Here is a 72,089-nt window from a genome sequence, read left to right on the forward strand (position 1 = left end):
GGAATACGAAAAGATCACATCTCTGGGAAAATCTGATTTTTCAAAAAATTTAAACATATAGTTACTATATGATCCAGCTATTCAAAGAAGATATTTACCCAATAAAATGGAAAACATATATGCATGTTCATATGTTTCATGGCAACTTTCTTCATTAGTCAAAAACTAGGAGCAAAAAGAATGTCGAACAAGAGGCAAGTGGAAATGAGTTTGTATCATACTACTCCAAGGAATAAAAGAACTAAGACAGTAAAGTGGCTGAATCCAAAAACAGCATGCCAAATGAAAGAAACCAGATACATAAAAGTATAAGCTATATGATACCATTTCTGTGAACCTCTAGAAAATATAAAATGACAGAAAGCTTATCAATGGCTACTTGGGACCCAAAAGTAATAGAAATGTTGAGGTGACAGAAATATTCTGTATATCAATTTTAGTGGTGGTTACACAGATACATACATTCATCAAATCACATAAAAATACATTTAAAATCCCATCCTTTCTGCTCTCTCTTTGGCCATCACAATCAAATACGACCACGTCTGGGGAGCCTTATGGAGCTTTCTTATGATCTGGACATTTACGATATTTACTAGTATAATGTAAAAGATACCATTGCAAATGGAGACATGCGCAAACTGTATACAAGTGTTTGTTAATAGGCTACACTGCCATGGAAAAGTCTATAGACTTTCTCAGTGTTGGCTTCAGGTTTCTAAGTTCAGGTTGTTATTAAATTGCCTGATTATCAGTGTATAAAAATGGCTTATTAGAATTCTTCTTTGGCAATTTTCCTAGACAATTCTGTGAATGTTTACCCCATATATATTTTGAGATTATATTAATGGATGTATTCAAGGTTCAGAACTTGGCAATTTCATGACAAATTTTTCCTTTTATTATTAAATGATAATTCATTATCCCTACCAATAATTTGTCTTTGAAGTCTATCCATTTTAATAATATTGCTAACACAACTGTTTTTTTTAATTTTATATTATTTTTAAACTTTACAATATTGTATTAGTTTTGCCAAATATCGAAATGAATCCACCACAAGTATACTTGTGTTCCCCATCCTGAACCCTCCTCCCTCCTCCCTCCCCATACCCTCCATTGGAGGTGTTTAAATATATATTTTCCATTTCACTTTTCAATTTTTTGATATTTTTGTATCATAGGGATGTCTCCTAAAATTAGCTTATAGCTGGATTAAGTTTTGCTTTTGTATTGAATGGTAAGTCTCTCTCTTAGTAAGAGGTTCTCATCAGTGAATTTACTTATATTTACAGTTATTGTAATTACTGATATATTTAATTTTCATTTTTTATGGCTCATTTTTATTAGTTTTGAGCTTTGATATTAAGTTTTTAATATTTATCTCTAGTTATATTTGTAATAAGACTGCAATTTTTCATTTGAAACTTTTGCAAACACTTTCCTAAATAAAATTATTAAAGGAGGGGAGAAGAGCCAGTGGCTCATGTCTATTTCTTAATTGAAATGATCATTCCTTCCCTCAATAAGATGATATATTTGAGAATTCTGGAGTTGGCAAAGGTCTTATAAAGGTGGTCTAATCCATTGTACACGTGAAAATAGAAGCCTGGAGGGTTTAGATATGTTTTTCAAGGTCACAAAGTGAGTTCGTAATTATGATATCACTGAATAGAATTTTACTCTTTGTCTAGTGTTCTTTCCATTCTGTCCTTTCAGATTTATGTTGTACAGGCTGTTGAATATCATCATCTCTGCAATCAGTAGTAGCACATGTCTTCCTCATAAGGAGCTTGTAAGTTGAATCAATTCTGAGATATACATATTACATTAAGAAGCACGCAAAGCAGATGGTAAAATGCAAATGGATTAAAGCTCCAAGGTTATACAGATTTAAATAATTTGAAAAGTGATAGTCTGTTTTAAGTCTCATCAGTAACTTTGAAAACAATAGGCTCAACCATAATGGGAAATATGAAATATTTTCCAGTTTGCAGTTGTTCTTTGTAAAAAAATGTTTTATTTCAATACCCTAATTTATTATTTCTCATTTAGGTATACCCTGCAGCAATATTTTTCTACAAGCTTTACCTTCCCATTGAGTATTCAAATTTTTCTGTCATTTATTTTCCCTCAAAGGCATTAAACTGCTTTTCAGATCTTATTTCATTTTCTTTGTTACTTTTTCAGATACCTAAAATTTTAAAATATTATTTCCAGTTAATCCCATATGGAACACAAAATGAAGAGCCTGTATAGAGAATAATTACTCTGTATTTCAAAATGCAGAACTGCTGGCATAAGTTAGATGATGGAAAATTATAGCATCATATCTCATACTATTGACAATGGAAACATGGCAGTCATACTTGGAAAAAGCTTATTATTTCTCTACATGTGAAAAAAAGGAACATAAAAAAATCCAACTTTAAATCACACTTCAATTTCCAGATTCTCTTCTTAAAATATACATTGCCAACCACCCCCCCACCCCCCGCTTCCCCTTGCCCTGACTCAATTCAGCAGGTCTTTCAAAAACCAGCCTTTGAGATTTCATCTAGGGCTACATTCTGAGCATACACTTTAGCAGATAGACCAATTAGGCCTTTTTTCTGACAGCAGCCAATGTCATGGGGCTCTTGTTGAAATTTCTGTCACATTTTGTATTTATGAAAATGAACTATGTCCTTGGGAATTTCAAAAGGCTCTGAAGCACAGGCCTGAGGAGGGCACCAGAGGGAGGCAGAGCAGAGTGTATTGCTGTGAAGTTCTGATAGGGGTATTTGGATTCTAATGATAGTGATGATTCTCTATGGTAGGAAGTTAGAAAGAATCAGAATCAGAACGAAACCTCATGAATCCTCCAATGTAGGAAAAAAAAGAAAATCTGATTTTGAGTAAATTTACCTGTACTGCCAGTTAATTCTGAGAAAAGATAGGTTTGAAATCTTGTAGTCTTTATTTTTTAGAGACACACTTAAACCTGAGAAAAGGCAAACATGAGCGATCCACAGTCTTTTGGGCATAGGTGACACTGAGTCCACCTCATGTCTGCGTGGCTGCTCTCCGAGATGGCTCTTCACATCAGGTGGCCGAAGTATTGGAGCTTCAGCTTCAGCACCAGTCCTTTCAATGAATATTCAAGTTTGATTGACTGGTTTGATTGCCTTCCAGTCCAAGGGACTCTCAAGAGTCTTCACCAACATTACAATTTGAAAGCATCATCCTGCAGTGCCCAGCTTTTTTTTATGGTCCAACTCTCACATCCATATATGACTACTGTAAAAACCAGTTTTGACTCTACAGATTTTGGTCAGTAAAGTGATTCCACTGCTTTTTAATATGCTGTCTACTTTTGCCATAGCTTTCCTTCCAAGGAGCAAGTGTCTCTTCATTTCATGGCTGCAGTCACCATCCACAGTGATTCTGGAGCCCAAGAAAATAAAATCTATCATTGCTTCCACTTTTTTCCCTTCTATTTGACATGAAGTGATGGGCTGGATACCATGATATCATACTTTTTAATGTTGATATTCAAACCAACTTTTTCATTCTACTTTTTCACCCTCATCAAGAGGTTCTTCAGTTCTTCTTCCTGCCTGCCATTAGAGCGGTATCATCTGCATATCTGGGTTTACTGATATTTCTCCCTGCAAACTTGATTCCATCTTGTGCTTCAGTTTCTCAGGAGATAGATAAGGCAGTCTGGTATCCCATAAGTTTAAGTATTTTTCCACAGTTTGTTGTGATCCACAAAGTCAAAGTGTTTAGTGTAATCAATGAAGCAGAAGTAGATGTTTTACTGGAAATTCCTTGCTTTCTCCATGATCCAACAAATGTTGGCAATTTGATCTCTGGTTCCTCTGCCTTTTCTAAAACCAGCTTGAACATCTGGAAGTTTTGGTTCATGTCCTGCTGAAGCCTAGCTTGAAGGATTTTGAGCATAAACTTGCTAGCATGTGAAATGAGCACAATTATATGGTAGTGTGAACATTATTAGGCATTGCCCTTCTTTGGGATTAGAATTAAAACTGAGTTTTTCCAGTCCTATAACCATTGCTGAGTTTTCCAAATTTGCTGACATGTTGAGTGCAGCACTTTAATGGTATCATCTTTTAGGATTTGAAATAGCTCAGCTGGAATTCCATCACTTCCACTAGCTTTGTTCATAGTAATGTTTCCTAAGTCCCACTTGACTTCACACTCCAGGATGTCTGGCTCTAGGTAAGTGACTACAACATCCTGGTTATCCAGGTTATTAAAACAATTTTGCATAGTTCTGTGTATTCTTGCCACCTCTTCCTAATCTCTTCTGCCTCTGTTAAGTCCTTACCATTCTGTCATTTATCATACCCATCCTTGCATGAAATAGTCCCTTAGTATCTCCAGTTTTCTTAAAGAGGTCTCTAGCCTTTCCCATTCTACTGTTTTCCTCTATTTCTTTGCAGTGCTCACTTAAGAAGGCCTTATCTCACCACCGTTCTCTGGAACTCTGCATTTAATTGGGTATACTTTTCCCTTTCTCTTTTGCTTTTCATTTCTCTTCTTTATTTTATATTCTTTCCTTTAACAGTTTCCTTCATCAAAAAAAAAAAAAATAACCTACTGCCTGCTCTCTTTCCAAGCATGTGCATGTGCACACACACACACAGAGTGTTTAAAAATATACTGAGAATGAGTTCCAAGGCTTTGCTTCATTGAGGTTTCATCTAAATGGCAGTTTCTTCTTTGCTGTTTCAGTATAAGCTAAAGCTTCACCAGAAAGACTTCTTTCAATATGCTTAGTGTCTGTGTCTTGAATCTCTGTGTTCCCCGGTTAGACTTGTGTTCAGTAGATGTGACTCTATTTGGCTCATCTCACCAAGTTTTCCACTTCTGATCATATTCACTGTTGTCTTAGGCTTACATTGGATGCTGAGCCAAACTAGGAGAGAAAGCACATGTTTCAATAGTGCCTCTCCACCTTATTTCCATGCAATGTGACATGGAATTGTCATGTTTTATATTGCAGAATTTGCCAGGCCAATGATAATTGCTCACCTTTGTATGAGACCTGATTTTTCCTACCTTAGAAGTTTTTAAAAGATATTTCCTTTGTCCCCATTATTTTGAAATTTCACAACTATATCCTTTGATGTGAGTATTTTCCCATTCATTGGGCTGGGGCACTCAGTGGGCATTTTCATTTTGAAAATCAATGTCTGTTGATATCTTTTTATACCAGTTTCCTATTCATTTACACATTCTGTGATTTCTCTGTGCTTTCTAATAGTTTATTCCTGCTGTATTCTTTCCATTATATATAACATCCTTTTCTTTTTAATGGATACAACATTTTCCCTTATTAAGATGACTATGAAATATAAATTTATTTAATATTCATTTTCATCTTTCTCAATATAAAAAAATTTATTAGAATATAGCTCACAAAGGCTTTAATTGTACTAGTTATAAATAAAACTGAACAAGTTAAAGCTTAAAACCTTCATTTTATGAATGTTGAGACTATAGCAATATGCACTTAAATGAAATGTATTGAAGTTGTTCAAAGGACTGTGAAAAATCTTGTTTCTGGCATGTGATGGCCCAGCCTTGGAGTGCAGTGAGAACAAAGAACAAAACTAATCTATTATATGTTTTGCTTCTGCCAAATCATGGATCATTCTGAAAGAGCCCATCACCTTTTTATTCCCAGTCCATGAAAGTCAGGAAAAATTGATATGTCTTAATCACTATCAGTGTTTGAATGAAAACACAGAAAAAATTCACTTAATTCCATATAGCTTTTTAAAATAATAGGAGAAAAAAGGAATGATCTTAGTCAATTAGAAATCATCCAAAGACCAAAGAAATTTTAAGTAAAATCAGTCCTTGAGGATAAAACCAAATTAAAAACTTAATGGCACAAAGATTCTTAGACATGGAAAGGAAAACAATAATGAGTTATCGTTGGATTAATAGCAAAATACCTTCTCTATTAACAAAATCATACTACACTACAACTGAGTAAGATGATATGAAAATCCAGTCATAAATAAATGTTCATCTGAGAGTGACAATATAGAACAATTAGTCCAAATCATTTTATAAACAAGCAACTGAGATCAAATAAAAGAAGCAATGTATTCAACTCCACACAAATAGTTAATGGCCCATGCAACAAGTATGTTGTTGTTCCATAATCAAGCTCTTTAGTCTTTTTATTCTTACAAACTCCAGTGTTTTTTTTTCACTATGCTAATTGGTCTTTTAATATCTAATTCATGTACAATTAAACTCTCTAGGTGAGAAATAATTGGTAGATCCTGGTTATGGCCCATATAATTTAATATTCATTACAATGCAGTTTCAAAAAAGAGAAAGGATTCTAAATTCATATGTTTTAAATGAAACATCATTTAAAGTAGAACATGAAGTAGTAGAGAAATGGACAAAAAAGGAAAGAGTTTTCAAAAACAGAAAGCCAAATATTTGTAGGGTAATGAGAAGAATTTAGGTTGTAAAATCTAGAGAAAGAATGTTAAGGAGTGACTTTCTATGGTTAAATGACAGATCTAGGCTATTATCCACCATCTTCATTGAGGTAAAATATAGTTGTATCAAGGTGAGTACCGATGTAACCAAGTAGTTCTTAAGTACAGAAAGAGTTATGTCTGGCCCAGACTCTAGTTAGTGAAATAAGAGGGTTATATAGATGAAGCCTTAAAGTTTTGGGGAAAATAGACTAACTGTTATCATCCTACTCTTACTCAAAATTTGCTGGTTAAAGGTTTAGGAGCTAAACCAAGTGACCAACTTGATATCATAATATCACCAAGCAAGCTGTGTTTCCCAGTAAGGAAAAGAACATGTTCAATTCTTCCCAATTAAAGGCTTAGTATAATGATTAAGTCCACATACTCAGGGACCAGAGTGCCTGGGTTCAAAACCCAAGCTTCTTCACTGGTTACATAAATTTAGACAAATTACTTTAAGGTGACTTGGCTCTTCTCACAGGTAAAAGGAAGAAATTTTGTTATCTGTTATTTTTTAACAATTGTTAAGACAGTGCTTAGGAAATAGCAATTATTATTATCTTCCACATATCTGAACTCAAGTCATCTAACATATCCCAATATTACCTTAAAAATAATTGTTGAAAATATCAAAAATAAAGACTTTAAAATTACCTATTAAGGATATCACAAGCTTATTTTAAGAGGGGAAAATGTAGCTGAAGTTACTTAACAGTATTGAATACATCCAAATGACACATCAACTGGGCAGTGATGAATACTTTGACTAAATTCTAATCAAGAGGTTATCGATTTTGAAATCTCACAATTGATATTTGTCTGCTTTGAGTAATGTTGGGTTCTATTCACGTGAACACTGGAGAGGCAGATTTCCAGTGTTTTTTATTAGAAAACATGAGGCAAGACCATACCATAAAGTTCTACAAATACTCATAGTATATAGTCTCAAAGTATAACTTGTCTCCTAACAGCTGAGTCTATTGGCTGCCAAATGAGCTCTCAGTTGAACAATGGAAAAAGCACAATGGATCTAGAATTTAGACTAGCAAAATGACTTGTTAGCTAAACTCACAGTAATGAAAGGCAAAAGTCTTACATTTATTTATGGCAAGCATCTCAGTCAAGACTTTATAAGTATGGCGAAATGACCATAGAACAAGAAAAGGAGATAGCAGAGTCTTAGCTGGTAAGATATGCCATACAGTCAGTTCTGTGATAATGAGACATATGTGTTTCTGAAACTCACTTTGTTCAGAGAATTTCTTCAGTAAAAACCTATCGAGTCTATGCAAAAAAAAAAAAAAAAAACCTAACGAATTTGGGATTCCCTGATGGTCCAGTGGCTCAGACTCTATGCCCCCAATGCAGGGGCCCCATGATCGACCCATTGTCAGGCAACTAGATCCCACATGCCATAGCTAAAAAAATCTCCCTTGCCATAATTAAGATCTGGTACAGCTGAATCAATATTTAAAAAGAAAAAAGAATCTAATAAATTCGGTAGAACAGTTTTACATATGTTGCCTAGTTTAAAACTATATAAATAAACAGGGTATTTACCTTAGAAAGGACTGAAGTTGTCTTGTGCACAGAAAAAACAGAGAGGTTGCAGTTTGTGTGTGATTGTGAAGAGGTAGAAGGATTAACAAAAGTCATAGGGAAAGTTGTAGTACCAGATCCAGTTGGGTGTGGTGCTTAATACACATGAACTGAGGCAGCTGGAAGACATCAGACGTGTGTGCCTGTGTGTATGTGTATGAATTTTGTGTATTCTTACCCAAACCAGTTCAGCTGAGAATATGCTTCTCCATTCATCTAGTATTTCTCACAGATATAGTCATGCATAAGCAAATGTAAAATTCACATTATGCTCAAATTGTTCCCTAAAATATCAATTGCCTGGGAATAAATTGGTACTCAAAACAGGGGATATGTATATGTATATGACAACTTAATCGTTGTTATAAAGACTTTTGAGACTGGGAATAAGATTGCCAGAAAAACAAAATAATTAACACTGCACTTTCTAGGACTGAAGAGGTTTTGAATAAATTGACTAATTTAAAATAGAAAGGTTAGCACCTGGAATAAAAATCTTCCTTTCTGAATTTTTTCCTACTTCCTTGCCTTTTGATGATGAATTATATGATTTCCTAATGTATCTCCAAATTACCTCTCTTCTAGTCTTTTTCTTAACATGACTTTTCCTTCTCCCTGTTCATCACCTTGAATTATTTTTTAAAGTGTTTTTAACATAACATTCATGATTTTCTTTCTTCTAAACAGAATATTAACTTCAAGTATGAGAAGAAAAAAAATAAGTATCTTATTTTGAGATGAATAGGGGAGGTATAGAGATTGGTAAAAGGTATAGGTGGGATTTGAATTGTTTCTAGAGCTGCACTTCCATTCTCATGAAGATTCAATTTGTAAGACAAGTACACTTTTTAAAAAAGCTTTTAAAAAATCAGGTTGCAACTAAATGATATCAAGAGCCTGAAACACCCATCCAACTATATTATAATCCATATGTTTCTTTAGATCAGGGAGAAAGATATAAAGATATATCACAGAGAAAGATATCTCCTCTCCATGAGGAGATACCCCACTTCCAAGGTCAGGAGTGGCGGCTGCGCTTTGCTGGAGGCCAGAGAAACCCCAGTAAGACTGTAGGCATTGGAGTGGATGTGAGGAGATACCCCATGTCCAGGGGCAAAGGAGAAGCCCCAGAAAGATGGTAGGAGGGGTGAATTTGCATTTAGAATTAAACCCCATTCCCACCAGAAACCCTCAGAGGGCTCAAACAAACCTTGTGTGCACCAGGACCCAAGGACCCCAGAGAGACTGAGACAGAACTGTGTTTGAGCATCTCCTGTGGAAGTACTGGTCAGCAGTGGACTGCTGCAGGGACAGAGGCTCTGGGTATAGCAGACTTGGGTATGGCATAAGCCCTCTTGGAGGAGGTCTCCATTAACCCCACCATAGAGCTGCCAGAACTTACAGAGGACTGGGAAATAGACTCTTGCAGGGCACAAACAGAACTATGTGTGCACCAGGACTCAAGAGAAAGATCAGTGACCTCACAAAAGACTGACCCACCAGGAGTCTGCAGTGGAGGTGTGGGTCAGTGGTGGCCTGCTGAAGGGTTGGGGGCACTGAGTGTAGCCGTACATGCATGGGATCTTTTGAAGGAAGTCACCATAATCTTCATTCAGTTCAGTTCAGTCGCTCAGTCATGTCTGACTCTTTGCGACCCCATGAATTGCAGCACGCCAAGCCTCCCTGTCCATCACCAACTCCCAGAGTTCACTCAGACTCACGTCCATTGAGTCAGTGATGCCATCCAGCCATCTCATCCTCTGTTGTCCCCTTCTCCTCCTGCCTCCAATCCCTCCTGCATCAGAGTCTTTTCCAATGAGTCAACTCTTCACATGAGGTGGCCAAAATACTGGAGTTTCAGCTTCAGCATCATTCCCTCGAAAGAAATCCCAGGGCTGATCTCCTTCAGAATGGATTGGTTGGATCTCCTTGCAGTCCAAGGGACTCTCAGGAGTCTTTTCCAACACCACGGTTCAAAAGCATCAATTCTTTGGCACTCAGCTTTCCTCACAGTCCAACTCTCACATTCATACATGACGACTGGAAAAACCATAACCTTGACTAGACGGACCTTTGTTGGCAAAGTAATGTCTCTGCTTTTGAATATGCTATCTAGGTTGGTCATAACTTTCCTTCCAAGGAGTAAGCGTCTTTTAAATTCATGGCTACAATCACCATCTGCAGTGATTTTGGAGAACAAAAAAATAAAGTCTGACACTGTTTCCACTGTTTCCCCATCTATTTACCATGAAGTGATGGGACCAGATGCCATGATCTTCATTTTCTGAATGTTGAGCTTTAAGCCAACTTTTTCACTCTCCTCTTTCACTTTCATCCATAGGCTTTTTAGTTCCTCTTCACTTTCTGCCATAAGGGTGGTGTCATCTGCATATCTGAGGTTATTGATATTTCTCCTGGCAATCTTGATTCCAGCTTGTGCTTCTTCCAGACCAGCATTTCTCATGATGTACTCTGCATAGAAGTTAAATAAGCAGGGTGACAATATACAGCCTTGACGTACTCCTTTTCCTATTTGGAACCAGTCTGTTGTTCCATGTCCAGTTCTAACTGTTGATTCCTGATATGCATACATATTGATCAGGAGGCAGTTCAGGTGGTCTGGTATTCCCATCTCTTTCAGAATTTTCCACAGTTTATTGTGATCCACACAGTCAAAGGCTTTGGCATAGTCAATAAAGAAGAAACAGATGTTTTTCTGGAACTCTCTTGCTTTTTCCATGATCCAGTGGATGTTGGCAATTTGATCTCTGGTTCCTCTGCCTTTTCTAAAACCAGCTTGAACATCTGAAGTTCACGGTTCACGTATTGCTGAAATCTGGCTTGGAAAATATTGAGCATTACTTTACTAGTGTGTGAGATAAGTGCAATTGTGCGGTAGTTTGAGCACTCTTTGGCATTGCCTTTCTTTGGGATTGGAATGAAAACTGACCTTTTCCAGTCCTGTGGCCACTGCTGAGTTTTCCAAATTTACTGGCATTGAGTCCAGCACTTTCACAGCATCAGCGTTCAGGATTTGAAATAGCTCAACTGGAATTCCATCACCTCAACTAGCTTTGTTCGTAGTGATGCTTTCTAAGGCCCACTTGACTTCACATTCCAGGATGTCTGGCTCTAGGTGAGTGATCACACCATCGTGATTATCTGGGTCATGAAGATCTTTTTTGTACAGTTCTTCTGTGTATTCTTGCCACCTCTTCTTAATATCTTCTGCTTCTGTTAGGGCCATACCATTTCTGTCCTTTATTGAGCCCATCTTTGCATGAAATGTTCCCTTGGTATCTCTAATTTTCTTGAAGAGATCTTTAGTCTTTCCCATTCTGTTGTTTTCCTCTATTTCTTTCCATTGATTGCTGAGGAAGGGTTTCTTATCTCTTTTTGCTATTCTTTGGAGCTCTGCATTCAGATGCTTATATCTTTCCTTTTCTCCCTTGCTTTTCACTTCTCTTCTTTTCACAGCTATTTTTCAGGCCTCCTCAGACAGCCATTTTGCTTTTTTGCATTTCTTTTCCATGGGGATGGTCTTGATCCCTGTCTCCTGTACAATGTAATGAACCTCCATCCATAGTTCATCAGGCACTCTATCTATCAGACCTAGGCCCTTAAATCTATTTCTCACTTCCACTGTATAATCATAAGGAATTTGATTTAGGTCATACCTGAATGATCTAGTGGTTTTCCCTACTTTCTTCAACTTAAGTCTGAATTTGGCAATAAGCAGTTCATGATCTGAGCCACAGTCAGCTCCTGGTCTTGTTTTTGCTGATTGTATAGAGCTTCTCCATCTTTGGCTGCAAAGAATATAATCAATCGGATTTCAGTGTTGACCATTTCGTGATGTCCATGTGTAGAGTCTTCTCCTGTGTTGTTGGAAGAGGGTGTTTGCTATGACCAGTGCATTTTCTTGGTGAAGCTCTATTAGTCTTTGCATGCTTCATTCCGTATTCCAAGGCCAAATTTGCCTGTTACTCCAGGTGTTTCTTGACTTCCTACTTTTGCATTCCAGTCCCTTATTATGAAAAGGACATCTTTTTTGGGTGTTAGTTCTAAAAGGTCTTGTAGGTCTTCATAGAACTGTTCAACTTCAGCTTCTTCAGCATTACCGGTTGGGGCATAGACTTTGATTACTGTGATATTGAATGCTTTGCCTTGGAAATGAACAGAGATCATTCTGTCGTTTTTGAGACTACATCCAAGTACTGCATTTTGGACTCTTTTGTTGACCGTGATGGCCACTCCATTTCTTCTGAGGGATTCCTGCCCGCAGTAGTAGATATAATGGTCATCTGAGTTAAATTCACCCATTCTAGTCCATTTTAGTTCTCTGATTCCTAGAATGTCGACGTTCACTCTTCCCATCTCCTATTTGACCACTTTCAATTTGCCTTGATTCATGGACCTGACATTCCAGGTTCCTATGCAATATGGCTCTTTACAGCATTGGACCTTGCTTCTATCACCAGTCACATCCACAGCTGGGTATTGTTTTTGCTTTGGCTCCATCCCTTCATTCTTTCTGGAGTTATTTCTCCACTGATCTCCAGTAGCATATTGGGCACCTACTGACCTGGGGAGTTCCTCTTTCAGTATCTTACCATTTTGCCTTTTCATACTGTTCATTATCTTCATTACCTCCAACATAGTTTGAAGTCGCTCAGTCGTGCCCAACTCTTTGCAACCCCATGGATAGTAGCCTGCACCAAGCTCCTCCATCCATGGGATTTTCAAGGCAGGAGTACTGGAGTGGGTTGCCATTTCATTCTCCAAGCTATCTTCCCAACCCAGGGATCAAACCCAGGTCTCTCACATGGTAGACAGACGCTTTACCTTCTGAGCCACCAGGGAAGTCCCCCAGGTAAAAGCAGGGAGGGAACACAGCTCCACCCATCAACAGAAAATTGCATTAAAGATTTACTGAGCATGGTCCCTCCCATCAGAACAAGCCCAATTTTCCCCTCTTCCAACAGGAAGCTTCCATAAGCCTCCTATCCTTCTCCATCAGAGGGCAGTCAGATTGAAAACCACAGTCATAGAAAACTAACCAATCTAATCACATGGACCACAGCCTTGTCTAACGCAACAAAACTATAAGCCATGCTGTGTAGGGCCACCCAAGATGGACAGGTCATGGTAGAGAGTTCTGACAAAATGTGGTCCACTGGAGAAGGGAATGGCAAACCAATTCAGTATTCTTGCCTTGAGAACCCCATAAACAGTATGAAAAGCCAAAGAGTTAGGACACTGAAAGATGAACTCCCCAGGTCAGTAGGTGCCTGATATGCTACTGGAAATCAGTGAAGAAATAACACAAGAAAGAATGAAGAGATGGAGCCAAAGCAAAAACAACACTCAGTTGTGGATGTGACTGGTGATAGAAGCAAGGTCAGAAGCTTTAAAGAGCAATATTGACCCCAGGGTTAGTAGAAGGAAAGAAATCTTAAAAATTAGAGCAGAAATAAATGCAAAAGAAACAAAAGAGACCATAGCAAAAATCAACAAAACCAAAAGCTGGTTCTTTGAAAGGATAAATAAAATTGACAAACCATTAGCCAGACTCATCAAGAAACAAAGGGAGAAAAATCAAATCAACAAAATTAGAAACGAAAATGGAGAGATCACAACAGACAACACAGAAATACAAAGGATCATAAGAGACTACTATCAACAATTATATGCCAATAAAATGGACAACGAGGAAGAAATGGACAAATTCTTAGAAAAGTACAACTTTCCAAAACTCGACCAGGAAGAAATAGAAAATCATAACAGACCCATTACAAGCATGGAATTTGAAACTGTAATCAAAAATCTTCCAGCAAACAAAAGCCCCGGTCCAGACAGCTTCACAGCTGAATTCTACCAAAAATTTAGAGAAGAGCTAACACCTATCCTGCTCAAACTCTTCCAGAAAATTGCAGAGGAAGGTAAACTTCCAAACTCATTCTATGAGGCCACCATCACCCTAATACCAAAACCTGACAAAGATCCCACAAAAAAAGAAAACTACAGGCCAATATCACTGATGAACATAGATGCAAAAATCCTTAACAAAATTCTAGCAATCAGAATCCAACAACACATTAAAAAGATCATACACCATGATCAAGTGGGCTTTATCCCAGGGATGCAAGGATGGATTCTTCAATATCCGCAAATCAATCAATGTAATACACCACATTAACAAATTGAAAAATAAAAACCATATGATTATCTCAATAGATGCAGAGAAAGCCTTTGACAAAAGTCAACATCCATTTACGATAAAAACTCTCCAGAAAGCTGGAATAGAAGGAACATACCTCAACATAATAAAAGCTATATATGACAAACCCACAGCAAACATTATCCTCAATGGTGAAAAATTGAAAGCATTTCCTCTAAAGTCAGGAACAAGACAAGGGTGCCCACTTTCACCATTACTATTCAACATAGTTTTGGAAGTTTTGGCCACAGCAATCAGAGCAGAAAAAGAAATAAAAGGAATCCAAATTGGAAAAGAAGAAGTAAAACTCTCACTATTTGCAGATGACATGATCTTCTACATAGAAAACCCTAAAGATTCCACCAGAAAATTACTAGAAATAATCAATGACTATAGTAAAGTTGCAGGATATAAAATAAACACACAGAAATCCCTTGCATTCCTATACACTAATAATGAGAAAACAGAAAGAGAAATTAAGGAAACAATTCCATTCACCATTGCAACAAAAGAATAAAATACTTAGGAATATATCTACCTAAAGAAACTAAAGACCTATATATAGAAAACTATAAAACACTGGTGAAAGAAATCAAAGAAGACACTAATAGATGGAGAAATATACCATGTTCATGGATTGGAAGAATCAATATAGTGACAATGAGTATACTACCCAAAGCAATCTATAGATTCAATGCAATCCCTATCAAGCTACCAACAGTATTCTTCACAGAGCTAGAACAAATAATTTCACAATTTGTATGGAAATACAAAAAACCTCGAATAGCCAAAGCGATCTTGAGAAAGAAGAATGGAACTGGAGGAATCAACCTACCTGACTTCAGGCTCTACTACAAAGCCACAGTCATCAAGACAATATGGGACTGGCACAAAGACAGAAATATAGATCAATTGAACAAAATAGAAAGCCCAGAGATAAATCCACGCACATATGGACACCTTATCTTTGACAAAGGAGGCAAGAATATATTATGGATAAGAGACAATCTCTTTAACAAGTGGTGCTGGGAAATCTGGTCAACCACTTGCAAAAGAATGAAACTAGAACACTTTCTAACACCATACACAAAAATAAACTCAAAATGGATTAAAGATCTAAATGTAAGACCAGAAACTATAAAACTCCTAGAGGAGAACATAGGCAAAACACTCTCTGACATACAGCACAGCAGGATCCTCTATGACCCACCTCCCAGAATATTGGAAATAAAAGCAAATATAAACAAATGGGACCTAATTAACCTTAAAAGCTTCTGCACATCAAAGGAAACTATTAGTAAGGTGAAAAGACAGCCTTCAGAATGGGAGAAAATAATAGCAAATGAAGCAACTGAAAAACAACTAATCTCAAAAATATACAAGCAACTCCTACAGCTCAACTCCAGAAAAATAAACGACCCAATCAAAAAATGGGCCAAAGAACTAAATAGACATTTCTCCAAAGAAGACATACAGATGGCTAACAAACACATGAAAAGATGCTCAACATCACTCATTATCAGAGAAATGCAAATCAAAACCACTATGAGGTACCATTTCACACCAGTCAGAATGGCTGTGATCCAAAAGTCTACAAATAATAAATGCTGGAGAGGGTGTGGAGAAAAGGGAACCCTCTTACACTGTTGGTGGGAATGCAAACTAGTACAGCCACTATGGAGAACAGTGTGGAGATTCCTTAAAAAACTGGAAATAGAACTGCCTTATGATCCAGCAATCCCACTGCTGGGCATACACAATGACGAAACCAGAAGGGAAAGAGACACGTGTACCCCAATGTTCATCGCAGCACTGTTTATAATAGCCAGGACATGGAAGCAACCTAGATGTCCATCAGCAGATGAATGGATAAGAAAGCGATGGTACATATACACAATGGAGTATTACTCAGCCATTAAAAAGAATACATTTGAATCAGTTCTAATGAGGTGAATGAAACTGGAGCCTATTATACAGAGTGAAGTAAGCCAGAAGAAAAAACATAAATACAGTATACTAATGCATATATATGGAATTTAGAAAGATGGTAACAATAACCTGGTGTACGAGACAGCAAAAGAGACACTGATGTATAGAACAGTCTTATGGACTCTGTGGGAGAGGGAGAGGGTGGGAAGATTTGGGAGAATGACATTGAAACATGTAAAATATCATGTAAGAAACGAGTTGCCAGTCCAGGTTCGATGCACGATACTGGATGCTTGGGGCTAGTGCACTGGGACGACCCAGAGGGATGGTATGGGGAGGGAGGAGGGAGGAGGGTTCAGGATGGGGAACACATGTATACCTGTGGCGGATTCATTTTGATATTTGGCAAAACTAATACAATTATGTAAAGTTTAAAAATAAAATAAAATTAAAAAAAAAATAAAGAGCAATATTGCATAGGAACCTGAATGTTAGGTCCATAGATCAATACAAATTGGAAGTGGTCAAACAGGAGATGGCAAGAGTGAACGTCAACCTTTTTGGAATCAGAAAACTAAAATGGACTGAAATGGGTGAATTAACTCAGATGACCTCTATATCCAGTAGTCATGTATGGATGTGAGAGTTGGACTGTGAAGAAAGCTGAGCGCCAAAGAATTGATGCTTGTGAAGTGTGGTGTTGGAGAAATTCTTGAGAGTCCCTTGGACTGCAAGGTGATCCAACCAGTCCATTCTAAAGGAGATCGGTCCTGGGTGTTCTTTGGAAGGAATGATGCTAAAGCTGAAACTCCCATATTTTGGCCACTTCATGCAAAGAGTTGACTCATTGGAAAAGACTCTGATGCTGGGAGGGATTGGGGACAGGAGGAGAAGGGGACGACAGAGGATGAGATGGCTGGATGGCATCAGTGACTCAATGGACATGAGTCTGAGTGAACTCCGGGAGTTGGTGATGGACAGGGAGGCCTGGCATGCTGCAATTCATGGGGTCGCAAAGAGTTGGACACGACTAAGTGACTGAACTGAACTGGCTATTATATTTACTACTGTGGGCGAGAATCCCTTAGAAGAAATGGAGTAGCCATCATAGTCAACAGAAGAGTCCAAAATGCAGTACTTTGATGCAGTCTCAGAAATGACAGAATGATCTCTGTTCATTTCCAAGGCAAACCATTCAATATGGCAATAATCCAAGTCTATGCCCTGGCCAGTAATGATGAAGAAGCTGAAGTTGAATGGTTCTATGAAGACCTACAAGACCTTCTAACATCCAAAAAATATGTCCTTTTCATTATAGGGGACTGGAAACTGCAAAAGTAGAAAGTCCAAAAACACCTGGAGTAACAGGCAAATTTGACCTTGGAGTACAGGATGAAGCACAGCAAAGGCTAATAGAGTTTTGCCAAGAGAACGCACTGGTCATAGCAAACACCCTCTTCCAACAACACAGGAGATGACTCTATACATGGACATCACCAGATGGTCAATATCAAAATCAGACTGATTATATTCTTTGCAATCAAATATGGAGAAGCTCTATACAGTCAGGAAAAACAAGACTGGGAGCTGACTGTGGCTCAGATCATGAACTCCTTATTGCCAAATTCAGACTTCAATGAAGAAAATATGGAAACTACTAGACTAATAAGGTAGGACTTATATCAAATCCCTTATGATTATACAGTGGAAGTGAGAAATACATTTAAGGGACTAGATCTGATAGACAGAGTGCTAGATGAACTATGGACAGAGGTTCGTGACACTGTATAGAAGACAGGGATCAACACCATCCTCAAGAAGGCAATGCAAGAAGGGAAAATGACTGTCTGAGGAGGCCTTACAAATAGCTGTGAAAAGAAGGGAAGCAAAAAGCAAAGTAGAAAAGGAAAGATATACCCATTTGAATGCAGATTATAAAGAATAGCAAAGAGGGATAAGAAAGCCTTCCTCAAAGATCAGTGAAAAGAAATAGAGGAAAACAATAGAATGGGAAAAACTAGAATTCTCTTCAAGAAAATTAGAGATACCAAGGGAATATTTCAAGCAAAGATGGGCACAATAAAGGACAGAAATGGTTTGGACCTAACAGAAGCAGAAAATATTAAGAAGAAGTGGCAAGAACAAACAGAAGAACTGTACAAAAAAGATCTTCATGACCCAGATAATCATGATGGTGTGATCACTCACCTAGAGCCAGACATCCTGGAATGTGAAGTCAAGTGGGCCTTAGGAAGCATCACTACGAACAAAGCTAGTGGAGGTGATGGAATTCCAGTTGAGCTATCTCAAATCCTAAAAGATAATGCTGTGAAAGTGTTGCACTCAATATGCCAGCAAATTTGGAAAACTCAGCAGTGGCCACAGGACTGGAAAAGGTCAGTTTTCATTTGAATCCCAAAGAAAGGCAATGCCAAAGAATGCTCAAACTATTGCACAATTGTACTCATCTTACATGCTCGCAAAGTAATGCTCAAAATTCTCCAAGCCAGGCTTCAACAGTGCGTGAACTTCCAGATGTTCAAGCTGGTTTTAGAAAAGGCAGAGGAACCAGAGATCAAATTGTCACTATCCACTGGATCATCACAAAAGCAAGAGTTCCAGAAACACATCTATTTCAGCTTTATTGACAATGCCAAAGCCTTTGACTGTGTGGATCACAATAAACTGTGGAAAATTCTGAGAGATGGGAATACCAGACCACCTGGCCTGCCTCTTGAGAAATCTGTATGCAGGTCAAGAAGCTACAGTTAGAACTGGACATGGAATAGCAGACTGTTCCAAATAGAAAAAGGAATACACAAGGCTGTATGTTGTCACCCTGCTTATTAACTTATATGCAGAGTACATAATGAGAAATGCTAGGCTGGATGAAGCACAAGCTGGAATCAAGGTTGCTGGGAGAAATATCAATAACCTCAGATATGCAGAGGACACCACCCTTATGGCAGAAAGTGAAGAGGAACTAAAGAGCCTCTTGATGAAAGTGAAAAAGGAGAATGAAAAAGTTGGCTTAAAGCACAACATTCAGAAAACTAAGATTTTGGCATCTGGTTCCATCACTTCATGGCAAATATATGGGGGAAACAATGGAAAAAGTGGCAGACTTTATTTGAGGGGGCTCCAGAATCACTGCAGATGGTGACTGCAGCCATGAAATTAAAAGACACTTACTCCTTGGAAGGAAAGTTATGACCAACCTAGATAGCATATTGAAAAGCAGAGAAATTACTTTGCCAACAAAGGCCCATCTAGTCAAGGCTATGGTTTTTCCAGTAGTCATGTATGGATGTGAGAGTTGGACTATAAAGAAAGTTGAGCGCCGAAGAATTGATGCTTTTGAACTGTGGTGTTGGAGAAGACTCTTGAGAGTCCCTTGGACTGCAAGGAGATCCAACCAGTCCATCCTAAAGGAAATCAGTCCTGACTATTCATTGGAAGGATTGATGTTGAAACTGAAACTCCAATACTTGGCCACCTGATTTGAAGAACTGACTCATTTGAAAAGACCCTGATGCTGGGAAAAACTGAAGGTGGGAGGAGAAGGGGACGACAGAGAATGAGATGGTTGGATGGCATCGCCCACTCAGTGGACATGAGTTTGAGTAAACTCCAGGAGTTGGTGATGGACAGGTAGGCCTGGCGTGCTGTGGTCCATGGGCTTGCAAAAGTTGGACACAACCTAGTGGCTGAACTGAACTGAAGTAAACTGATCAGGGAAAAAATCTTCAACTAACATGGAAATCAAAAGACTCCTATGTTCTAGATTTAGAGCTGTGCATCCTTGAAATGTTTTAGTAAATACTTTCACATTGGCTTCAGAATGTTTTCTTCCCCTCTGGGTATTTAGTTTCATTTTAACTTAAGGTGCACATGCTAAGTTGCTCAGGCAAGTCTGACTTTGCAATCCTATGGACTATAGCCTGCCAGGCTCCTCTGTCCATGGGGTTCTCCAGGCAAGAATACTGGAGTGGGTTGCCATGCCCTCCTCCAGGGCATCTTCCTGACCCAGGGATCGAACCTGGGTCTCTTATGTCTCTTGCACTGGCAGGCAGTTTCATTACTACGAGTGCCACATGGGAATCTCCAGCTTAGGGTATAAGGTCTAAAAAAGAAGTTCCTGTCAGACTCTAAATTTCAGTTTCCGGTTTGGCCAACTTATGACCACAGAGACACACACACACACACATATATATATACACACCCACACACACACATATATATATATACTTTCATTTTGTCAAGTTTCAATCAGAACAAACAGCAAATATTCCTGCCAGTATTCAACAATCCCATGGACACAAGAGATGTCCCCCAAAGAGTGCAAAGGTACTAGGACACCCTCCCAAAAATTCAGAGCCACTCCCAAATAGAACCAAAAGAAATAAAGATTTAGAGAATTCCCTTGAGAACTGGCAATACTAGTAGGACCCTAGCTGCAAATGAAGTGTAACCTGCATTTTGTTTGCCTGTATTTCGGGGGCCTCAAAGTGGTGGTTACCCAGTCAACATTTCAGGACACAAAGCAAGATAAAAAAGAAGGCAACAGCTGTCTTGAGGGAGAAAGGATCCACAACCAATGGGTATTTGAAAACAAATTCCCGAGTCAAATTCAATGATCTAATTCTCACAGGTTTTGTTTTCTGCTTTTGTTTGTTTGTTTTTGCCTGCCAATCTGAATTTGGGAAGGAAAGGACAAGATGAAGTTCTACCTTCCTCTCTTGACCAAGCACCACAGATAGAAACCTGGAAGCTCTCAGTTCTGACTTGGTAAGAATCTCACCCCTTACCACCTTCTCTCAATTTTTCCAGGAACCTGTGTTTAGCCTCTAGAGTACTCCCAGTGGATTTCATCCTGGTCAACTGAAATTATAGAGGAAAAGCAATTTTCCCTCCACCCTTTGTGGTGAGTGCTTCTTCTTTCTCTAGGACATCTGTTAAATAAAAAAGCTGATCCAGGTTAAACATTCTCCACTGTGGCCCCTGTAATTCAAGGCTATCTTTGGTAAAGTTAACAATCTTGTTCAGCCTTAAAACAAAATTTTCTTCACCTGTAGCCTCATCCTGGACCTAGTCTAGTATAAGCCAGACCCAGTCTGGTTTCAGGATAAGTTAGACCTGGACCCAGTCTAGTTTCTAAGTCAAACCCAGTCTACCTGGACCCACTTCAGTTTCCAAGTCTAACCCTGTCCAACCTTGAACCCAGTCTGGTTTTTCAAGTCCAACGTTGAAGTCCAAGTTTTTCAAGTCTAACCCTGGCTGGTATCCAGATCTGGTCTGAGGAAAAAAGAAAGAAAAAAAAAAAAAGCTCAGAGAAAGTCTGAAAGCTTCTAACACAAAAGTTGCAGAGGTAGGATCCCAGAGGGATGACTCCCAGAGGCAGCAAGAAGGCAGTGAGCTCTAGGGGCTCTATCAGTACTTTCACCTGGTTGCTCATTGCTCCTGGAGACTGTCAGGGTCTTCGTCAGTTCCTTCTTCTGACAACAGAACTATTAGAAGATAAACTGAGGCATACAAAAAAATTTAAGAGTTTATTTGAGAAAAATCAATTCAGATCAGGCAGCATCCAATGTAGCAGATAGAAAGGAGCCCCGAGGAGCAGCAAATCAAAGACTTTTCTAGGCAGAAGGATGCAGGAATAAGTTGCACTGGACAAAAACTGGGCTATCACCGCAAGGTTACTTTCCTCTGTGGGATTGCAGGGGTCGATCAGGCAGATAACCAAACTAGTGCTGATCAGATAATTACTGATTGGCTGGCTTAAGATCCCATTTCTGGGAAAGATCAAAACAATAAATAAGTCTGGGTTTGGAAATGTGGGCCTTAACCTAAGAGATTCCATTTTGGGCCTATTATGTTGTTTCTAGCCAGCATTTTTAATTTTGTTACTTTCATTGACATGTAATAGATGCATTTTATGAATGTGCCTTTTTACTAAATTTTCAAAAACCCTCGATATTATTGATTTTTATCATTTGCAATTATCTGATGGATTCTTGTAAAAGTGATACTGCATTGTTGGCTTCATTCGAAGTGCTCATATTTTTATTTACTTATTTATTTTTAATTTAAATTTACTTATTTTAGTTAGAGGCTAATTACTTTACAATATTGTATTGGTTTTGCCATGCATCAACATGAATCTGCCATGGATGTACACGTGTTCCCAATCCTGAACCCCCTCCCACCTCCCTCCCCATACAATCCCTCTGGGTCATCCCAGTGCACCAGCCCCAAGCATCCTGTATCCTGCATCGAACCTGGACCGGGATTCATTTCTTATATATTATACATATTTCAATGCCATTCTCCGAAATCATCCCCACCTCCCTCTCCCACAGAGTCCAAAAGACTGTTCTATACATCTGTGTCTCTTTTGCTGTCTCACATACAGGGTTATTGTTACCATCTTTCTAAATTCCATATATATGCGTTAGTATACTGTATTGGTGTTTTTCTTTCTGGCTTTCTTCACTCTGTATAATAGGCTCCAGTTTAATCCACCTCATTAGAACTGATTCAAATGTATTCTTTTTAATGGCTGAGTAATACTCCATTGTGTATATGTACCACCGCTTTCTTATCCATTCATCTGCTGATGGACATCTAAGTTGCTTCCATGTCCTGGCTATTATAAACAGTGCTGCGATGAACATTGGAGTACACGTGTCTCTCTCAATTCTGGTTTCCTCAGTGTGTATGACTGGCAGTGGGATTGCTGGGTCATAGGCAGTTCTATTTCCAGTTTTTTAAGGAATCTCCACACTGTTCTCCATAGTGGCTGTACTAGTTTGCATTCCCACCAACAGTGTAAGAGGGTTCCCTTTTCTCCACATCCTCTCCAGCATTTATTGCTTGTAGACTTTTGGATAGCAGCCATTCTGCCTGGCGTGACATGGTACCTCACTGTGGTTTTGATTTGCATTTCTCTGATAATGGGTGATGTTGAGCATCTTTTCATGTGTTTGTTAGCCATCTGTATGTCTTCTTTGGAGAAATGTCTATTTAGTTCTTTGGCCCATTTTTTGACTGGGTCATTTATTTTTCTGGAATTGAGCTGCAGGAGTTGCTTGTGTATTTTTGAGATTAGTTGTTTGTCAGTTGCTTCATTTGCTATTATTTTATCCCATTCTGAAGGCTGCCTTTTCACCTTGCTTAGAGTTTCTTTTGTTGTGCAGAAGCTTTTCATTTTAATTAGATCCCATTTGTTTATTTTTGCTTTTATTTCCAATATTCTGGGAGGTGGGTCATAGAGGATCCTGCTGTGCTGTATGTCGGAGAGTGGTTTGCCTATGTTCTCCTCTAGGAGTTGTATAGTTTCTGGTCTTACGTTTAGATCTTTAATCCATTTTGAGTTTATTTTTGTTTATGATGTTAGAAAGTGCTCTAGTTTCATTCTTTTACAAGTGGTTGACCAGTTTTCCCAGCACCACTTGTTAAAGAGATTGTCTCTAATCCATTGTATATTCTTGCCTCCTTTGTCAAAGATAAGGTGTCCATAGGTGCATGGATTTATCTCTGGGCTTTCTATTTTGTTCCATTGATCTATATTTCTGTCTTTGTGCCAGTACCATACTCTCTTGATGACTGTGGCTTTGTAGTAGAGCCTGAAGTCAGGCAGGTTGATTCCTCCAGTTCCATTCTTCTTTCTCAACATTGCTTTGGCTATTTGAGGATTTTTGTATTTCCATACAAATTGTGAAATTATTTGTTCTAGCTCTGTGAAATATATCGTTGGTAGCTTGATAGGGATTGCATTGAATCTATAGATTGCTTTGGGTAGTATACTCATTGTCACTATATTGATTCTTCTGATCCATGAACATGGTATATTTCTCCATCTATTAGTGTCCTCTTTGATTTCTTTCACCAGTGTTTTATAGTTTTCTATATATAGGTCTTTAGTTTCTTTAGGTAGATATATTCCTAAGTATTTTATTCTTTTGTTGCAATGGTGAATGGGATTGTTTCCTTAATTTCTCTTTCTGTTTTCTCATTATTAGTGTATAGGAATGCAAGGGATTTCTGTGTGTTGATTTTATATCCTGCAACTTTACTATAATCATTGATTAGCTCTAGTAACTTTCTGGTGGAGTCTTTAGGGTTTTCTATGTAGAGGATCATGTCATCTGCAAACAGTAAGAGTTTTACTTCTTCTTTTCCAATTTGGATTCCTTTTATTTCTTTTTCTGCTCTGACTGCTGTGGCTGAAACTTCCAAAACTATGTTGAATAGTAGTGGTGAGAGTGGGCACCCTTGTCTTGTTCCTGACTTTAAGGGAAATGCTTTCAATTTTTTACCATTGAGGATAATGTTTGCTGTGGGTTTGTCATATATGGCTTTTATAATGTTGAGGTATGTTCCTTCTATTCCTGCTTTCTGGAGAGTTTTTATCATAAATGGATGTTGAATTTTGTCAAAGGTTTTCTCTGCATCTATTGAGATAATCATATGGCTTTTATTTTTCAGTTTGTTAATGTGGTGTATTACATTGATTGATTTGCAGATATTGAAGGTGAAGTGCTAGTATTTTTAAAATTAGCAGTTTTCATATGTTTATTAACCATTCACATTTCTTTTTTGAATAGCATATTCATAGTCTTTGCCACTTTTTCATTAAGCTGAGATTTTGCAAAACATTTTACTTTATTGCTATATAAACCTCTATTATAGGTCTTATAAATAATTTTCACTTTTATGCCCCATAATGGAACTTTTCATAATGGAGAAGTTTCCAATTTTTATGTAGTAGATTTTGTCTATATTTAACTTTATGCCTTCTGGGTTTGGAAAAAAACTTGCATACCAATAAGTATTTAAATTTCATTATTCCCCTGATAGTTTTTAGGTTTTTTTATTGTTATATTTAATATATCTGCATTTTTTGGTATATAAAATGAGGGCAAGACCTAACCTTTTCTTTAAAAGTATAATAAATTGTCCTTACACCGTATGAAATGCCACTTTTATATATATAAATGTGTTATATATAATATATATATAAATGCCACTAAATTTCTATGTACCTAAATATGTGTTTCTACATTTTTATACCATTTTACTAATCTATGCTAAATATGAATCAAATATTTAAAATGAAATATTAGCAAATTAAATTTGATATTTTATTAAAAGAAAAATTATCAGATCAAGCTGAATGGAAGATTATACAGAGCTTTCTCTTTTCGTCTCTGCTTATTTTCTAATTTTCCTTTTTTTTTTTTCTATTTCTTATGTTAGCTGAATTGATTAGGTTTTTCTAACTCCTTTTTTCTTTGCTGTATCAGAAGATCACATTTCTGGTACTATTAGTGAAATTTCTTAAGCTTAAAATGTTTATTTCTACACATGTTCTTATGAACTTTGAGAATTAGTGTCTGCAACTATTCCTTGCATAAGGCAAACATTTTGCATATTTAATTTCTCTTTTTTTTCCATGCAGCGTGAAAACTCTATTTCTCAATCTTACTTGCAGCTAGACATGACATGCAACTAAGTTCTGGGGTTCTGGCCACAGGGTTAGGAGTGGAAGCATTCTACGGCAAATTTTTGGCACTGTCTTAAAAACAGATACCACTCATTCTTTGGAACTTCTCTTCTTTGTCTCTTCCTCCATCCTACTGCCTGGAATATGGGTATCATGGCCAACATTCTAGATTGGATGAGAGCCCGCGTCTCTGAAGAGCAAATCTCCGGATGGCCACCCTGTGGATTTTTACATGACCAATAAAAGCTTACTTTTTTAAAAGTCACAATTATTTTTATTCTCTTACTTGCAATTAAGGTCAATCCTAACTGATATAGACTTCCTGGACAAATCCTATTCCATTTTTTTCTTACATTTAATATATTTTCATCTTTTTTACCACATTTTACGAGAATCACATGAGGTGGGAGACCGAAATGGAGTGATGAGGCTCAAACAGCACAAATTTCACAGTTGTAAGAATAAGCTCTGAATCTAATGTACAGCATGGCTCAGTTCAGTTCAGTAGCTCATGTCCAACTCTTTGTGACCCCTTGGACTGCAGCATGCCAGGCCTCCCTATCCATCACCAACTCCTGGAGTTTACCCAAACCCATGTCCATTGAGTCAGTGATGCCATCCAACGATCACATCCTCTGTTGTTCCCTTCTCCTCCTGCCCTCAATTTTTCCATCAAGATCTTTTCAAATGAGTCAGTTCTTCACATCAAGTGGCCAAAGTATTGCAGTTTCAGTTTCAACATCAGTCCTTCCAATGAATATTCAAGACCAATTTCCTTTAGGATGGACTGGTTGGATCTCCTTGCAGTCCAAGGGACTCTCAAGAGTCTTCTCCAACACCACAGTTCAAATGCATCAATTCTTCAGTGATAAACTTTCTTTATAATTCAACTCTCACATCCATTCATGACTACTGGAAAAACCATAGCCTTGACTAGACAGACCTTTGTTGGCAAAGTAATGTCTCTTCTTTTGAATATGCTGTCTAGTTGGGTCATAACTTTCCTACCAAGGACTAAGTGTCTTTTAATTTCATCGCTGCTATCACCATCTGCAGTGATTTTGGAGCCCCCAAAAATAAAGTCAGCCACTGTTTCCAGTGTTTCCCCATCTATTTTCCATGAAGAGATGGGACCAGAGGCCATGATCTTAGTTTTCTGAATGTTGAGCTTTAAGCCAACTTTTCCACTCTCCTCTTTCACTTTCATCCAGAGGCTCTTTAGTTCTTCACTTTCTGCCATAAGGGTGGTGTCATCTGCATATCTGAGGTTATTGATATTTCTCCTGGCAACCTTGATTCCAGCTTGTGCTTCATCCAGCCTAGCGTTTCTCATGATGTACTCTGCATATAAATTAATAAGCAGGGTGACAACATACAGCCTTTGCATGCTCCTTTTCCTATTTGGAACCAGTCTGTTGTTCCATGTCCAGTTCTAACTGTTGCTTCTTGACCCGCATACAGATTGATCAGAAGGCAGGTCAGGTGGTCTGGTATTCCCATCTCTTTCAGAATTTTCCACAGTTTATTGTGATCCACACAGTCAAAGGCTTTGGCATAGTCAATAAAAAAGAAGTAGATGTTTTTCTGGAACTCTCTTGCTTTTTCTATGATCCAGAGGATGTTGGTAATTTGATCTCTGTCTCCTCTGCCTTTTCTAAAATCAGCTTGAACATCTGGAAGTTCATGGTTCATGTATTATTGAACCCTGGCTTGGAGAATTTTGAATATTACTTTACTAGCATGTGAGATGAGTGCAATTGTGCAGTAGTTTCAGCATTCTTTGGCATTGCCTTTCTTTGGCACTGGAATGAAAACTGACCTTTTCCAGTCCTGTGGCCACTTCTGAGTTTTCCAAATTTGCTGGCATATTGAGTGCAACACTTTCACAGCATCATCTTTTAGGATTTGAAATATCTCAACTGGAATTCCATCACCTCCACTAGCTTTGTTTGTAGTGAGCATGGTAGCTATAGTTAATAACATGGTGTTGTATACTTGAAATTTGCTGAAAATAAATATTAAGTACTCGTATACACACAAACACACCAAAAAAAAAAAATTTAGCTATGTAAGGTGATGGTTATATGTTAATTATCTAGATTTTGATAATAATTCTACACATATATACAGTTGTATATGCATATCAAACCCTGATAGCTCAGTGGTAAAGAATACACCTGCCAATGCAGAAGACATGGGTTTGATCCCTGGATCAGAAAGAGCCCCTGGAGAAGGAAATAGCAACCCATTCCGGTATTCTTGTCTGGGAAATCCCATGGACAGAGGGGACTGGTGAGCTACAGTCCATGGGGTCAGAAAAGATTTGGACATGACTTGCAACTGAACAACAACAAGCAAACCATTATATCATACATTTTCAATATATGCAATTTCATTTATCAATTTACTTAACAAAGTTGAATCCCTTGGATGAAGCTTCCAGTTCAACTCATCATGTGATTCAGTTTCAGCTGTATCATTTCTCCTGACTCCTCTAAGTTTACATTTTAATTTCATTTTCATGTTTTTTTTTTAACTCCCAAGACTTCAAATTTTCTTTTTAACTGAGGTCTGTTATTTTATTCTCTCACAGAGAACACTAAAAACTAGTATGTTAAAGTTTTCTTCTTTTCCTATGTTGAATTTTTGTATATAGTTATTTCCTAATTTTGTTTCCTAATTTATTTCTCTTTGGTTCCCTTACATGCCTGGTAACTCTTATTGAATGCTCTAATGTTTAGAATAGCATATCAGATCAGATCAGATCAGTCGCTCAGTCATGTCTGACCTTTTGCGACCCCATGAATCGCAGCACGCCAGGCCTCCCTGTCCATCACTAACTCCCGGAGTTCACTCAGACTCACGCCCATCGAGTCAGTGATGCCATCCAGCCATCTCATCCTCTGTCGTCCCCTTCTCCTCCTGCCCCCAATGCCTCCCAGCATCAGTCTTTTCCAATGAGTCAACTCTTCGCATGAGGTGGCCAAAGTACTGGAGTTTCAGCTTTAGCATCAGTCCTTCCAAAGAAATCCCAGGGCTGATCTCCTTCAGAATGGACTGGTTGGATCTCCTTGCAGTCCAAGGGACTCTCAAGAGTCTTCTCCAACACCACAGTTCAAAAGCATCCATTCTTCGGCGCTCAGCCTTCTTCACAGTCCAACTCTCACATCCATACATGACCACAGGAAAAACCATAGCCTTGACTAGACGAACCTTTGTTGGCAAAGTAATGTCTCTGCTTTTGCATATAAGAAACACTAAACAACCCTGGCAGTGAAAAAATGTTATTATTTAGGAGTCTGACCTCCAAAGGTTATACAATAGGGCACAAGGCAGCACTTGTGGCTGGTTTAGCATTTTATAAGTGCATGAGAATATTTTATTCACCTAGGAAGGGTAGGCTCCCTTTCTTCATGGTAAACATAAGTTATTGGAAACTTTCTCCATACCCTCTCCATAACTCTTGAAATCTCTTATGAGAATATGTAAATTAGAGTGCCTTATTCATGCCCTCACCCCACCCTGAGGCAAAATTAGGAAAATTTAGGAAAGATTAACCAATGGACAATGTCATTTGTTTTGCGTACCCAGCATCAGAACCCCTTTCTATGTTAGAAGTTTCCATCCAGTGAGTCTTAAGGAGGCAAAGGGTACAATCTGAGATGCTCATGATCTGCTTTTCTAGTTATCTGACCTAGGCTCTGCCATTCAAAATACATCCAGAGCTGAAGCTCCAAAAGCAAAAGCTTGTGTCTATGCCTTGAGTGTCCTGGAACAGAATAGGCTCAGTGGCAAACCATTGTGTTGCCACCTGAATGAAGGGACAGAAATTTCATAAGAAGACACTTCTGTGGCTTGGATTTTGTTGTTGCTCTTGGCAGTCCAGACATAGTTTAATTCTCCAGCCTTCCTGCAGCTCTGTGAGCCACTTGAGCCCTTATCTGCTTTACCCAGAGCAGTATTAATTACGGTTAAGAACCTGATTAATACAATTGGCATGACTATGTCACAGCTTTTTAATTAATTACCAAGCAAACCTCATATAACCTCCTTTTCTAAAACTTACTACCTCTAGGGGAAAAAAAGTAGTTTGAGGAGCACTTATCTTTCCCCAGAAGCACTTTTTAGAAATCTTGTATTTCATCATCAGTTGAGCTTCCCTGAGAGCTCAGTTGGTAAAGAATCTGTCTGCAATGCAGGAGACCCCAGTGCAATTTCTTGGTCAGGAAGATCCGCTGGCGAAGGGATAGGCTACCCACTCGAGTATTCTTGGGCTTCCCTTGTGGCTCAGCTGGTAAAGAATCCACCTGCAATGTGGGAGACCTGGGTTCAATCCCTGGAGAATTCCATGGACTGTGTAGTCCATGGGGTCACAGAGAGTCAGACACAACTGAGCCACTTTCACTGATATCATGTGTTCCATTTCTTCTTTAAAAAAATGCATCTGCATTCTTGTTTTTTGAAGGTTCCTGCCAAGTTTCTAAATTTCTTTGTATCTCATTTTCTTTTCTATATGTTTCAGTGAGATTTGGGCTGGTAGGAAAAGTAAATCATGTATTTAGGAAGTCATATGGAACTCAAGGCAATGGCACCCCACTCAAGTACTCTTGCCTGGACAATCCCATGGATGGAGGAGCCTGGTGGGCTGCAGTCCATAGGGTCGCTGAGTCGGACACGACTGAGTGACTTCACTTTCACTTTTCACTTTCATGCATTGGAGAAGGAAATGGCAACCCACTCCAGTGTTCTTGCCTTGAGAATCTCAGGGACAGGGAAGCCTGGTGGGCTGCCAGCTATGGGGTCGCACAGAGTTGGACACGACTGAAGCGACTTAGCAGTGGCAGCAGCATGGAACTGAAAGGCTTCCCTGGTGGCTCAGATGGTAAAGAATTCGCCTGCTATGCAGCAGACCCGGGTTTGATCCCTGGGTCAGGAAGAACTTCTGGAGAAGGAAATGGCAACCCACTCCAGTATTCTTGCCTGGAGAATTTGAAAGTTAACTATTTTCTACAATTTCTTCCTGCTTCATTTTAAAAATAATAATGGCTATATCAGTGTATTTTAAATGTACCTACGTATGTCTATATGTCTGTATGTGTGTGATCTATAGGACATTTGAAGGGTTTCTAATTTAATGATGATGTTAGGAAATAAGCAGAGTCCTTGGTATCAAAACTACTTCACTTACATGCAGCTCTTTACCATCTTCATTGATGTAGTCAGATTCTTTTTACATGCATTCATTGTCAATCACCAGAGTAAACATTCTATCACAATTTGTGCCTTAGCTCCTCCTCTGCTTTCAACTGAAATAATCTATAGGGTGTTTATTCTCTTTTGGTCTGTGTGTTTGCCTAAATACCTCTTTGAGATGAAATCACGAAGTTTATGATGCTGTCGGTTTACCATGGTAAATTTGATATTTCCTGATTATCAGGGCCACAATAAAATCATTACCTAGCTTTATTCAACATCATGGTCCATTTAACTTTTGGAATCATGTGCTACCAAAAAGCTTGACTAAAATAATGTTTTGTAAACGAGACTCTACTTTGAATGTAGCTAAGTCCATTATAAGTGGATTTACTTAAAGCTGGTAAAAAGAATCTATACTTGCTAATGCAAAGTTGTCAACATAGAGCATATGCCCAATCACAATTCTTGTGAAATTGATGGTCTCCCTCTCCCCTGCCCCCAACAAAATCCTCTAAGTCATTTGTCCTTTTTTAATGTCCAATGTTTGTACTGGGTTTTCCTAAGACAGAGTACACCTGCATATATTTTTAACAGCTGAATTGTCTGGTTACCTCAACATCATACCCACCCCCAACATTGTCCTAAAGACATTCTCATTTCTGCTTCCTTTACCGTTGGTGGTTTTCTCCTGGTGAACTAATATTTCTCAGGCACTTTTTTCCAATTTATTTTAAACTTCTGACTCTAATCTCTGAATTTTCCTGCTTCTCTTTAAACTCAAATCAGGCTGTCAACACCACTTATTGAATGCCTGCTGTGAAAAGATACAAAAGGAATCAAAGCAACATATTCCATCCTTGAAGAAAGTAAAATCTACTGGGTGAGACAGAACACACATTTCCATTAAAAGGGTCTTAATAAAACATTCTCAAATAGCGTGAAATAAGCATGTATTAATTTAGTATAACCCTTATGTGAATTCTGAAAGAATGAATATTATTTAGTACAAAGCAAGATTGATTAAGAAATTCCTTCAGGATCTGAGTTTTGAGTCTCAAGGCTTTCAGACATCATGCCTCCATTTCTTCTATAAGAAATATTGTATGATAGCCCTCATTGTCCTTAAATAAAAATTAATAAATGATAAATTATACCAATACATATAATAATACAATACAGAGGAGTCTGGCAAGTGAGAATCCATGGGGTTGCAAAGAATCAGACACAACTAAGAGACTAACACTTTCACTTTCACATATTTCAAAATATAAATCAAGCACATGCACACAACATGTGAGAATCAGATGCTGGTCCTAAATATGACAACTACAAATGTGGTAATGACTTGAAAATCAAGAGAGACATGGCTGTTTGAAGTGTGGTTTTCCAAAGTGGTGACCAACTCTTGGTCAAATTCCAAAGGAAAACAAATCTTTCCTTGGTTTATATTGTGGGTTATACTTATATAAAAATTTAGTGTTTGTTTGCTGCTGCTGCTGCTAAGTCACTTCAGTTGTGTCCGACTCTGTGCGACCCCATAGATGGCAGCCCACCAGGCTCCCCATCCCTGGGATTCTCCAGGCAAGAACACTGGAGTGGGTTGCCATTTCCTTCTCCAAAGCATGAAAGTGAAAAGTGAAAGTGAAGTCACTCAGTCGTGTCTGACTCTCAGCAACCCCATGGACTGCAGCCTACCAGGCTCCTCCACCCATGGAATTTTCCAGGCAAGAGTACTGGAATGGGGTGCCATTGCCTTCTCCGAGTGTTTGTTTAGAACAGTACAAAAAACACCTCATTTCTTCTATGTCAGAGTTAAATTCTGGTATCAAATAATTAGAAACAGGCTTTTCATTGACATGAATTTCCAGTGGCTATGCAAATATGGTGAGGATTGGGGACAGTCCTTCACTGTGCAAGATTGTCCTCACATTGAAGAATGTGACAATGTGACAGCTCAGAGTGTGACAGTTGTCCAATCATGTGACTGCTCAGCATCTCCACATCCTTGCCAAAGCATCCCTGGGGATGGTACTACTTCTGTTGAGAGTAACAAGAGATAGGAAGGGAACAGATCTTCAATGAGAAAAGGGCCATTCATTTCAATGCCTACTTTGTTTCATCACATTGGTTTCTAAACCTTATTTGTCCCAAAACCATGTGGAGAAACTTCTGACTCATCTAGTTAACACACTTAGGTAGTGCTTACTATACCTGAAACTGTTACAAACCCTTTCCAAATGCTATCTCATTTAATCTACTTAACAACACTTTAAGTAGGCACTACCACTGCAGATTACAGATTAGGAAACTGGGTTACCAAAAGCTAAGTGATTTACCCAGAACACAACTAAGAAATATAGAAGCCAAGATTCAAATATCCTGATGTCTTGGTTTTAGGGTAACTGGTAAGCATTATGCTATGCAGTAGACATAATTCCACCCTTGATGATTTTGATGCAGTAAATCTGAAATGACAACAGAGAAACCCATCGGCATTTGAATAAGACATTCGCACTTAGTGAGAAGGGCACCGATTGGTATTCGGAAACCACAGCAGTATACCACCACTCAGTTAGCAGTCACAGGAAGGAAACTTATCTGATTAGAGTCAAATCTTTGTGTCTGAGTATAAGGAGAAAAAAAGGAAGAACAGTAGGTGGAGGACTATTCATGTGGAACCTTGGAAGACAAGCTAATATACATCACAGTTATAAAACGGCCAGTAGGGAGCTATATATTATTCAATAGAATGAAATAGATTAAAAACATAGCATCAGCGGAAGAGAATGCATAGCATTAATCAGCATAATAATGTAAGAATAACACATTCAACACCATATTAAAAAGCAGACACATTACTTTAGCACAAAGGCCCATCAAGTCAAGGCTATGGTTTTTCCAGTAGTCAAGTATGGATGTGAGAGTTGGACTATAAAGAAAGCTGAGCATGGAAGAATTGATGCTTTTGAACTGTGGTGTTGGAGAAGACTATTGAGAGTCCATTGGACTGCAAGGAGATTGAACCAGTCCATCCTTAAGGAAATCAGTCCTGAAAATTCATTGGAAGGACTGATGCTGAAGCTGAAACTCCAATACTCTGGACAGCTGATGCAAAGAAGTGACTTATTGGAAAAGACTGTGGTGCTGGAAAAGACTGAAAGTGGGAGGAGAAGGGGATGACAGATGATGAGATGGTTGGATGGCATCACTGACACAATGGACATGAGTTTGAGAAGGCTCTGGGAGTTGGTGATGGACAGGCAAGCTGGCAAGCTGCAGTCCATGGGGTCACAAAGAGTCGGACATGACTGAGCGCCTGAACTGAACTGAACTGAACACATTCAATAATGTATCAGTACAGTCACTCAGTCGAATCCAACTCTTTGTGACCCCATGGACACCAAGCTTCCCTGTCCATCACCAACTCCGGGAGCTTACTCAAACGCATGTCTGTCTAGTTGGTGATGCCAGCCAACCATCTATTTCTCTGTCATCCCTGTCTCCTCTGGCCTTCAATCTTTCCCAGCATCAGGTTCTTTTCAAATGAGTCAGTTCTTCACATCAGGTGGCCAGAGTACTGGAGTTTCAGCTTCACCATCAGTCCTTCCAATGAATATTCAGGACTAACTTCCTTTAGGATGGACTGGTTGGATCGCCTTGTAGTCCAAGGGACTCTCAAGAGTCTTCTCCAACACCACAGTTCAAAAGCATCAATTCTTAAGCACTCAGCTTTCTTATAGTCCAACTTTCACATCCATACATGACTACTAGAAACCAAAGCTTTGACTACAAGCACGTTTGTGCTAAAGTAATGTCTCTGCTTTTTAATATGCTGTCTAGGTTGGTCATAACTTTTCTCCCAACGAGCAAGCATCTTTTAACTTCATGGCTGCAGTATTCATCTGCAGTATTTTGGAGCCTCCAAAATAAAGTCTATCACTGTCTCCATTGTTTTCCCATCTATTTGCCATGAAGTCATAGGACCAGATGCCATGATCTTAGTTTTCTGAATGTTGAGCTTTAAGCCAACTTTTTCACTCTCCTCTTTCACTTTCATCAAAAGGCTCTTTGGTTATTCTTCACTTTGGGCCATAAATGTGGTGTCATCTGCATATTTAAGGTTATTGATATTTCTCCCGGCAATCTCGATTCTACCTTGTACTTCATCCAGCCCAGCATTTCTCATGATGTACTCTGCATATAAGTTAAATAAGCAAGGTGACAATATACAGCCTTGACGCACTCCTTTCCCAATATGGAACCAGTCTGTTGTTCCATGTCCAGTTCTAACTGTTGCTTCCTGACCTGCATACAGATTGATCAGGAGGCAGGTCAGGTGGTCTGGTATTCCCATCTCTTTCAGAATTTTCTGCAGGTTATTGTGATCCACAGAGTCAAAGGCTTTGGCATAGTCAATAAAGCAGAAATAGATGTTTTTCTGGAACTCTCTTGCTTTTTCCATTATCCAGCGGATGCTGGCAATTTGATCTCTGGTTCCTCTGCCTTTTCTAAAACCAGTTTGAACATCTGGAAGTTCACAGTTCACATATTGCTGAAGACTGGCTTGGAGAATTTTGAGCATTACTTTACTAGCATGTGAGATGAGTGCAATTGTGCAGTAGTTTGAGCATTCTTTGGCATTGCCTTTCTTTGGGAATGGAATGAAAACTGACCTTTTCCAGTCCTGTGGCCACTGCTGAGTTTTCCAAATTTGCTGGCATATTGAGTGCAGCACTTTCACAGCATCATCCTTCAGGATTTGAAATAGTTCAACTGGAATTCCATCACCTCTACTAGCTTTGTTCGTAGTGATGCTTCCTAAGGCCCACTTGAATTCACATTCTAGGATGTCTGGCTCTAGGTGAGTGATCACACCATCATGATTATCTGGGTTGTGAAGCTCTTTTTTGTACAGCTCTTCTGTGTATTCTTGCCACCTCTTCTTAATATCTTCTGCTTCTGTTAAGTCTAAACCTTTCTCTCCTATATTGTGCCTCTCTTTGCTTGAAATGTTCCCTTGGTGTCTCTAATTTTCTTGAAGAGATCTCTAGTTTTTCCCATACTATTATTTTCCTCTATTTCTTGGCATTTATCACTGAGGAAGGCTTGGCATTGATCACTGAGGAAGACTTTCTTAATCTCTCCTTGCTATTCTTTGGAACTCTGCATTCAAATGGGTATATCTTTCCTTTTATCCTTTGCCTTTATCTTCTCTTCTTTTCTCATCTATTTGTAAGGCCTCCCCAGATTTCTTTTTCTTGGGGATGGCCTTGATCACTCCCTTCTGAACAATATCATGAACCTCCATGCATATTTCTTCAGGCACTCTCTGTCTATCAGATCTAATCCCTGAATCTGTTTGTGGCTTCCACTGAATAATCATAAGGGATTTGATTTAGGTCATACCTGAAAGGTCTAGTGGTTTTCCCCACTTTCTTAAATTTAAGTCTCAAATTGGCAATAAGGAGTTTATGATCTGAGCCACAGTCAGCTCCCGGTCTTGTTTTTCCTGACTGTATAGAGCTTCTCCATCCTTGCCTGCAAAGAATATAATCAATCTGATTTTGGTATTTACCATCTGGTGATGTCCATGTGTAGAGTCTTATCTTGTGTTGTTGGAATAGTGTGTTTGCTATGACCAGTGTGTTCTCTTGGCAAAACTCATTAGCCTTTGTCCTGCTTCATTCTATACTCCAAGGCCAAATTTGCCTGTTACTCCAGGTATTTCTGGACTTCCTACTTTTGCATTCCAGTCCCCTATTATGAAAAGGACATCTTTTTGGTTCTTAGTTCTAGAAGGGCTTGTGGGTCTTCATAAAACTGTTCAACTTCAATTTCTTCAGCATTACTGGTTGGGCATAGACTTAGATTACTGTGATATTGAATGGTTTGCCTTGGAAACAAACAGAGAGCATTCTGTCATTTTGAGATTGCATCTAAGTACTGCATTTCAGACTCTTGTTGACTATGATGGCTACTCCATTTCTTCTAAGGGATTCTTTCCCACAGTAGTAGATATAATGGTCATCTGAGTTAAATTCACCTATCGCAGTCCATTTTAGTTCGCTGATTCCTACAATGTCAATGTTCACTCTTAATATCTCCTGTTTGACCACTTCCAATTTGCCCTGATTCATGGACCTAACATTCCAGGTTCCTATGCAATATTGCTCTTTACAGCATCAGACTTTACTTCCATCACCAGTCACATTCACAGCTAGGTGTTGTTCTTGCTTTGGCTCTGTGTCTTCATTCTTTCTGGAGTTAGTTCTCCACTGATCTCCAGTAGCATATTGGGCAACTACTAACCTGGAGTGTTCATCGTTCAGTGTCCTATATTTTTGCCTTTTCATACTGTTTATGGGGTTCTCAAGGCAAGAATACTGAAGTGGTTTGCCATTTCTTCTCCAGTGTACCACATTTTGTCAGAACTCTCCACCATGACCCGTCATGATTTCATTGAGTTAGACAAGACTGTAGTCCATGTGATCTGATTGGTTAGTTTTCTGTGATTGTGGTTTTCAGTCTGTCTGCCCTCTGATGGAGAAGGATAAGAGGCTTATGGAAGCTTCCTGATGGGAAAGACTGTCTGAGGGAGAAACTGGGTCTTGTTCTGATGAGCAGGGCCATGCTCAGTAAATCTTTAGTCTGCCTGCAATACAAGAGACTAGGTTTGATCCCTGGGTTGAGAAGATCCCCTGGAGAAGGGAAAGGCTACCCACTGCAGTATTCTGGCCTGGGGAATTCCATAGACTGTACAGTCCATGGGGTTGTAAAGAGCTGGACATGACTGAGTGACTTTCAACAACACATAAAGATAATAAATCTTAATCTGGACAGAGCACATTAGGTCATAAGTATTATGAAGGAAAAAAGTGATAGTATCATCTAACTAGCTGTTGAATAGCTTTCTATTATGAGCCTTTCAAACCAGTTACATAATTGAGGGGTCATAGATGGATAGGCTGGCTTCCCTGGTAGGTCAGCTGGTAAAGAATTCACCCGCAATGTGGGAGACCAAGGTCCAATCCCTGAGTTGGGAAGATCCCTTGGAGGATGGTATGGCAGCCCACTCCAGTATTCTTGCCTGGAGAATCCCCAGGGACAGAGGAGCCTGGTGGGCTACATACAGTCCATGGAGTCACAAAGAGTCATATACGACTGAACGACTAAGCACAGCACAGATGGATAGGCACTGGGAGTTAACTAAAGTTAGAGAGTATTAAAAGTGCAGACTTTTGAGAGCATTAAAAATGCAGACCACAAACACAAACACCTATAGGATCAGGTAGATGATGAAGCAGAACAATTCTCATACAACCGGGAGTAGTGGGGAGGGTGTCAAACTAGAATGTGCATGAAGGACAACTGTCACTCCATTGTAGGCAATTTATCAAATAATTATGCTAGTACAATATTAACAGATGAGACAGAGGATGAGATGGTTGGATGGCATCACCGACTCAATGGACATGAGTTTGAGTGACCTCCGGGAGTTGGCGATGGACGGGGAGGCCTGGCGAGCTGCAGTCCATGGTGTTGCAGAGTCAGATACGACTGAGCAACTGAACTGAACTGAATATTAACAGATAAGCTCTTTTAAAGAGAGCCAAGACATTCCGAATTTTAATCAAAGAATTCACTTTTTACCAATATGCTCAAACATATTTTGGGAGTTTTATCAATTAGTTTATTGAAACATGGATAGAGTGTAATTTTACATATTTCCTAGATTTTATAATGTAACCAAAATGACTGATAGTGACTTTTAAAGTATAAGAGACTATTAAAGTATTGCTGGATGTTCCTTTACTAATTTCTTACCTATGCCAGGTTGAAAAAATAATAAAACTGGTTGTCCCACCTACAGTGACCCCTGCTTTCAGAATGACCGGTGGTAATAAACTACATGATCTGGGAGTTCCAGAGCCATGTTTCCCGTTTATTAACATGTTACACTCTCCAAATCACTTAAGCTTCTGTGCCTAGTCTGTAAAGTGAAAGGGAAAGTGTTAGTCGCTCAGTCATGTCCAACTCTTTGTGACCCCATGGGCTGTAAATTGGATATAATTCCTAATCCATATTTCTCAGTAGATTGCTATAAAAACCAAATGAAATAATGTTTATTAAACCTGTAGAATCCTGTACAAAGGCAGCACAATGGGAATATCACTGAACTGGAAATTAGGGGTTCTAGTCAATTAGTTGTTAGTTTTCTAAACTTGATATGAGAAGGTTGATCTAGAGCAATGATCTTTAATAGGAATGTCATGTGAGTCATGCATGTAACTTTAATTTGTCTAGAGCCCACAATGAAAAAGGGACAAATAAAACCAATTTTAATATAATTTATTTAACCCAATGTATCTAAAATATTACCAGGTCAATATAAAATCAATATGAAATTGTTATTGAGAGAGTTCACATATTCCTTCACAACAATCTTTAATGTGTATTTCACACTTACTGCATGTTTCCATTCAAATTAGTCACATTTCAAATGCTTGATGGTCACAGGTGGTAGTGACTACAGTACTGCACAGCACAGATCTAGATAACGACTAAGGGGCTTCCTAGGTGGCTCAGTGGTAAAGAAGCCCCCTGCCAATTCAGGAGACATAAGAGATGTGGGTTCAATCCCTGGGTGGGGAAGATCCCCTGGAGGAGGGCATGGCAATCCACTCCAGTATTCTTGCAGGGAGAATCCTGTGGACAGAGGAGCCTGGTGGGCTATATTTCATAGGATTGCAAAGAGTTGGACACAACTGAGGTGACTTAGCAGCAGCAAAGTTATCTTCCACTCTGAACTTTGATACCTGTCTCATTATTATAAAGGTAATTATACATCAATCTTTTTCACTGACTAAAGCATAAAACTACATCATCATGAATTAAATATTCTTTAAGGCTTTTTTTTAAATTAGAAGTTTAAACAGTCTAGCTAAGTCATTCTTCTTTAATTCCAAAGTAAGAGAAGACCTTAAGAATAACATATATAAACAATATCCTTAAAGTTTACATAATCAAAACTAAAATTTTATTAAATGGAAAACTTATTCAGCTCTTTCATTGAATAGAAGGGGCATACACAATTTCACTCATGTAAGCTGCTTGCTCTATTTGTTGTCAAATCAACTGAACACCAGACATATAATTAAATTTTGAAATCCTCAGTCTGCTCTAGGTGATAGCCACCACTGCACTTGCACGAAGAATTTGTTTGTTGCAGATATATCTATCAATATGATGGGAAAGAAAACAAATGCTTGGGAAAACTTTCCAATATTTTTTCAGATACACTGAACTATTGTCTTCCATTTTTAACATCTCAGGGAATTTCTTACAATATATGGTAGGATCTCATCAGATTTCTTAGATAATAAATAGAGCCTTAACCCTAAATGCAGGCAGGTAGTTAGTCATTAATTAAACACTTGAGCTTTTAGCCAGGAAAGTAAGAAGGAACTCCCTGATGCCGGGAAGATATGGTTCCAGAGATTTCCCCTGGCCTTCTTTAGGGGAAATTCTTACATCTATACACATTATATTATCAACAATGCTCTAAATTCAACACATCACACACAGAGTGCTGAAGGACCACAGCATCACACCAATCCAGAGGGCACTATTTACACTTTATTTCACTGAGCCCACTGCAAGAGGTGCATGGCTCGGCTTTTGCAACTTGGCATCCTTAATGATCTGTGTTTCTCCTAAGAATATTTAAACATGTCTTAACTTGTGATTGATCAGCATAAGTTATTCACTTCAGCCATCATCTACACTTATTTTCTTTCTGAAAATTCTCTAAGTACACATTTATAACCACTTGTTTTGCATTTTCTATTTCTCCATCAGAGAGTCCTAACTCTTTCATTATTTAGTGAAGAAGCTCCTATTCATCATCCTCTACTGTTTATTATAAAATGACAATAAAGCATCACTTTTTCCCTTGCAGATGCTGTTTGAAATACAAATATCAGAAAAAATACCTGGAGGTAAATTATCCATAAAGTGACACATCTTAGCTAATCATATATCTACAAATTTTAATAGCTGTTTCTATTACAAGTAAATGAAGCAATCTTATAGAAATTTATTATGTGAATTCTTCCAAAGAAAACATATAATTTTAATTATCACTATTATTAGTATTATTAAAATCAGTATCATTTAATTACATGAATTACTTATATTTTCTTTGCATATTTATAATAAAACATGATTCAACGTTGAGTATGTTAAGTATTTGGGGTACAGTCTACCATCTGTCTAAAAATCATAATTAATTTGAAGTTGAAAACCTCACCCAAAGTTATACAAGACAACAGCAACGTTAAAGAACTAGGTTGAATCTAAAATTTCCATTTAGGAAGCCTTACTTCATAGAATGTGAAAATCCTTTAACCAAAGTTATATATGTATACAAGAGAGTGAAGGAGAAGACACAGAACAGAAAAGATCGCTTACCTCATTCTTTTGCTGTAAATCTCCTTTTGTCCATAGTGAATTCAGAACTGAGGCCAGTTTTATACTAATGTCTCTTTCCCCCTATTACTATTGTTTTTAAGTAAAATATGATTTTACTGCCTTAACTACTACCCAACTCTAATTTTCTTTCTTTTTTATTTTTGACACAGGAGAAAAATGACATGCATATTACCAAGTGAAAGGAATCAATCTGAAAAGGCTGCATGCTATACAATTTCAACTATATGATGTTCTGGAAAAGGAAACACCATGGAGACATTGAAAAGATCATTGGTTGCCAGGTTTTCAAGGGATGTATGGATGAAAAAAACAAAACACAGTGGACGTACCACTCTGGTGCCAGACGTAGATAGTGGGAGAACTTATGCATGTTGCAGACAGGGAGTGTACGGGAACTCTGAACTTTTCACTTCAATTTTGCAGTGAATCTGAAATTGTTCTAAAACACAAAGTCTTATAATTAAAAAATGTTGCTTCCCTTAGGATGTTACTCTTGTTCTCTAATAATTAGTTTTGCAAATATTTAGGCCTCCTTTTTTGAAGTTGCAATAAAAATATATAGCAAAAAATTTTAATTAAAAAATAATCATGTCATCCTTTTGTATTAAGAGAAAGTTGAACACCAACATTTGCTTCTTACACTTCCTGAATTGCTTCTATTAGAAAAAACAAAGCAAAATATGCTGTATTTAAATACTTATTCATTTATTTATATCTTCTTCCAGCTTTGCTGTTGTTGTTGTCTAGTTGCTAAGTTGTGTCCAGTTCTTTTGCAACTCCATGGACTGTAGCCCATCAGGCTCCTCTCTGTCCATGGGATTTCCCAGGCAAGAATACTGGAGTAGGTGACCATTTCCTTCTCCAATCAGTCTCCTGCATTGGCAGGCAAATTTTTTTTTTTACCACTGAGCCAGGTCACCAGCTTTACAGAGATATAATTGACATATGACATTGTTTAAATGCAAGGTGTTTAGTATAATGATATTTATATATGTATATAGCTCAAAATAATTGCAGCAAGAAGGTTAGTTTACACATTCATTACTTCACATATTAGTTACCTCTTGTGTGTGTACATGTTTGGGTGCACATATAATCAATACTGTTATATCCTCTAGATGAATTGAACTTCTCTTCACTAGATCCAATTTTGTCCTTTTTTGACTGATTTTAACTGAAATTTTGGCTGATACGGAGGTGCCTGGAAGGCTGCAGTCCATGGGGTCGCTGAGGGTCAGACATGACTGAGCGACTTCACTTTCACTTTTCACTTTCATGCATTGGAGAAGGAAATGGAACCCACTCCAGTGTGATTGCCTTGAGAATCCCAGGAACAGGGGAGCCTGGTGGGTTACCATCTCTAGGGTCGCACAGAGTCGGACACGACTGAAGTGACTTAGCAGCAGCAGCAGCAGATGTTTTTAATCTAAGAATAGCCATTTCTATTCTTTTGGCTATCATTTGCATGCAGTACTTTTTTCTTGCATCCTTTCACTTTCAACCTGTGTGTGTCCAAAAAGCTAAAGTAAGTCTGAGACTACCAAAAGCTGCTTTCTTAGTGAGCTTCTGATCAGCTTTTATGATGTAGAAAAAACATTGGGCACTAAGAGTAAAATCAGATAAAGCCATTTTTTTTTTGCATATTTTGGGAAGAACTTGGAATGAAGAAGTAGGATATATGGTACTTGTGTTCTTGGCAACCCCACCACGGTAGCCTGCCAGACTCATCTGTCCATGGGATTTCCTGGCAAGAATACTGGAAAGGGTTGCCATTTCCTTCTCCAGGGCATCTTCCCTGACCTAGGGATCGAACTCGTGTCTCCTGCATTAGCGGGAGGATTCTTTACCACTGAACCAGCAAGGAAGGTTAGGATATACAGTAGCTGAGTATTAATTCTCTGTTTTAGATGGCTTACACTGACATATAAAAAGCCCAAAATAAAAAGTTTTTTTTCTTTTCCTTACAATTTTCTTGGAAGCCTCACATATGTAGTCTCTAAACAAAAAAAATTTTACAATTTGTGCCATATAATAAAAACAAATTTGAGGATGTACTTCAATTTTATATTATATTTAGACATATAAGTATGAGTTATATACATACACTAACTTCTTTTTTTTTAATTTTATTTTATTTTTAAACTTTACATAATTGTATTAGTTTTGCCAAATATCAAAATGAATCCATCACAGGTATACATGTGCTCCGCATCCTGAACCCTCCTCCCTCCTCCCTCCCCATACCATCCCTCTGGGTCGTCCCACTGCACCAGCCCCAAGCATCCAGTATCGTGCATTGAACCTGGACTGGCATACACTAACTTCTAATACATCTCTTCAGCCTCTGGGTTGGATGCTTCCCATTCTGGAAACAGCTGGCTTACCCTATCATATATCCTTTATCTTCTTAATAATACATTAATTATTCCCATTAGTATTTAAGTCAGCAGGTATAGAATTCACCTGCAATGCAGGAGACACAGGAGACAAGGGCTCAATCTTTGTGTCAGGAAGATCACTTGAAGGAAGAAATGGCAACCCATTCCAGTATTCTTGCATGAAAAATCTCATGAACAGATGAACCTGGTGTGCTATAGTCCATGGAGTTGCTAAGAGTTGGACATGACTGAGCACAACAGTCAGGGCCTTTGTGAGGCTGACTGTACCCAAAATCAGGCCAGTATTTTCAAGAGCTCGTGGCACTAGTGGTAAAGAATCTGCCTTCCAAGGCAGGAGATGTACGAGATGTGGGTCTCATTCCTGGGTCATCCTCTGGAGGAGGAAATGGTACCTCACTCCAATATTATTGCTACAGTCTATGGAATCACAAAGAGTGGGACATGACTGAGCATCTGAGCACTTACTCAAGACTCTTTTACGTTTAAGAAAATAAGACCCAATTCCTTGATCCAAATGTTCCTCTCCAGCTATAATGATAATTTTTTTTCTCTTAAATTATCTAGTTTCATTGTGTCCATTTCCTCATCTCCCATCCACCTTCACTCTATGCCATTCCATTCACCATACCAAAATCACTCTCATCAAATTAATTAATGACTTTTGAATTGTTCAATCCAATGAAATTTTAATTCAAATAACAATCTCTATGTAGCATTTAACATTCTTAAGCATTCTTCTCTATTCTTTTAGTGATCTCTTAATTCTTTATTTGGCTTCTAATATATTTCATGCTTCAGGTTGCCTTCTATTTCTCTAGCTACTATGGTTCAGACTTCTTTGTAAATTCATCATTCTCCAACAGAATTGTACATATGGGAGCTCCCTAAGGTCTAGCTCAATGGCTTCCAAATTTATATCTCCAAGACCACTCCTCTGAGACTAGATACTCATATTAAGCATCCTACCTACCTTTTGCTCTTAAGTATCTTAATAATACTTCAAACTTAACATTACTGAGACAAAATACAAAACTTTCACTATAAAATAAAATCTGCTTGTCTTTTAGTGTTCCATAGCTCAGTAAACGAGACTACCATTTATCTGATTGAGCAAGTCTGGGTAGAACAGTCATCTTTGAATCTTCCCTAAATATCCCTTGAATTCATTCACATACTACTCTCCATTTCCTTCTCCAGGGGATCTTCCTGACCCAGGGATCAAACTTGGGTCTCCTGCATTGCAAGCAGATTCTTTACATTCTGGGCCACTTGGAAAGACCTTCATTCCCATTCTATATGCTCTAGTCCCACCTAACCTACTATATCAGCATCTTTATTGATGTCTCACTGTTTACTTGGTCCATGCCACCCTGTCACAAAAAATATTTTATCCTGAAGCTAGAGCAATAACTTCAATATAGCAATAACCTAATAACTTCACTGTAATTTGATTATACTTCTGTTTAAAATTCTTCAATGGTAACACATCAAACCTAGAATAATGACCAGAATCCTCAATGCAGTCTCTAGTCCCTACTTGTGTTGGGAAGACATCTTTCCAGCTTTGTGTCATATTCTCTGACGCTAATACTCTGTTGCTTTTGTTTTTGTTTTTAGTAACCCTGGCCTATTTTATTTCCTAGAGGTTACCACGCAAGCACCAGGCACAGAGCCTTTTCACATGCTGTCCCTGTGCATGGAGTGACAAATCTTCCTCATTCACCTCCCACATATTGGCTTCTGAATGCCAATGCATTCTTTAGATCTTATCTCAATAACCTCTGCCTTAAATATATTTCTTTGATCCCCTGAGTCCATGAGATTCTTTGTTTGTACATCATGAGATTGTTTCTCTCCTTTAGAAAATTTATCAAAATTTCTTATTATATATTTGTTGTATGATCATGTTTTTAATTGCTGACTTCCTCAGTATACTGTAAGTTCCAGGAATGTATTTCTGTTTCTACTCACCATTGTGCCTCCAGTGTTCAGCTCTTAATAAAGTTCTTATTTGCTTTTAAAGTGTAATATGTAAATCCACTGAATATGAGTAAATAATATCTGAAAACATACAAGTTGAGGCTACATAAAATTCCCTGTCAACACACCATCTTACAAAATATTACAGGACATTTTATTGTTTAGCACCTATTTCTAAGGGAAAACAACTAGAGAAAGGTAAATGTAAATCTATAGCTTATAAAGCTAAAGCTAATAATAGCTTTGGACCAAATAATCACTTTCCTTTATTCTTAGGAGTACAGATTATTTCTATTGAACCTATAACCTAAGTTATAAAAATTTTTAAATTGCACAGGGACTTAATGAAAACCTAAGCAAGAACAACAAAAAGTTGTCTAATTTAAATTCTAGTAGAGCTTTAACTCCCAGAGTTTTCCTTTACCACTGTGAATATGAGAAAATCATTCCAGCCAGAATTTGCCACTAGATCCAGAAAACTGTTTAAAAGAGCTATCAGATATAAAATATATGTTTTGAGCAAGTTTTCATTCAGGCTTTGTTACAAGAGAACCTCCCAAAACAACGGTGGGGTTAAACTCTTTTTCTTACTTTGTGTTTTAACTAGGATCTCACAATTGCCCATCCTCCACACCTCGAGAAGTAAACCTTGCCAAAAGCATGTGCCTTAATATTTAAATGATAAAGATAGGCCCTTGAGTCCCTTAGCATTGAATACAGAATAAAAATAAATGCCACTGCTTAAACAATTATTTGGTTGTTAAACAATGATTTGATATATATTTTCTAACATTGTCTGGAGTTTACACAGTAATCACTGATAAAGTGTTTAGTATACAAGTGACAGATTCTCCAAACACGGGGAACTTTACATGTGGTCATACAGGAGAAACAGCCAGATGGAGAGGCAGAATATGAGTTTAAAAACGGATTCAGTTGTCAACAACTAATAAAAACAGCCAACATGAATATCAAACTAGAGATGAAATGAGGATCAGCATTGTCAAAGACCCCGAACAAACAGGTAACAAGAAGAGCCCTGTGAATCCTAAGTGAGGCATACTGTACAACCTCCCTTCTTCCCAGCAAAGCATTTTACATCCTTGTAGATTGCACAGAGCTTTAAGCATCTGTGGACAGCATCTGCTTCCTTGTTCCATTGTCACTGGGCCACTTGACTTGCCTTTGCCAATGAAATATGAGCAGAAGAGTCATTTACTGATTCTAAGCATAGGCTTTACCAACAATTGAATTCTTCTGCAGGCTTTCTTGCTCTTTTCTCTGCCACGAGATGGAGAGTCCAAGATTATAGGCTGCTTCTTCAGCCTGGATTTTGGAATGAAACACAAGGACCATACTCATCTGTGAACAATATAGCCACTGTCGTCTACTAGCACTGTTAATAAGATATTCATTTCTGTTCTAATCAGTGAGATTGGGAAATTGTTATAACTAGGTGCCTTACCTAGTAGTGAATGCTAACTAATACATTAAGATCCACCAGGACACTACCATTTTGTGCGTAGTCTGGAATCATTACCACTAAGATTTGGAATCTTAAGAAAGTCAGGTAAGAATGCAAGGGTATTTGCCATGAGCAAGGTTTTGTGCCGAGGGCTGAAGGAAAGATGACTTTAGATTCTATTAAGGAGACCTTTAGGATTTCCCTGGTGGCTCAGACGGTAAAGCGTCTGTCTACAATGTGGGAGACCCGGGTTCAATCCCTGGGTTGGGAAGATCTTCTGGAGAAGGAAATGGCAATCCACTCCAGTACTATTGCCTGGAAAAACCCATGGGCAGAGGAGCCTGGTAGGCTACAGTCCATGGGATCCCAAAGAGTCGGACACGACTGAGTGACTTCACTTTCAAGGAGAACTTTTATGAGGTCACTAACCTGTAAATGGAGATCCTTAAAGTAAAGGAAAACAAATACCAGGGGAGTTTAAGGTTCACTCTTTCCTGAAAGACATTATCAGAAGACGTTTCATAGGAAAGTTAGAATTTAATTTGAATTTTGGAAGGAGTGTAGGATCACCTCTTATAAGTAAAAGCAGGAGAAATATTCATATTTCTGAAAGAGCATAAGCAAATGTACATTTAAGGGGAAATCATAGGTAAACATGCCTAGAAGTGTGGAAATTAAGGTCAAACCAAATTGTGCAGAGTCTCGAATGCCAACCTATAGAGTGCCAGTATGGTGTCTTACCAACAAATTCTCATCGACGCCTGGAAATGACATGAAAAGTGATGGCTGTTGCCCTTACAAAACCTCTAGATAGAAGTCTAAGTAGCAATGGTCAGATTTCACTTTACCTGTCTTGAGCCACTAACCAGAATATAGAAATTTAGCTCAGAAATTCATACACAGCGTGGTGTTGCTAGAAAGCTATTGTGTGTTTCTTTAGGCAATCAGCTCATACTTCTTCAAAATCACAACTCTGCTCTCCAGTGCAGTTCTTTTTACTAACCTGCTGTTTTAAACGCCCAGGAAATGTAGCAATGTGAAATCATTAAATAAAGCACCTAGACTAGATGTAACCATATGTATATTTTCTTACTGAAGAATTTTAAAAAATACTCATAAAAATACATATACTAATGAGTTACTTTAAGTTGCAATTTTATGAAACAATTATTTGAGTTAGCCTTTCTTTTTCTTCAACTATTTCAATTATCTTATATTCTCTCTGGAAAATTTCCTTCTAATATAAGAAAAAAAGATTGTAAAACTGCAACTTTACAGATGAAGTTTAAAACTCAAGAAGTATTTTTATCAAATATTATAGCTACAATTTCTAATACTAAATGTATTTTGTTCTGTGGAATGCTCAGTAAGTATTAAAACAATATTGCAATGCTAATTTAAGTTGAATACTTCTTGCATTATTTTTATTTGAGGCCACAACTTCAATATTTCATTAACATTCTAGTAATATTTACATTTATACATTATAAACACCACTATTAGGGCTTGTGTTACTATGCGTTTTCATGCATCTCTTATTTAGGAAATCACAGGACTGATTTTTAAATGTTAGCTAGGAATTAACTGATTTGAAAGCATTTCCTAGATGACAGTACTTGGAGGACTGATTTAAAATCATTTTATAGTCAATCAAGTCTGTATCTACAGTATCTGCAGTATAAAATGAAGAATAAAACAATTTTCCAAACAATTCACGCAAAATTTCATTTGAGGTGTGTTGTTTGCTAGTTTGGTCGGTTGGTTATATTTTGTGTTAAAATAACATTTAGCCTGAATTCCACCAAAGGTATTAATCTATAGTCATCACTTTGCATTAGATATGTAGACACAATATCTATGCTAATTATATTTTGTGTGTAAGACAGGAATAGTTACAGATATAAAACCAGTAATTTTTAGGAGGCTCTTATCATTATGCCTATAGTACAATATCAAACAAAATATCTTGTCCATAAGATAAACAGTATTTACAGAGGACCAATTTCTTAGGAAATTCAATTCACAAATATTTATTGAAGGTATACCATGGAAAAGGCACTATGCTAGGGGTGAAATCAGAAAGAATCTAGAAGCATTTAATATCTATTTAAGGGACAAAGCTTTAGTATCTTAAATTAAGTTAAAAATACATTTTTCAAGTTAAATCCAAGACTGATCTAGTCACTTATGTATTTAAAAAATCCCTTCAATGAAATTCTACTGCTCTTGGCCCCTGCCTCCCTCTTCACTTTTATGTCTAGCCACTCCAGAAACTGGAGAATCTGTAAATTTTGAAAAAATTTTTCCATGCACAATCACACATCACCCCATAATATTGAGATTATTTATTCCTTTTCAGTCATTATTCATTTTATTTCTTTTGTCTTTCTGCACTTCCTTGTTTTAAAATTATTATATGTAGCAAAACATTCAAAAAAATGTAAAAAGACAAACAACAAAGAGCATCTGGAAGCCCCAGGTGCTCCTTCTGGATAATAATGCCCATCCTATCCTCAATGGTAACTATGCTACTGAATATTCAATTCACTTGTTTGCCTTCATTTATGGTTTTACTACCAAATTGTTCGTCTTAAAAAGCTGTAATTTAATTTATTAATTTCTTAAATGGAATCAGTTTATGTTCTTTTATACCTAGCTTCTTTCACTCAACATTATGAAGATTTATTCATATTTTTGCATGGATCTGTATATATTGAAATCTAATATTTTTAGATAACTACATAATAGTTTGTTTACCCATTCCAATTTTTGCGGAAATTTAACTATTTCCAATTTGGAGCTGTAATGAACAGCCTTTATATGAATATTCTCGTCCATGTTTCCTGGATAGACTTATGTGCATATAGAAATATAATTGCCAGATCACATATTATAGATGTTTTCAGCATCTTCCAGACATCTTCAGTGTCCAGCTGCATTCCAAAGTAATTATTATCATTTCACATTTCCACCATCAATTTATGAGAGTTGTTGATCCAAAACTTTACCATATTTGATGTTTTCAAATTTTAAAACATTTTGCCAATCCAGTGGTCATAGAGTGGTATTTAGGTTTTTTTCAGTTTTACTGTACATTTTTTAACTCATCTTTTACAACAATTATACATTTAATTTATTTTGCTGTGATATCGGAAGTAAGAGATTATAGCATGTAGCCATCTCTTTTCTGACCACCAAGGAAATCTTCCCAGTTTTCATTGATAAGTATGATGATTACTCTTAAGTTTTCTAAAATACACTCTATTAAATTAAAGAAGTCATCTCATTTTCCTAGTTTATGAATTTCAGCATAACTAGGTACTATATTATAGGAAATTCTTGTTCTGAATCTAATGGGATAATCATATGATTTTTCTTTTTTTTCAGCTAATGTGATGAATCACACATTTTATTACACATATTCTTTCATATGTTAATGTAAAACCAATCTTGTACCTTGAAATGAATTTAATTGCGAAGTATTATTCTTTTTATCTATAGGCAGATTTGAGTTACTAGTATTTTATTTAGGATTTTTATAACTATGCTAATGACAGAGATTTATCTATAATTTCATCTTTTTGTGAATTTTCTAGGTTCTAGAACCAAGATCATACTGCCTTCAAAATATGAGTTGAGAAATTTCTATCCTTTTTATTCTGAAAGAATTTGTAGAAGATTTGGAATTTTTTCTTCCTAAATATTTGGTAGGTAGAATTTGCTGGTGAAGCATCAGTGTGGGCATGTGTATTTCTCATGGTGTCAAAGTTAACTTGCAATTCTCTTGGAATACGTCCATTGCATCCAAATATTAATACATACTCTCATTAAGTTTTTGTAATATCCTTATGTTTTCTTTGAAATTTCTTTAACATTTCTAGCAATATCTTTTTTTCAAACCTCAGTAATACAAATGTATTATATGTGAAAACTGTGCTGTTTTACTTACTGTTTCCTTCTGTTTTCTCTGAATTTTTGTTATTCTTTTTCTATCATTTTCAGATGCTTCATCTATGTTTCTTGTGAATGCCATACAGCTTGAGTTTTGTGATCCAAATCCAGTTCAACCATATTTGTCTTTTATGGAGAGCATTTAGGCTATTTACATGTTATATAATTACTAGTATATTTGAGTTCATACCTACCACCTTACAGTTTGGCTTCTATATGTAATGATTGTACTGCATTCATTCCTTTTCCTCTTTTCTTGCATTTATTTAACATAAATGACTAGTGTGTCCGAGTTCAGTTAGAGAAATGGTACCACTAGGAAAGGTGATGATAAAGATAAGTTTAAAGAGATGTGTTACATGAATTTGACTTTATGCAATTATGGAAAGTGGTTAAGCAGTCTCTGCCAGCCTGTCATTTTCACATCTGATGCCGGGGCTGGAAATTCAGAGGATAGGCAGTTGGGAAGAAAATATGGAAGTAAAGTACTGGAGTGCAAGAACAAACTGAAATCTGGAAGCATGAACTGGAGCCCACAGGTACAGACTGATACCTGGGTCAGTTTTTGTTGTCTTTAAGCTTGATAGATTGGGTGTCCTACAGAAGACAAGGACCTTCATCCTATTGCAAACACACACTCCCTGGGCTCAGGAGTCAGAGAAGTTGATGGGGATCCAAGGAAAGAAGCAGTTTCAGGTCTGGTCACTGACTCAATTTAATAGGTGAGGGAAAACATGTATTTCCTACATGATATGCAGTTTCATGCTACAGAGTGGCTTTCTGTAGCAGTGGCCTTTCTGTAGCTACACAACTATATAGCTACAGAAAGCCTGCTGCTTCACTCCCAACTTCCAAATCCCCGACAAGATTTCTCCTGTAGACTGCTCTAACCAGAAACTTTCAGAATAGAAACTCTAAGAAATGTAGTTTAACTTGGCCAAGTTGATGTTTTGCAACTTGTGTATACTATTCCACGTTTTCCATAATCTGGAAGTCATATACATTTTGGTTTTCTGTACTTTTGCTATATGTGTCCATATGTAGATTTCCTCTTAATTATCTCACTGGCTCATTGTTGGGCTTATTAATCAGTTTTAGAAAACTGCCAATAATTATCTCATATGTTTCTTTTTTCTGTGTTTGGGACATTTTTATCCTTTATACTGATTACTCTCTCAACTATACTTCTGTCTTTCCAACACTTCATTTCATTCTGAATTTCTTCTGTCCTATTATCCTCCTCATTAATTCTCTCTTCAGTTGTATCTCATATGCCATTACTGTCATCTGTTAGATTTTAATACAAGTTATATTTTTCAGTTGTATCAGTTCTAGTCAAATCCTTTTGATTTTTTAAATTAATTAATTAATTTTATTTTTTTTCTAATTTTTTTTCTAATTTTATTTTATTTTTAAACTTTACATAATTGTATTAGTTTTGCCAAATATCAAAATGAATCCGCCACAGGTATACATGTGTTCCCCATCCTAAACCCTCCTCCCTCCTCCCTCCCCATACCATCCCTCTGGGTCGTCCCAGTGCACTAGCCCCAAGCATCCAGTATCGTGCATCGATTAATTTATTTTAATTGGAGGCTAATTACTTTGCAGTATTGTGGTGGTTTTTGCTAGGCATTGAAATATGCAATATCATAGTTAGCAGTTTCCATTGTTTTTCAGAAACTTTTTGCATTTAGGTTTTATTTATAAGAATATAATAAGCATAATGCTAATACAGTCTGCATTGGGTAATTCCCAAGTGTTTGTCTGTATGAGATTTTTCTCTTGAGTGGTTGTCTCTGCTGATTTTAGTTTATATTTTATTGCCTCCTGTGCATCCAAAACTTTCATTGCTTTCTGGATACTTCATTCAATAGGTCTTCTTTAGAAAGAATGTGAGACCTAGAGCTTTATTATCTGATGTCAAAAAGAATTTTTTTTTAACCTTTCTTCCAAATTCCTGGGAAGCTAATAGTCTAAGGTCAAGGTATCAGGATTTTCTGTGATACCTAGATTATCAGGATATTACTCCTATCCCCAGTCTATAGTGAAGCATATTGGGATCCCTGTCCAGAACAGGAGCATTAACACAAGTTTTCCATCTTTGGAGGGGACTGAAATTTGATCTTTTCCCTTCAGTTCTAGGAATCTGCTTCAAAGTTCTGCTTACTTGATAACAACTTTCCTAGAATTGGCAGAGGAAAAGAGGGAACAACAAACAATTCTTTGACAGCTTTGTTCTTGTTGACCAGAGAACTTTGACTCTTGTCTTACAGTTATCTCTCATGGGGACCTGGCTCTCTCATCTGTTTAGAAAAATGTTTCTGGGTAGAAACAGTTCTGGATTAATTTATTGGCTATCATCTTCCCTTTTTTCTCGGTCTGATAATATCTTACTATCTTACGGATTTTGACCAGTTCTTTTAGTTATTGTTACTGGAATAACTAGTTCAAATTATCTAGTTAATCATTTATGGAAGCCAAAGTGTCTCAGTAAGCTTTTATTTCACTACCTAGAAGTCTTCATTTTTCCCTGCTGCTGCTAAGTAGCTTCAGTTGTGTTCGACTCTGTGTGACCCCACAGACGGCAGCCCACCAGGCTCTCCCGTCCCTGGGATTCTCCAGGCAAGAACACTGGAGTGGGTTGCCAGTTCCTTTTCCAATGCATGAAAGTGAAAAGTGAAAGAAGTCGTTCAGTCGTGTCCAACTCTTAGAGACCCCATGGACTGCAGCCCACCAGGCTTCTCCATCCATGGAATTTTCCAGGCCTATGGTCTTCAACATTCTTTCATCAACACGAAAAGTTTCCACCCATCTTTAGTATCTTTGAATCTCTAATTGGAGCCTCAGAAATGTTCTCAGACTTCTTAAATTCTCTCTTAAATATTAAATAAAATATTTTATAATAAAAATTAACTATATAATTGTTTAAGTCATTTACTCATATTAGCATGTAATACCAATAAATGTAAATAACAATATGCTGATAATAATTAACATTTATTTAGTTCTTACTTTGTGCTAGATACTCTTCTCAGCAGTTTGTATTTGTGAGCCTCAAAGCATTTGAGTAATTTGCCCCAGGTCATGTAGTTAAAAAGTGATGGAACCTGGTTAAAAATATAAACTGGCTCCAGATTTCCTTCAATAAACCATCACACAAAAAAGTCCTTGGAAGCAGTGGGAGCAGCATCTCATTTACCCCCCATCTTCACTAATGCAATGACTTGTACACACTAAGTGGTCAATAAATATTTGTTGGATGACTGCATGAATGAATTCAATAATTTTCCTGTGTATTATGAACGTGATAATTTCTATAAAAATAAAAAGAATGATCAGGTTGGATTGTCAGAAAATGTTTTACAAAACAGATTCCAAATTAAGTCCAGAAGCCTGAATCTTGAATGCTAATTATGATTTGAATAGGAAAATAGAAATAATAGCAAAACCAAAGAGGCATAAAAGCACAAATATATTCAAGACTTGCTTGTAAATATGTTTGGAAGGAGTAAAATTTGAGGGAATCATAATATATATCTCAATATTTATATTAATTGCAGACTTCCCTGAGAGCTCAGAAGGTAAATAATCGGCCTGCGATACAGGAGACCTGGGTTTGATTCTGGGTTGGGCAGATCTCCTAGACGAGGAAATGGTAACCCACTCCAGTATTCTCACCTGGAGAATTCCATGGACAGAGGAGCCTGGTGGGCTGCAGTTCTCAGAGTCGTAAAGAGTTGGACACAACTGTCTGACTAACATACATTCACATTATTATTTTGAATAAGAGTTCTAGACTAAGTAGTTTATATAAGTATTTCATTAATATTATAAAGTATATATTATTTTCATTTTCCAGATAAGAAAATTGAAGTGCCAAGAGAAGCAGTTACTTCAAAATAATATAGCTAGCAAATGGCAAAGCTTTTAAATACAGAAAGCATAGTAGAAGAAAATGGGTCAGGGAATTTAGGGGCTAGAATTCAGATGTTCCATGCCTACATATGACATTTGGATTTTGCCCAAAATCTAAAGGCAAAGACTAAAGAAATTTCACTTTGGAGAAGAGAAGTAAAAAAGTTCACATGTCTGGAAGAGAAGTCTCACAGTGTTGAGTAGTAGGCATGATAGACTATCAACAATAAAGTTGAAATGAGAGTTTTTATTCCTTATACTCTTTTTAATTAGATAAAATTTATCCATTTGTGACTGTTTTTCCATCTATTTATTGTTTTGTATCTGATGTCACACCAAACACATATCTTAACACGCTCTGTGTCAGGTACTGTGTTTGTTCCCAGGAACACAGAGAAATGAAAGCAGAATGTGCAAACAACTTTCATACAATGTGATGCATGCTATTCATTTTAGAAGTAGGAATAAGATATCCAAGAAAGCTTTCTAAAAAGGCCATACTTAAGCTGATTTAATGCATGTAGAATTGAGTTTGAAAAGTATGGCAAGATAGGCTCATTCCCAAGTATATGGTGTGTGCAAGTCACTTCAGTCGTGTCTGACTCTTTGCGACCCTATGGACTATGATCTGCCAGGCTCCTCTGTCCATGGATTTCTCCAGGCAAGAACACTGGAATGGTTTGCCATGCCCTTCTGCAAGGGATGTTCCTGACTCGGGGATGGAACCGTGAGTTCAGTCTCTTACATCTCCTGCATTGGCAAGCAGGTTCTTTACCACTAGCACCACCTGGGAAGCTGAAAAGAGAGAGCTCAGGGAGAACATAAATACAAAGCAGCTGGGGTACAGGGAGCTAGTTCCTAAAGATGGCGGCAGAAGAGATGTCCAGAGCTGGAGACAGACATTTTGTCATGCACATCATAATAAGAAACTTTGCCTTTATTCTATAAGATATGTGGAACCATTGAAAGTTTCTACCCAGGGCCCTGGCATGGATAACTGTCAACATTTTGGTTCATGACTTGAAATTTGTCCTTGGTGAGTTTTCATTAAGAATTTTCAACATGTCTGTGTGTGGTCATTCCATTTCCATTAACCACACAGGGTTTCAATTTTGGAGTTCCCGATAGTTTTAAATTTAGAATCTCTTCTTCTTTCACAGATGCTTCTCAGAGATGATTTAATTTACAGTAATCTGAAGTGAATGCGATTGCAGAGTGATCTGTAATGGGATTAACTACTCCAAGATATGACACTTCACTAAGGAATGAAAAGTGTTGAAGGAGAAAATCCTGATATAAAAATATGACATTTAAAAAATGTATGAAAAATTACAAAGAAGAAATTTAGGGTTATCAATGTAGATGGGAAAGAACTTCCCACTTTATCACTCTTGAATGTTTTATTAGTGCCAGATATTTTCAAATGAAGACTAACAAAGCTATAACTAGGGAGCAAATAGATTCAGAATCAGGCTCTCAGTCAGGTTCCCAAGGAACTTTGATGAAAGTCACAAAAACTATTATGAATGCCATGGTGAAGATAGCTGCAGATTCAAGGGCACCTGTAAGCTGAAAACCTCTTCCTGATCGTTTCTCCATCGAATATGCATCCACAGTTGCTCTCATAAGCAGGAATTGGAAAGAGGTAGGAGGATACAGATAAAGATAATAAAAAGCTTGTCCTGGAGTGTCTGTAGGGTTTGCAGACCAGTACACTCATGTTTGAATACTATTTCCACTTTAATGAATGTGGAATATACTTAACATGCTTAGTTGTTCATATAATCGAGTGAAGTTCATTTTCTTGACAGTACTTTCATTATCACCTGTCTTGCTTCCCGATATGCTTACTTCAACTTTTTTCTAGAATACAAATTTAAGCTAAAACTTTGATTATAAGACACTGACTTGTCTGCTTTGATTCATTTATGCATAATGTGCCAGATACACCCTTTTGGAAAACACTATCCTTCACAGACCACAAACTTTATTCGCCTTGGTGTTACCTAGAACTCAATGCAGCTTTCTAAAAACACTGAACATAGAATATTTTCAATAAAAGGTGTTTTCTTTAAAGGGCATATACTAAAAATTCTAATTAATGCTGTTTAAATTTGACAGCCATAGTTTTATCAATTGCATTACCAATTGATAATCTTAACATCAATTATACATCAATCCAGTGTATAATCAGGGAAATGGGGCTTAAAAGAGGAAAATAAAGTAGGGAAAGCCCCACAGATTTTAAAACTTTGAAATCCCAGTTATTAATCAACCACATAAAATGAATTTGAAAGCAACCAAAATCTTACGCTAAAACAGCAGCAAATTTTTAAATATTTCCATATTTGGCCATGGAATTTCAAGATCAATTCAATGTATAAAGTTAAAATATGCTACAGGATAAGTGAACATAGGCCTTCTCACACTAAGGTTTTCTGGTTAACAGTCTTAACTAAGCTCAGTAACGTCTGTCTTTTGGGGATTCTGTCATTGCTTCACAAACTGTGTGAGGCTTTTACTGAAAATGGGCTTCCCTGGTGGCTCAGATGGTAAAGAATCTGCCTATAGTACAGGAGACTGGGGTTTGATCCCTGGGTTGGGAAGATCCCCTAGAGAAGGGCATGGCAACCTACACCAGTATTCTTGTCTGGAGAATTCCGTGGACAGAAGAGCCTGGTGGACTATAGTCCATGGGGTCACAAAGAGTTGGACATGACTGAGCAACTAACACTTTCACTTTACTGAAAATACACAGCTCCATCGCTCTTTAGTGCTATGGGCAATAGCTTTCTACATCAATATTACATGGCTAAAATTATCCTCAATGCCTGTTACCCCAGCATTTCTGCTTCTTCTCTTTGTGTCCAACAAACTATTAACCATGAAGGTGCTACTTGATGCCATGCCGTTAGACATTCTTTTAACATAACTAGTCCAACAGAATGGAATTGGCCAAGAATTGAGCTTACAGGTAGCACCTCACTGAAAGTGCAAGTCATTGTAATATAAAACCCAGTGAAACAAGGAGGTTATCAAATCAAAAGAGAAACAGTAGGAGCATTCAGCACTACTAAATGATAATCTACTCCTCCTGGTCAATTTAAAGCAAATGATAAAAGGCAACAGAATTTAAAGAGGAAGTCTTACTACAAAGTGGTCCAGCCAATTCACAGCTAGAAAAAAAAGTGCTTTCCAAGTGCAACTTTAAAAGATGAAAGGTTATAACTGCAAACTCTAACACAGACAGACTGGATTTAGTCCTTCGAGAGACTGAAGTTGAAGAGTCACAGCGTAAACCACAAATGAAGAATGTGGAAAATTGTCACCATCAATTTCAGTGGCTTTGGAATGCATTTGGCAGTCTGTGAGGGAAGACCAAGTAATACCAAATGATGAATTTAGCTCTGTTGTCGACTGCTGAGCTGATAGATACAAATCACTCCCTTTAAACTCCAAGTTGTAGAAATAGGATGCATTGAGCTGTAAGGGGATCAAATGGATGAAAGTCAGATACCAACAGATCAGAAAGTACACATCCCAATGTAGTCTGGATCAATTTTCTTAAATAGTTTACAGTAAAGAAAAGTAATGTTCTCACTGAATTCCAAGAACTGGACTTTCTTAACCAGTAGTTTTATAATAATGGTGGAAGGGAAGGTGATATGATTTACGTGTCAGGTAGGGGCTATTCCTAGCATCACTTCCAATCTCGCCAGGTGGTTGAACCTGTTTTAAGCCTGCATAAATCTCTTAGTGAAAACAGAGTATGAGACATGGAAGCTGGGACCATTTCTAGTCTTGTGACCCTGAGCCAGCCACTTCATTTTTCTGAAGCTTATTTTCGTTATAAGAGATGTGAAGATTTAAAAAAAAAAATTCAGGTACCAGAGTAACATAAAGTTTCCAATGTCCAGTGACTCAAGAGTAAACTCATTGTTTATACCTCCTTGATAAAAAAAAAATCTGAAAATGTACTCAGTATGATAGAGAAATACATTCTTTAAAAAGTAGTTCAAGAGGAAAAAGTAAGGCTAGAATCTGGTGACAATACTTCTGAGAAGACACTGAGAAATGTAAGTGTAGGGAAAAATAGTGATATTCTTTAAAATAGAAAACTGATTAGAAATAAACAGAAAATATAATAGAAATTAGAAATACGCAGAAAAGTTAAAAGGCTAGAGTTAAAAATAAGTAAAAAATTAGGAAAGACTTCAGGTTCATAGCCAACATTCTGGCTCAAATACAAATCGATTTTTGTTAAATCTATAGAGGATATTGCATCTCCAGTTTCTAAGTACAGCAGATGAGTGGCTCAAGCCACTTCCTCTGTATGTCCAGACACACCAGCCTGGGACTTTCAGGGCTATATTTTAGTGCACCTTTAGTTGCCCCACTTCTGTGGGAAATATCCCAGCCTGAAGGGGCCCGCTCCAGCAGGAACACGCACTATCCAACTTCATTCACTTACTCTCATAAGAGATAGAGTGTGCCAGGCACTTTCTAGTGCTAGGGAGAAACAGAGCAAAATAGACACGAATTCCTGCCCTCGTGGTGCCTATATTCTAAAATGAGCTTATTGTCCTTTTTATCCAAAATCTCTTCTCATCTTATATTGCCAGGAAAAGAAAGGCTGCGTGAAATGCTATTGCACCAATAGGGTTTAATTTTTTTTTCCTAGTTTTTCTTTTCTTCGCCTTTCTTTTTTTTTATATACTCTTCTTTGATTTTCTTTATTCTCATTTTGTTTCTTAAAATGTGATGTGAACTTTGTTAAGCAACCCTGCTTTGCTGCTGAGGATCAGAAGTAATAGTAGAATGAGGCAGTATATCAACTACGGATGAGATGTGTGAAGTCAGGGCACCTGGCTTTGATCTCCAGCTTCATCACTTAGAGATAATAGTCAAGGGAACTCAAATTCTTAATACATCTTAATACTAGTTTTCTTGTATATGTAATAAAGCCAACAATAAGATTTACCTTGGGAGGTTGTACTAAGGATTAAATAATATAAGTAATGTAAAGGTTGTTAAGTGTCAGAGAATGTACCATTTGCCCAGCAACCCCTACCCTCACATTTAATCCTTACAGGCAATCCTAAATAAATGATGTGCCTTTAATGTGTAATAGTACTAATACTGGTAATAGTAATAATAATGACTGTTCACTAAAACTTTATATCCTTTTTTTAAAAATATATAATAAAAAGTAACCTCCACACTGCAGATGGTGACTGCAGCCATGAAATTAAAAGATGCTTGCTCCTTGGAAGAAAAACTGTGACCGACCTAGACAGCATATTAAAAGGAAGAGACATTACTTTGCCAACAAAGGTCTGTCTAGTCAAGGCTATGGTTTTTCCAGTAGTCATGCATGGATGTGAAAGTTGGACTATAAAGAAAGCTGAGCACTGAAGAATTGATGCTTTTGAACTGTGGTGTTGGAGAAGACTCTTGAGAGTCCCTTGGACTGCAAGGAGATCCAACCATTCCATCCTAAAGGAGATCAGTCCTGGGTGTTCATTGGAAGGACTGATGCTGAAGCTGAAACTCCAATACTTTGGCTACCTGATGCAAAGAGCTGACTCATTTGAAAAGACCCTGATATTGGGAATGATTGAGGGCAGGAGGAGAAGGGGACGACAGAGGATGAGATGGCTGGATGGCATCACCGACTCAATCAACATGAGTTTGAGTAAACTCCAGGAGTTGGTGATGGACAGGGAGGCCTGGTGTGCTGCAGTCCATGGGGTCACAAAGAGCAGGACACGACAGAGAAACTGAACTGAACTGAATTTCCACACACAAAGTTGTGAAGATATAAAAGTGAAAAGAAAGATCGCATATAAGTCAATCCATAACTTGAAGTCAGTAAATCTGACTTTAACACTTTTCTGTTTTGCTTATGTCACTTCCTTAGGAAAAGTGTCTGAATCTCTATTCATTCAAATAACCCAATCCAATCTAATTCCTTTGCAACAATACAAAGCCTTTCAGTACATTGAACTGATTGTCACTTACCCTGGCACTCTTCTAATGACAAAAGACCCTTAAAAGAAAAGTGCAGTTTAGAAAATGGCATTATGACATTATTGGGCAAGAAATAAAGCAGACTGAGCAGTTGAGGAGAACCCACTGACCTCAGAGAAGAGCTTCATATGTCACTCCCAGAGAAAAGCAATCCTCATGAAAAAGGGTAAGATGGATCATGTAAGAGGAACCTCACACTTGATAGGATGATGAGCTACCAGCTCAGGGGCAGAGAGAGAGAGCATGAGTTTATGAACAGGGTCATGAAAATTAAAGGATACCATCCGAAGGGTAATTGGCCTGAAAACACCCTCTGCTATTTTAACACTAATTATAACAATAGTAAACATTTGTAAAATGCTCATTATGTGAAAGGCACTGTGCTGAATGCTTTACTTGCTTTATCACATTCAGTTCCCACATTAATAAGGTAGGTTCTATCATTATTCTGAGTCACTAGATGAGGACAGTAAACTCAGGGAGTTTAGGAAATTTTCCCAAGATTCTGGAACTAAAAAGTAGAATTTCTAAGACCTTAATAATAAATTCTTAAGAAAAAAGTTGCTAATTTGAATTAAACAAAATTAATCATTTTCTTATTCAATTAACATGATCATTCCTCAAAGAAGAAAGTATATTCTACCACGGATTTTAACACAGATGATTTATCAATTTAATTATTTGCTTATAATTATGAACAGGTGCGTTTACTAAATGCCTATTAAATGCAAAGCACTTTGCTTGGCATTGTAGGAAGTCAGAGTATATAATACTCAAAAGTGTAAGTTCACAATAGAAGATGCTCCTAAATATCCCAGAACCTGCATTATCTATACCAAGAGTCAGTACTAGTCATTACTATGGGACCTAGATGCACTTGTTATAGCCTGGAGCTAGATACTATCATATTGACCAACCTAAATGCCAGCCCCCCAACAAGATAAAACAGCCTCTTGTTCACTCTTTGATTTTTACTGAGTCCTGTTAAGATATCAGCTTTCTAACTCTGTGCCAGGATATTTGGGGGGGAAATGCTGAGAAGTTTAAGAAAATGTTTTTACCTACTAACAGGTGATTTTTCAGGATGTAAAAATTAAAGGAGGGAAAGAGAACTGTATTAGGATTGAGCAGAGAGAAAGTAGAGCTGAAATGCCATCCCAACAAAGTCTCAGCCAACCCTATGGTAAGCGTCAGTGTTGCGATGGTCCACCTTCATGGGTGCAGGTTTCCCTTGGAAGGACCTTGGGTCAAACTTTTCCTTCTCATTCAGTCCTCCAAAGGAAATTCTCAAATAGGGACATTAATGGCAATATTTTTAGTACTCAAGAACCAGTGGAATAAATTCTTAATTCCTAAATGAGGACTATAACAGCCATAGGAGTTCACACCTTGTGCCCTTTGGATACATTTTTGTATATATTCTGAGAACACATCCTTTAGGACTAGAGTGGGCTTCTCTTCCTGGGGGAAATGTAGAAGGGGAAAATCAATGGGATGAACCACAGCCTCTGTCACTGTTGGTCATGGGGCCACAGCTAATATCATTGCTTCCCTTTTCCATCTCTATTCCTCTCACCCTCATCTCACCCTAAGGCTAATCTCAGTGAATTATCTGGTGGTGTGACTTGGACCCACATCCCTGTGGGTCCAAGCCCTGGTTCATTATTCTTTCTTCAGGGCAGGTTTATTGCATTTGTTCCTTTACTATCAGAATTAGTCCAAGCAGTATACAAAGAAATCACAAGTAATCAGTTAAGTGTAAGCCATGCGGTAACGGCAGCCTTAACTCCCTGTGATGATTAGGGTCAATTACTCCAGCATGGCTGCAAAGAATATAATCAATCTGATTTCAGTAATGACCATTTGGTGATGTCCATGTGTAGAGTCCTCTTGTGTTGATGGAAGAGGGTGTTTGCTATGACCAGTGTGCTCTCTTGGCAAACTCTGTTAGCCTTTGCCCTGCTTCATTTTGTACTAAAAGGCCAAACTTGCCTGTTACCCCAGGTATCTCTTGACTTCCTACCTTTGCATTCCAGTCCCCTATGATGAAAAGGACATCATTTTGGGGGTGTTAGTTCTAGAAGGTCTTAGAGGTCTTCATAGAGCCATTCAACCTCAGCTTCAGCATTACTGGTCAGGGCATAGACTTGGATTACTGTGATATTGAATGGTTGCCTTGAAAATGAACAGAGATCATTCTATCATTTTTGAGATTGCACCCAAGTACTGCATTTCAGACTCTTTTGTTGACTCTGATGGCTACTCCATTTCTTCTAAGGGATTCCTGCCCACAGTAGTAGATATAATGGTCATTTGAATTAAATTTGTCCATTCCAGTCCATTTTAGTTCACTGATTCCTAAAATGTTGATGTTCACTCTTACCATCTCCTCTTTGACCACTTCCAGTTTACCTTGATTCGTGTATCCAACATTCCAGGTCCTATGCAATATACAGACTTTATTTTCTTGGGCTCCAAAATCACTGCAGATGGTGACTGTAGCCATGAAATTAAAAGATGCTTGCTTCTTGGAAGAAAAGTTATGATACCTAGACAGCATATTAAAAAACAGAGACAGAAGAACAAGATGGCAGAGGAGTAGGTGGACGTGGAGAACATCGCTCTTCATGGATATATTAGGAATACACCTTCAGACAGAAGAGCATGCAGAACACCAGCTGAGAGTGGACAAGAGTACCTGACCAGTGAAAAAGAATATATAGAACCATGCAAAACTCGGTAGGATGAAGAAACTAGGCAGAATAACAGGAGTGTTAGTAGGACTGGACTTGCCCTCAGCAGGTGGGGGAACTGAAGCAGGATCTGATCCCCACATTGGGACAATTGTCTAATTCAGAGGAGAAACATTTAAGGCTGAGAGTGAAACAGGTGATCTGTGGCAGCCTAAATGGAATGAGAATCAGACAGTCCTTGCTGCAGCCATACATACCCTGGACAGGGATGAGGGCCCCCTGGAAGGCACAGTGGCTGAGAGCTGGAGTTTGGGGGTGTGGAGCAATCCCAGGGCTTGGGCTGCTATTGACTGTGGAGAGATCGAACAGTGGGATGTGAGGGAGGAGATCATGGTGTTTAAATGCCAGTGGAGGAAAGCCGGGCATCCATGGAAACAAGGCGATACTTCTGAGCCACGCTTAGAGGGTGGACCCATGACCATAGCCTCTCCCTCTGCCTCCACACCAGCATTGGCAGCTGAACAATAGAGAGGCTGGCCCATCAAATGCCTGATGCACTGACCTAGAGGGTAGGACCCCACCCAGGGTGCTCCTTTAAGTGACTAATATGCTGAGCTACAGAGTAGGACCCCAGCCACTGGGCCCTCCTTTATGTGCCTGACATGCTGAACAACAGAGAAGGACCCCAGGCAAGGGAGCCCTCTAAGTGCCTGAACGGGCGGAGCTACAGAGAAAGACTGGCCAAAGAGGCCTTCTGATCGCCAGCTACAAGAGGCTCGAAAAAGGACTCTGATAAGGCCATAACTCCTGCGGAGGAGGCAGTCCATGTCCCTACACACTTGGCGCCATCAGAGTCCCTGCAAGCCAAGCAGCTGCATCACCTTCATCCTCAATTCTCACTGGAGCAGAGCTGCCACAGGCAAAAAAAAATTCTTGCATCTAGACATGAAGGGTTGCTTTGGTCATGTCCAACTCTTTGCGACCCTGTAGACTGTGACCTACCAGGCTTCTCTCAGGGAGCTGAATTCACCAGGCAAGAATACAAGAGCATACTGGCCAATACTGGTTCCCGTACCCTTCTGCTGCTGCTGCTAAGTTGCTTCAGTTGATTCCGACTAGACCACTATATTTCCTGCTCCCCTAGCCACCAACTCCCCTGAGTACCAGGTGCTGCCAGAACCCCTGTGACCCAAGCAGCTGCACCACCTCCATTCCTGACCCTCACAGGAGCAAACCCAAGTCCTCCAGGGCAGCCTCAGGAGCAAATCCCAGTGGATGACCCACACACAAAGCTGAAAATAAAACAATAATTGAAACCCAGGGGCAGTGCGGCTAAGGAAGAAGACCCAAAACCTTCCCACCAGCAGTACAAGCTGCAGAATAAATCCACATGATCAACTCAGCAGACTCTGTGTCTATGGAATATGTAAAAGATCATTGAGAGCTCCCACAAAAGCAAATGCACTAGTTCTGATAGCTATGGGCGCTGGAGGAAAGGACACATAGGAGTAGGACCAGATTAGAATCTGAGCTGCCCCTACAGCAAGTTTAGAGATCAGCACAGTGTTGGAGGACATCCTAGGGAGGTGAGGTGGACTGTGACTCCCAGAGAGGGAAAGGACTCTGACAGCAGTGACCCCAGAAAAACATTTATTATTTTTATGTTTTGACTTGCTCTGCAGATTCTTTTGGATTTTTTTTCTTTCTCCACACCCGTTTTAGTTGTCAATTTTATTGGCATTATGAAATCTAAGTTTTTGAGCTTTTTATTTTTCTCAGTCACAATTTTTATTGCTGCTATAAACCTCTGCCTCTACGTTGGGCTTTTGCAGTTCTGTGGAGTTTTCCTTTTTTATCTCTTTCTCTTTTTTTTAATTTTAATTTTAATTTTTTTAACTGATTATTATTTTTTCTACATCTATTCTTTTGTTTTTCCTATTGTTCTTTTCCCCTTGCAGTTAATCTTTAATGTATGTAAATCTTCTTTATCTACCTCTATTTAACTTTGCATATCTATTTTTGCTTCCCTTTCTTTCCTTTCCTCTCAACATTTTGTTAGTTTTATTTTCATTGTTTTATCCCCCACTTAGCTACTTGCTTTAGTTTTGTTTTCCAGTTTGCACTTCAGTTAGTTTTGTTCTTAACTAGTAAATATTTGATTTACTTTGTTCGCTGGGTCAATCTACTGCACTTTATTTTTGTTGGACTGTTTTCACTATGCTCATGGGTGTATATGTATATGCATATATTCCATTATTTTAATATTATTTGCCTGATTTTGTAACTGCCATTCGTCTGGGGCTCATCTTTGGATATTTGGTTTAATCTCAATTAATGCCATAACAAACCACTTGTGGAATCTTTGTTCCTAACCAGAGATCAAGCCCTGAGCCTTTGGAGTGGGAACACTGACTCCAAGACCCAAGACTACCAGAGAACTAACCCTTGGGAGTATCAAATAGTGAGAATTCACATAAAGGAAACCACTTGAATACAAGACCCTGTATCACCCAACCAACAGTAGCACCCTGGACAGGATGACTCATCTAAACAACAAACAAAACAAAAATACAAACCCAATCATCACCATACAGGATTACCACCTCACTCAGCCTTGCCCATCAGAGGAAAAACAAACAAAAACTCAGCACAAATCTCACACTATACAAAGCTTAAACAAACCACTGGACCAACCTCAGGAGGGCAGAAACCAAAAGGAAGAAAGAATTCAGTCTTGAAGTCTGGGAAAAAGAGATCTCAAACACAATAAGTTAAAAAAGAAATAATGAAAATGCAGAGAAATACTACACAAATGAAGGAACAAACTAGAAACACAGAAGTCCAAATAAATGAAGAGGAAATAGGCAAGCTACCTGAAAAATAATTCATAATAATGATAGTAAAGATAATCAAAAACCTTGAAAACAAAATGGAGAAAATGCAAGAATCAATTAACAAAGACCTAGGAGAATTAAACAATAACAACACGATTATTGAAATTAAAAATACTCTAGAAGGAATCAATAGTAGAATATCTGAAGCAGAATAACGAATCAGTGAGCTGGAAGATAAGATGGTAGAAATAACTTTTGAAAAACAATAAAAAGAATGAAAAAACTGAAGATAGTCCTAGAGACCTCTGAGACAATATCAAATGCACCAACATTCGAATTATAGGGACCCCAGAAGAAGAGAAAAAGAAAGGGTATGAGAAAATTTTTGAAGAGATTATAGTTGAAAATTTCCCCAACATGGAAAAGGAAATACTCAATCAAGTCCAAGAGGCAGGAAGAGTCCCACACAGGATAAACCCAAGAAGAAACATGCCAAGACACATACTAATCAAAATAACAGACACTAAACACAAAGAAAGAATATTAAAATCAGCAAGGGAGAAGAAACCAGTAACATATAAGGGACACCCCATATGCTTAAGAGCTGATCTTTCAGCAGAAACTCTGCAGGCCAGAAGGGAATGGCAGGATATGTTTAAAAGTACTGAAAAGGAAAAACCCACAACCAAGATAACTGTACAATGCAAGGATCTCATTCAAAATTGATGGAGAAATAAAAAGCTTTCAAGACAAGCAAAAGTTAAGAGAATTCAGTACCACCAAACCAGTTTTACAACAAATGTTAAAGGGATTTATATAGCCAAGAAATACAAGAGAAGAAAAAAGATCTACAAAGTCAACTTGAAATAATTAAGAAAATGACAATAGGAACATAAATATCAATAATTACTTTAAATGTAAATGGATTAAATGCTTCAACTAAAAGACACAGGCTGGCTGAATGTATACAAAAACAAGATCCAAATATATGCTGTTTACTAGAAACCCACTTCAGACCTAGAGACACGTATAGACTGAAAATGAGAGGATGGAAAAATGCATTACATGCAAATGGGAGGCAAAAGAAAGCTGCAGTAGCAATCTTCATATCAGACAAAATAAAGACCTTAAAATAAAGAATATTACAAGAGATAAGGAAGGACACTACATAATGATCAAGGAATCAGTCCAAGAGGAAGACATAACAATTGTAAATATCTCTGCACCCAACATAGGAGCACCTCAAAACATAAGACTAACACTAAAGACATAAAAGGAGAAATTGACAGCACCACAATAATAGTAGGAGATGTTAACACCCACTCACACCAATGGATAGATTATCAAAACAGAAAATTAATAAGGAAACACAAGTCTTTTTTTTCTTAATTTATTTATTTTACTTGGAGGCTAATTACTTTACAATATTGTAGTGGTTTTTACCATACATTGACATGAATCAGTAATGGGTGTACATGTGTCCCACATCCTGAACCCCCGTCCTGCCTCCCTCCCCATCCCATCCCTCAGGGATGTGCCAGTGCACCGGCCCTGAGTGCCCTGTCTCATGCATCGAACCTGGACTGGCAATCTATTTCACATACGTTAATATACATGTTTAAGTGCTATTTTCTCAAATCATCCCACACTTGCCTTCTCCCACAGAGTCCAAAAGTCTGTTCTTTCCATCTGTGTCTGTTTTGCTGTCTGGCATATAGGGTCACAGTTACCATCTTTCTAAATTCCATATATATGCACTAATATACTGTATTGATATTTTTCTTTCTGATTTACTTCACTCTGTATAATAGGCTCCAGTTTCATCCACCTCATTAGGACTGATTCAAACACATTCTTTTTAATAGCTGAGTAATATTCCATTGTGTATATGTACCATAGCTTTCTTCTCCATTCATCTGCCAATGGACATCTAGGTTGCTTCCATGTCCTGGCTATTATAAACAGTGCTGCGATGAACATTGGAGTACACGTGTCTCTTTCAATTCTGGTTTCCTCTGTGTGTATGCTCAGCAGTGGGATTGCTGGGTCATATGGCAGTTCTACTCCCAGTTTTTAAGAAATCTCCACACTGTTCTCCATAATGGCTGTACTAGTTTGCATTCCCACCAACAGTGTAAGAGGGTTCCCTTTTCTCCACACCCTCTCCAGCATTTATTGCTTGTAGACGTTTGGATAGCAGCCATTCTGGCTGGCGTGAAATGGTACCTCATTGTGGTTTTGATTTGCATTTCTCTGATAATGAGATGATGTTGAGCATCTTTTCATGTGTTAACCATCTGTATGTCTTCTTTGGAGAAATATCTATTTAGTTCTTTGGCCCATTTTTTGACTGGATCGTTTTTTTTCTGGAATTGAGCTGCATGTGCTGCTTGTATATTTTTGAGATTGTCAGTTGCTTCATTTGCTATTATTTTCTCCCATTCTGAAGGCTGTCTTTTCACCTAGCTTATAGTTTCCTTCATTGTGCAAAATCTTTTAAGTTTAATTAGGTCCTATTTGGGGTTTTTTTTGTTTGCTTGTTTGTTTTTGCTTTTCTTTCCATTACTCTGGGAGGTGGGTGATAGAGGATCCTGCTTTGATTTATGTCAGAGACTGTTTTGCCTATGTTTTCCTCTAGGAGTTTTATAGTTTCTGATTTTACATTTAGATCTTTAATCAATTTTGAGTTTATTTTTATGTATAGTGATAGAAAGTGTTCTAGTTTCATTCTTTTACAAGTGGTTGACCAGTTTTCCCAGCACCACTTGTTAAATAGATTGTCTTTTTCTCCATGGTATATTCTTGCCTCATTTGTCAAAGATAATGTGTCCATAGATGCGTGGATTTATCTCTGGGCTCTCTATTTTGTCCCATTGATCTATATTTCTGTCTTTGTGCCAGTATCCTACTGTCTTCATGACTGTAGCTTTGTAGTATAGTCTTAAATCAGGCAGGTTGATTCCTCCAGTTCCATTCTTCTTTCTCAAGATTGCTTTGCTATTCAAAGTTTTTTGTATTTCCACACAAATTGTGAAATTATTTGTTCTAGTTCTCTGAAAAATACCATTGGTAGCTTTATAGGGATTGCATTGAATCTATAGATTGCTTTGGGTAGTATACTCATTGTCACTATATTGATTCGTCTGATCCATGAACATGGTATATTTCTCCATCTATTAGTGTCCTCTTTGATTTCTTTCACCAGTGTTTTATAGTTTTCTATATATAGGTCTTTTGTTTCTTTAGGTAGATATATTTCTAAGTATTTATTATTTTCGTTGCAATGGTGAATGGAATTGTTTCCTTAATTTCTCTTTCTGTTTTCACATTGTTATTGTATAGAAATGCAAGGGATTTCTGTGTGTTAATTTTATATCCTGCAACTTTACTATATTCATTGATTAGCTCTAGTAATTTTCTGGTGGATTCTTTAGGGTTTTCTATATAGAGAATCATGTCATCTGCAAACAGTGAGAATTTTACTTCTTCTTTTCCAATTTGGATTCCTTTTATTTCTTTTTCTTCTCTGATTGCTTTGGCTAAAACTTCCAAAACTATGTTTAATAGTAGTGGTGGTGAGAGTGGACACCCTTGTCTTGTTCCTGACTTTAGGGGAATGCTTTCAATTTTTCACCATTGACTATAATGTTTGCTGGGGTTTACCATATATGGCTTTTATTATGCTGAGGTATGTTCCTTCTATGCCTACTTTCTGGAGGGTTTTTTATCATAAATGGATGTTGAATTTTGTCAAAGGCTTTCTCTGCATCTATTGAGAAAATCATATGGTTTTTATCTTTCAATTTTTTTTAATGTGGTATATCACATTGATTGATTTGCAAATATTGAAGAATCCTTGCATCCATTGGATAAAGCCCACTTAGTCATGATGTATGATCTTTTTAATATGCTGTTGGATTCTGTTTGCTAGAATTTTGTTAAGGATTTTTACATCTATGTTCATCAATGATATTGGCCTGTAGTTTTCTTTTTTTGTGGGATCTTTGTCTGGTTTTGGCATTAGGATGATGGTGGCCTCATAGAATGAGTTTGGAAGTTTACCTTTCTATGCAATTTTCTGGAAGTTTGAGTATGATAGGTGTTAGCTCTTCTCTAAATTTTTGGTAGACTTCAACTGTGAAGCAATCTGGTCCTGGGCTTTTATTTGTTGGAAGATTTCTGATTACAGTTTTGATTCTGAGCTTGTGATGGGTCTGTTAAGATTTTCTATCTCCCTGGTTCAGTTTTGGATAATTATCTTTTCTAAGAATTTGTCTATTTCTTCCAAGTTGTCCATTATATTGGCATATAGTTGCTTATAGTAGTCTCTTATGATCCTTTTATTTCTGTGTTGTCTGTTGTGATTTCTCCATTTTCATTTCTAATTTTGCTGATTTGATTCTTCTCCCTTCCTTTCTTGATCAGTCTGGCTAATGATTTGTGTATTTTATTTCTCTTCTCAAAGAACCAGCTTTTAGTTTTGTTGATTTTTGCTATAGTCTCCTTTGTTACTTTCTCATTTATTTCTGCCCTAATTTTTATGATTTCTTTCCTTCTACTAACCCTGGGGTTCTTCATTTCTTCTTTTCTAGTTGCTTTAGGTGTAAACTTAGGTTATTTATTTGATTTTTTCTCTTGTTTCTTGAGGTAAGCTTGTATTGCTATGAACCTTCTCCTTAGCACTGCTTTTACTAAATCCCATAGGTTTGGGGCTGTTGTGTTTTCATTTTCATTTGTTTCTATGCATATTTTGATTTCTTCTGGGAAACACAAGTCTTAAATGATACATTAGATTAAATGTATCTCATCCATCTCATGGATGCCATCCAACCATCTCATCCTCTGTCATCCTCTTTTCCTCCTGCCCTCAATCTTTCCCAGCATCAGGGTCTTTCCAAATGAGTCAGCTCTTTGCATCAGGTGGCCAAAGTATTGGAGTTTCAGCTTCAACATCAGTTCTTCCAAAGAACACCCAGGACTGATCTCCTTTAGGATGGACTTGTTGGATCTCCTTGCAGTCCAAGGGACGCTCAAGAGTCTTCTTCAACATCACAGTTCAAAAGCATCAATTCTTTGGCACTCAACTTTCTTTATAGTCCAACTCTCACATCCATACATGACCACTGAAAAACCATAGCCTTGACTAGACAGATCTTTGTTGACAAAATAATATCTCTGCTTTTTAATATGCTGTCTAGGTTGGTCAGAACTTTCCTTCCAAGGAGTAAGTGTCTTTTAATTTCATGGCTGAAATCACCATCTGCAGTGATTTTGGAGCCCAGAAAAATAAAAGCAGCCACTGTTTCCCCATCTATTTGCATGAAGTGATGGGAATCAACAGGTTACTGAAGAAATCAAAAGGGA

At 37.8% G+C, this 72,089-nt stretch overlaps 1 long non-coding RNA gene across 1 annotated transcript; it reads left to right on the forward strand.

Annotated features, from left to right (window-relative positions):
- The first annotated feature begins 1,610 nt into the window (after positions 1-1,610).
- Positions 1,611-41,938, forward strand: LOC133256511 (uncharacterized). Its single transcript, XR_009739231.1, has 4 exons — positions 1,611-1,795; positions 20,971-21,051; positions 40,923-40,962; positions 41,605-41,938. It is a non-coding gene; the product is annotated as an uncharacterized LOC133256511 (long non-coding RNA).
- The last annotated feature ends 30,151 nt before the right edge of the window (positions 41,939-72,089 follow it).

This window comes from Bos javanicus, chromosome 11 (genome assembly GCF_032452875.1).
Source record: "Bos javanicus breed banteng chromosome 11, ARS-OSU_banteng_1.0, whole genome shotgun sequence".
Taxonomy (NCBI): Eukaryota; Metazoa; Chordata; class Mammalia; order Artiodactyla; family Bovidae; genus Bos; species Bos javanicus.